Source organism: Anolis sagrei, chromosome 13 (assembly GCF_037176765.1).
Source record: "Anolis sagrei isolate rAnoSag1 chromosome 13, rAnoSag1.mat, whole genome shotgun sequence".
Taxonomy (NCBI): Eukaryota; Metazoa; Chordata; class Lepidosauria; order Squamata; family Dactyloidae; genus Anolis; species Anolis sagrei.
The window spans coordinates 738766-810636 of NC_090033.1; the positions used below are offsets into that span (position 1 = coordinate 738766).

General features: G+C 44.7%; 2 protein-coding genes across 4 annotated transcripts; one reads left to right on the forward strand and one right to left on the reverse strand.

Annotated features, from left to right (window-relative positions):
* The first annotated feature begins 12634 nt into the window (after positions 1 to 12634).
* Positions 12635 to 28144, forward strand: PEX10 (peroxisomal biogenesis factor 10). Of its 2 annotated transcripts, XM_060759049.2 has the most exons (6): positions 12637 to 12805; positions 15932 to 16012; positions 17764 to 18170; positions 20184 to 20356; positions 23638 to 23773; positions 27952 to 28144. In XM_060759049.2, the coding sequence occupies exons 1-6, from the start codon at positions 12691 to 12693 to the stop codon at positions 28018 to 28020; spliced, it is 981 nt and encodes a 326-aa protein (XP_060615032.2). In that variant the 5' UTR covers positions 12637 to 12690; the 3' UTR covers positions 28021 to 28144. The 2 variants fall into 2 exon arrangements, with proteins under 2 accessions (XP_060615033.2, XP_060615032.2); XM_060759050.2 differs by lacking the exon at positions 15932 to 16012 and having other exon boundaries at positions 12635 to 12805.
* A 2697-nt stretch (positions 28145 to 30841) lies between these two features.
* Positions 30842 to 57638, reverse strand: RER1 (retention in endoplasmic reticulum sorting receptor 1). Of its 2 annotated transcripts, none has more exons than XM_067472938.1 (8): positions 57467 to 57638; positions 44246 to 44335; positions 41993 to 42097; positions 39485 to 39584; positions 38012 to 38090; positions 36022 to 36157; positions 34472 to 34537; positions 30842 to 31014 (listed from the first exon to the last, which is right to left on the reverse strand). In XM_067472938.1, exons 2-8 carry the CDS (start codon positions 44324 to 44326, stop codon positions 31000 to 31002), a joined length of 582 nt encoding a protein of 193 aa, XP_067329039.1. In that variant the 5' UTR covers positions 44327 to 44335; positions 57467 to 57638; the 3' UTR covers positions 30842 to 30999. The 2 variants fall into 2 exon arrangements, with proteins under 2 accessions (XP_067329039.1, XP_067329038.1); XM_067472937.1 differs by having other exon boundaries at positions 34408 to 34537.
* Between the last annotated feature and the right edge of the window lie 14233 nt (positions 57639 to 71871).

Sequence of the window (71871 nt, forward strand, 5' to 3'; positions counted from 1 at the left end):
GGCGTAGATCATCCACTAAGACGACCAAGGTCTAGCTCAGCGATGAGTCCAGGGTCACACCCAGACTGCAAACCTGTGTCTTCAAGGGGAGTGCGACCCCATCCAACACAGGCTGTAACCCTATGCCCTGTTCGGCCTTATGACTGACCAGGAGTACCTCTGTCTTGTCTGGATTCAATTTCAATTTGTTCGCCCTCATCCAGACCGTCACAGCGGCCAAGCACCGGTTCAGGACCTCAACAGCCTCCTTAGTGTTCTAGCTGGAGGTCAGCTGTGACCAGCAGTGCTGCAGAATTTGAAGATGCAGAAATGGAGAGTGAAAGGGAGAAGCGTGCCAAGAGGAAGGCAAAACTAGGCATAAAAAACCACCAACATTCAAAAGTTGGAACCGCATGGAAGAACAAGTGGGATGCTAAATGTATGTCGAACCCGTAGCACCTCGCTTTTCCATGAACTAAATGGAAAGGGCAAGATTTGTCCCCAATTAATTGAGCTCAAACTATTTTCTGAACGGAGTCGGCAGCATGTGGAGCACCGACCGAGTGCCAAACGGAAGGCGACTTCATCCCACGAGAAGAGATGAGGCGGATCCAGGTGAAAAGGCTTCGTTTTGCTCGTGGCCTCGGAGCAACTTAGCAACCACAAAACCCCATTAAATCTGCTCAAGCTGCATTTGGGTATCGAGTGCTGCGCTAATGTCTCCCTTAATTTGGAGAGCGTGCCAAGGCAACATTAATTACATCTATCAGCTTGGGAAGGCAATTTCTGTAGAACTCCAGTATGCTGATGACAATGTTGTCTGTGCGCATTCAGAAGAAGATCTACAAGCCACTCTAAACACCTTCGCAGAAGCATATGAGAAGCTCGGCCTGTCACTGAACATTGAGAAAACCAAGGTGCTGTTCCAGCAGTCGCCAGCCAATCCCTCTCCAATGCCAGTAATACAGCTTAATGGTGTAACATTAGAAAATGTGGACCATTTTCGCTCCCTTGGCAGCCACCTCTCCACCAAAGTCAACATCGACACCGAAATACAACACCGCCTGAGCTCTGCAAGTGCAGCATTTTCCAGAATGAAGCAGAGAGTGTTTGAGGACCGGGACATCCGTAGGGAGACCAAGGTGCTTGTCTATAAAGCTATTCCCCTCCCAACCCTGTTATATGCCTGCGAAACGTGGACTGTCTACAGACGTCACATGCAACTCCTGGAACGATTCCATCAGCGCTGCCTCAGGAAAATCCTGCAAATCTCCTGGGAAGACAAGCGGACAAACGTCAGTGTGCTGGAAGAAGCAAAGACCACCAGCATTGAAGCGATGGTCCTCCAACATCAACTCCACTGGGCCGGCCACGTTGTCCGGATGCCTGACCACCGTCTCCCAAAGCAGTTGCTCTACTCCGAACTTAAGAACGGAAAACGGAACGTTGGTGGGCAGGAAAAGAGATTGAAAGATGGGCTCAAAGCCAACCTTAAAAACTCTGGCATAGACACTGAGAACTGGGAAGCCCTGGCCCTTGAGCGCTCCAGCTGGAGGTCAGCTGTGACCAGCAGTGCTGCAGAATTTGAGGAGGCACGAGTGGAGGGTGAAAGAGAGAAACGTGCCAAGAGGAAGGCGTGTCAAGCCAACCCCGACCAGGACCGCCTTCCACCTGGAAACCAATGCCCTCACTGTGGAAGAAGATGCAGAGCAAGAATAGGGCTCCACAGCCACCTACGGACCCACAAGGAAACCCATGATGAAAGACCATCTTACTCGTCCAACGAGGGATCGCCTAAGTAAGTAAGTAAGTCCCCAATTAATTGAGCTCAAACTATTTTCTGAACGGAGTCGGCAGCATGTGGGGCACCGACCGAGTGCCAAATGGAAGGCGACTTCCTCCCACGAGAAGAGATGAGGCGGCTCCAGGTGAAAAGGCTTCGTTTTGCTCGTGGCCTCGGAGCAACTTAGCAACAACAAAACCCCATTAAATCTGCTCAAGCTGCATTTGGGTATCGAGTGCTGCGCTAATGTCTTCCTTAATTTGGAGAGCGTGCCAAGGTAACATTAATTACATCTATCAGCTTGGGAAGGCGATTTCTGTAGCCTCGTCTCAGAGAGAAAGTTGCTGCTCTGTGTGCAAAACAACGCGGGCATAAACTCCCCGTGTCTTCTTAGCAAGCAGAAAAGGACGGCGGCCTTGTGCTAACAACTTTGCAAGCGTTTGCTTTTTATTATTATTTTGCAGCCATAACAAGGAAGCCTTGGAAAAGCAAGCTGGTTTTTATAAAATAGCATTTTGCAAAATGCAGAGTGGGTTTTTTTTTTCCACCCAACACTGCGATATTAATGAATAGGGCTTTGTATTATTTCGATCACTAACAAGAAAACATAACAAAGAGGTGAATGTGTGAAACGACCCCGGGATGCTGCAAGCGACACAGTATTTTCTGTTGCTCAAGGGAGTTCTGTGTGCCAAATTTGGCTCAATTCCATCATTGGAGGAGTTCAGAATGCTCTTTGATTGCAGCTGAACTATAAATCCCAGCAACTACAATTCCCAAATGTCAAGGTCTATTTCCCCCAAACTCCATCTGTGTTCATATTTGGGCATATGGAGTATTCGTGCCAAATTTGGTCCAGATCCATCATGGTTTGAGTCCACAGCGCTCTCTGGATGTAGGTGAACTACAACTCCCAAACTCAAGGTCAATGCCCACCAAACCCACTAGTGTTTTCTGTTGCTCATACTTCAGGAAATAAAGCCCGACTGCTCATTGGAGGGAAGGATAGCAAAGGCCAAGATGAAGTCCTTTGGCCACATCATGAGAAGAAAGGAAAGCTTAGAGAAGACAACGATGCTGGGGAAAATGGAAGGAAAAAGGATGAGGGGTCGACCAAGGGCAAGGTGGATGGGTGGCATCCTTGAAGTGACTGGCTTGACCTTGAACGAGCTGGGGGTGGTGACAGCTGACAGGGTGATCTGGCCTGGGCTGGTCCAGGACGTCACCTAGAGAACATAATTATGCTTGGGAAAATGGAAGGAAAACGGAAGAGGGGCCAACCCAGGGTAAGATGGATGGATGGCATCCTTGAAGTGACTGGATTGACCTTGAAGGTGCTGGGGGTGGTGATGGTTGACACGTCATGAGAAGACAGGAAATCTTAGAGAAGGGAATGATGCTGGGGAAAATGGAAGGAAAAAGGAAGAGGGACCGACTCAGGGCAAGATGGATGGATGGCATCCTTGAAGTGACTGGCTTGACCTTGAAGGAGCTGGGGGTGGTGACAGCCGACAGGGAGATTTGGTGTGGGCTGGTCCAGGAGGTCACCTAGACAAGACAATAATGCTTGGGAAAATGGAAGGAAAAGGGAAGAGGGGCTGACCCAGGGCAAGATGGATGGATGGCATCCTTGAAGTGACTGGCTTGACCTTGAAGGAGCTGGGGGTGGTGACGGCCGACAGGGAGCTTTGGTGTGGGCTGGTCCAGGAGGTCACCTAGACAAGACAATAATGCTTGGGAAAATGGAAGGAAAAGGGAAGAGGGGCTGACCCAGGGCAAGATGGATGGATGGCATCCTTGAAGTGACTGGATTGACCTTGAAGGAGCTGGGGGTGGTGAGGGTTGACACATCATGAGAAGACAGGAAAGCTTAGAGAAGCGAATGATGATGGGGAAAATGAAAGGAAAAAGGAAGAGGGGCTGACCAAGGGCAAGGTGGATGGATGGCATCCTTGAAGGGACTGGATTGACCTTGAAGGAGCTGGGGGTGGTGACGGCTAACAGGGAGCTTTGGTGTGGGCTGGTCCAGGGGGTCATGACTGAACGAATGAACAACAACAAACAATAAACTTTTTTTAAAAAGAGGCACATGTACTCAAAACCACCAACCGCTTTATGGCAACGCCGCACCGCGTGGGCTCACATTACTTTGCCGGATCCTGCGGCAACACGCTCTTCCTGTTGCCAGCTTTGAACCAGAGGCGGCCCTAGGTAATTTTCAAGGGTAAGCAAACAGTATTTCGCCCCCCCCCCCCCCCCCGCAACCAATCACTGATATATATATTTTCTGCTTGTGGTGGGAGTTCTGTGTGCCCTATTTGGTTCAATTCCATCATTGGTGGAGTTCAGAATGCTCTTTGATTTTAGGTGAACTATGCATCCCAGTAACTACAACTCGCATATGTCAAGGTCTATTTTCCCTAGGTAATTTTCAACGGTACGCAAACAGTATTTTGGCAGCCCCCCACCAATCACTGATATATATTTTCTGTTCATCGTGGGAGTTCTGTGTGCCATATTTGGTTCAAGTCCATACTTGATGGAGTTCAGCATGCTCTTTGATTCTAGGTGAACTAGACATCCCAGTAACTACAACTCGCATATGTCAAGGTCTATTTTCCCTAGGTAATTTTCAACGGTACGCAAACAGAATTCCCCCCCCCCCAACCAATCACTGATATATATTTTCTGTTCATCGTGGGAGTTCTGTGTGCCATATTTGGTTCAAGTCCATACTTGATGGAGTTCAGCATGCTCTTTGATTCTAGGTGAACTAGACATCCCAGTAACTACAACTCGCATATGTCAAGGTCTATTTTCCCTAGGTAATTTTCAACGGTACGCAAACAGAATTCCCCCCCCCCCCCAACCAATCACTGATATATATATTTTCTGTTCATCGTGGGAGTTCTGTGTGCCCTATTTGGTTCAATTCCATCATTGGTGGAGTTCCGCATGCTCTTTGATTCTAGGTGAACTATACATCCCAGTAACTACAACTCGCATATGTCAAAGTCTATTTTCCCCCCAGAGCACCTCAAGAGTGCCCCTGGGCAACATCAACTCTACTGCGAGTGCTTACTTTGAGTAAGGGTTGAGCCGCCCCTGCTTTGAACAGAAAGTTGGCACCTCTTTGGTGTCGGAATGGTTGACAATTGAGAAAAAAGGATCCCCTTACCTACAATGCTCTCCGGCTGGGAGGATGTTCTTGAAAGCGGACGGTTCCAAAACAGTTGGATTTCCAACTCAAGCGACGGCTTCCCTGCAAGGAAAGCAAAGCAGGGAGTACTTTAAGGACAACACATTCCACCCAAGCCACCTTTTCATTCGCCGACAATGAGAACCCCAACGTGCAACGCTTTAAGCGCCCTATCCGCTTGAGCAAGAACCAGCACGTGCCGAATACCAAGACGACGAGACGTCCAGGTGCTCAACAGTCCCTCCTGATCTGCTTTCCCTAGGAATTGAGAGGAAAGGCCAACGGAGACGGGAAGTTCTGTTGCAACCATGAAAGCTTCAGAGCTCTTCTTGTAGGAGCTTGTCCGAGGTTGCCAAACTTGCTCCGAAGCACAGGAGACGCCGGAACGATATGTTAAAAAAAACCAAAACAAAACAGAGAAGAGAAGAGAAGAGTGGAGGAAATCTACAGAGCACATACCTCACTTTTCATGCTCTTTCTTTGCAGAGCTCGTGTTGCGTCCACGTCTTGCGGCGTCCATGATATCTTCCATATAGAAATGTACACGCTCCTCCCTTGTATGGAGAAGGGATCGGAGACTCCACGGCGACTCTGGATCGTCCTCGGCTCCAAGGTAACACAACTTCAATCGGAGGAGGACAAAGTGCACAAAGTGGACTCGGTGCGCTCCGTCTTTCCTTCTCTTTGCCGCTGCTTTTGTTACAAAGGAGAACTTGTTCTTCAAGTTGGAAACTGAAGGCAAATTGTTTACAGCTTGATTGTGGTGCCACACTCCCTGCCTTCTCGTACGCCAAGGAGCTGGCAACGAGGCAAAGAGGGTGAACGTGGGCGGTCAGGTTAACCATTAGCAAGCACAACGCCCAGACTGAGCGGGCCGTTCGGGCCTGCGCGGACTCTTTTCCGTTGAATGCCTAGAGTGCATTCTTTGCATGCATACGGATGCTTTGGGCATGTAGCTGGCATGGTCCAGGACGATGCAGTGTAGCAACATCTGGTCTCTTTTTTTGATAGAGTCACAAGCTGGATAGATGCAGGGAATGATGTCGTGGATGGAGCGTGTCTGGATTTCAGGAAGGCCTTCTTTCGACAAGGTCCCCCATGACCTTCTGGCAAGGAAACGAGTCCAAGGTGGGCAAGGCAAAACTACGGTGAGGTGGATCTGTAATTGGTTAAATGGACGAACCCAGAGGGTGATTCTCCCCAAGGCTTCCTCCTCTTCATCCTGGAAAGAAGGGACGAGTGGAGTGCCACAAGCAGGGTTCCATCCTGGGCCCGGTCCTGCTCAGGATCTCCATCAATGACTTAGATGAAGGGCGAGAAAGCAGGATCATCAAGTTTGCAGATGACACCGTATTGACGATAGCCAATACTCCAGAGGACAGGAGCAGGACTCAAAACAATCTTGACAGATGAGAGAGATGATGGGTCAAAACTAACAAAATGAAGTTCAACAGTGACAAATGCAAGATACTCTACTTGGACAGGAAAACAGGATCATCAAGTTTGCAGATGACACCGTATTGACGATAGCCAATACTCCAGAGGACAGGAGCAGGATTCAAAATAATCTTGACAGATGAGAGAGACGATTGGCCAAAACTAACAAAATGAAGTTCAACACTGACAAATGCAACATACTCCACTTTGGCAGGGAAAACGAAATGCAAAGACACAGAATGGGGGACGATGAGGCCTGGCTCGAGAGCAGTACGTGTGAAAAAGATCTTGGGGTCCTCGTGGACAACAAGTTAAACATGAGCCAGGAATGTGATGTGGCAGCAAAAAAAAGCCAATGGGATTTTGGCCTGCATCAAGAGGAGCATAGTGTCTAGATCTAGGGAAGTCCTGCTCCCCATGCTCTATTCCGCCTTGCTCAGACCACACCTGGAATATTGTGTCCAATTCTGGGCACCACAATTGAAGAGAGATATTGACAAGCTGGAATGTGTCCAGAGGAGGGCGACTAAAATGATCAAGGGTCTGGAGAACAAGCCCTATGAGGAGTGGCTTAAGGAGCTGGGCATGTTTAGCCTGAAGAAGAGAAGGCTGAGAGGAGACATCATAACCACGTATAAATATGTGAGAGGAAGTCCTAGGGAGGAGGGAGCAGATCAAGGGTCTGGAGAACAAGCCCTGTGAGGAGTGGCTTAAAGAGCTGGGCATGTTTAGCCTGAAGAAGAGAAGGCTGAGAGGAGACATGATAAGGACCATGTGTAAATATGTGAGGGGAAGTCATAGGGAAGAGGGAGCAGATCAAGGGCCTGGAGAACAAGCCCTATGAGGAGCGGCTTAAGGAGCTGGGCATGTTTAGCCTGAAGAAGAGAAGGCTGAGAGGAGACACGATAGCCATGTATAATAAATATGTGAGAGGAAGCCATGGAGGGGGGCCCGCAAGCTTCCTTTCTGCCTCCCTGGAGACTAGGATGCAATGGAGCAATGGCTTCAAACGACAAGAAAGGAGATTCCATCTGAACATGAGGAAGAACTTCCTGACTTTGAGAGCCGTTCAGCAGTGGAACTCTCTGCCCCAGAGGGAGTGTGGTGGAGGCTCCTTCTTTGGAAGCTTTTAAGCAGAGGCTGGATGGCCATCTGTCGGGGGTGCTTTGACTGCAATATTCCTGCTTCTTGGCAGAATGGGGTTGGACTGGATGATGGCCCAGGAGGTCTCTTCCAACTCTTTGATTCTAGGATTCTATGATTCCGAAATCTCATGACAGGCCAGCTCAGCTTCCTCGGTGTGAGCTCAAGTTATTGTTTGGTACAAGCTCACCATCTAGTGTTCTTTCAGAGAAGACAGGTTTAAGGGGTTTTAAAAAATGCCATATCTATCTATCCAAATAATAACAGTGACCCACTTCCACAAACAGCTCTCTCTCCCACTCCTCAGGAGACACCAACGGCCCTCCTTCTCATGACATTGCACCGTAAACATGTCCACGAGCCCTGCCAATGTCCTCCACCAACACCACGCTGCCCACCACCCAAGGGAAGGCTTTCATATGAGGACAATTCCATCACAGATTTTATGTGTTTCCTCCACCACGGGCATCCCAGTGCTTCTGACTCTCTCCATTGGTGTGGAGTGTTTATGACCCCGCCCACTGCCTCTCCCTTAATCCTTTCCTATTCTTTTCTGGACCAAACTTGGCATGCATACACGATATGCCCAAATTTGAAAACTGCTGGGTTTTGAGGGGAATTGGCTTGGGCATTTTGGAGTTGTAGGTACTGGGATGTATAGTTCACCTACAATCAAAGAGCATTCTGAACTCCACTAAAGATGGAATTGGACCAAAATTGGCACACAGAACTCCCATGACCAGTAAAAAATACTGGTGGTCTTTGGGAAAATTCACCTTGATTTGGGGAAGTTGTAGTTCACCTACATCCAGAGAGCACTGTGAACCCAAATACCAATGGATCTGGACCAAACTTGACACACACGCCTAATATGCTGAAATTTGGTTACTGGAAGGATTCAGAGGAAACTGACCTTCCTTTCTGGGAGCTGTAGTTCACCCACAAACAGAGAAACTGTGACCTCCACTGATGGTGGACCTGGAACCCCCATGAGTAACTCAACCTAATAGAGGGGTTGGTACATGTACCTGATATGTCAAAATTTGATTACTGGAAGGATTCAGAAGAAACTGGCCTTCCTTTCTGGGAGCTGTAGTTCACCCACAAACAGAGAAACTGTGACCTCCACTGATGGTGGACCTGGAACCCCCATGACTATCTCAACCTAATAGAGGGGTTGGTACATGTACCTGATATGTCAAAATTTGATTACTGGAAGGATTCAGAGGAAACTGGCCTTCCTTTCTGGGAGCTGTAGTTCACCCACAAACAGAGAAACTGTGACCTCCACTGATGGTGGACCTGGAACCCCCATGACTATCTCAACCTAATAAAGGGGTTGGTACATGTACCTGATATGTCAAAATTTGATTACTGGAAGGATTCAGAAGAAACTGGCCTTCCTTTCTGGGAGCTGTAGTTCACCCACAAACAGAGAAACTGTGACCTCCACTGATGGTGGGCCTGGAACCCCCATGACTATCTCAACCTAATAGAGGGGTTGGTACATGTACCTGATATGTCAAAATTTCATTACTGGAAGGATTCAGAAGAAACTGGCCTTCCTTTCTGGGAGCTGTAGTTCACCCACAAACAGAGAAACTGTGACCTCCACTGATGGTGGACCTGGAACCCCCATGACTATCTCAACCTAATAGAGGGGTTGGTACATGTACCTGATATGTCAAAATTTGATTACTGGAAGGATTCAGAGGAAACTGGCCTTCCTTTCTGGGAGCTGTAGTTCACCCACAAACAGAGAAACTGTGACCTCCACTGATGGTGGACCTGGAACCCCCATGAGTAACTCAACTCATTGGAGGGGTTTAAGGCGACTTACTGACCACAGTGGTAGTTTACTCTACAGCCAGAGAGCACCGATGATGCATCTAGAGAAAACTTGCCCAACATAACAAACTTTAAGTACGGATGGTATTTTTGGGGGCTAACCTGGCATGATGGGAGTTGTAGTTCATCCACAACCTTAACATCACAGAAAAACTATGATCTCCACTGATGAAGGACCTGGAACACCACTGAGTATCTCAACCTACTAGAGAGGTTTGAGGTAAGTGACTCACCTACGTGGGAGTTGTAGTTTACCCTACAACCAGAGAGCACACGGAACCCCAACGATGATGCATCTAGAGCAAACTTGCCCAACATACCAAACTTTAAGTACGGATGGTATTTTTGGGGGCTAACCTGGCATGATGGGAGTTGTAGTTCATCCACAACCTTAAAATCACAGAAAAACTGTGATCTCGGCTGATGATGGACCTGGAACACCACTGATCTCAACCTACTAGAGAGGTTTGAGGTAAGTGGGAGTTATAGTTTACCCTACAGCCAGAGAGCACACGGAACCCCAACGATGATGCATCTAGAGCAAACTTGCCCAACATACCAAACTTTAAATACGGGTGGAGTCTTTTGGGAGTGACGTGGCATGATGGGAGTTGTAGTTCACCCACAACTTTGTGCATTGTGTACAATTTTTAATTGACTTTTTCACATTACGCAGGCAACACCAGGTACACAAGATAGGTAATAATAAAAGAAGAAAGTTCTTTGCAACCAAGCTGCTCACATTTTGCCAGGGTTTCGTCATTTCCTCTCTATCTACTGAATCCTGGCCGAGGAACACTTTTCTGGATGTTGCGGTAAGCATTTGTTGTTGGACTTGGCCATTGTTCGTGGATACGGAAGCTGAATTTGGTTCATATTTGGATGGGAGACTTAATATCAGGCTCTGTCGGGTGTATTCTGGGCTTTAGCACAGCTGGTTAATAACCAGCAGCAATAGATCATACCAATCGAAAGGTTCGTAGTTCGAAGCCCGGGTCAGGGTGAGCACCCGACCTTCAGCCCAGCTCACTGTCCACCTAAGCAGTTTCAAAACAAGTGTAAGCGGTGAGTAGAGAAATTAGGCACCGGTTAAACGGGGAGGTATTTTATGGCATCATAAAAGAAATACCAAAAATGCAATCAAAGGAAGAAGGAAATCAGTGATCAAGGGCTCTTCTTCATAGAGGATGGAGCAACAGCACTCCCTGTGGCCAGAATTGAGCACAACCTCCAGGACGCCGAAGTTGGGGGAAAACATGCCGACACAACACCTCTATCTGTTGTCTGTCCTGTCTGTTTAACGGCACTGAATGTTTGACGTGTATGTGTTCTGCGATCTGCCCTGTGTCCCCTTCAGGGTGAGAAGTGTCAGTGTGTAATTCATGTATGATATATGTTTAAATGTAATTTTATGTGATAGGATTGTGATGGTAATAGAATTGTATTGCCAGGATGTAGTTTGACACAGAAGGGTTAAAACAGCAAAGTCACAAGCTGTGAGAATGTGACCCTGAGTTCTTGCTGTGTGCAAGATTAGGGAGTGCCAGAGATAAACTTCCTTCCAGCTGCAGTTTGTATTAGTGCCTATCTCTTTCGGTTTCTGTTCTTCACGTCTGTCCGCTGATGGTTTATGACCTTCACTGGTAGTTAGGAATTAGAATCCTAGAATCCTAGAGTGGGAAGAGACCTCATGGGCCATCATCCAGTCCAACCCCATTCTGCCAAGAAGCAGGAATATTGCATTCAAATCACCCCTGACAGATGGCCATCCAGCCTCTGCTTAAAAGCTTCCAAAGAAGGAACCTCCACCATACTCCCTCTGGGGCAGAGAGTTCCACTGCTGAACGGCTCTCACAGTCAGGAAGTTCTTCCTCATGTTCTCGTGGAATCTCCTCTCTTGTAGTTTGAAGCGTCCTCGTCTCCAGGACAGCAGAAAACAAGCCTGCTCCCTCCTCTCTATGACTTCCTCTCACATGTTTATACATGGCCTTCATCATGTCTCCTCTCAGCCTTCTCTTCTTCAGGCTAAACTTCCCCAGCTCTTCAAGCCACTCCTCATAGGGCTTGTTCTGCAGACTCTTGATCTGCTCCCTCCTCCTTAGGACTTCCCCTTACACGGCCCTCATCCTGTCTCCTGTCTGCCTTCTCTTTTTCAGGCTAAACCTGCCCAGCTCTTTAAGCCGCTCCTCATAAGGTTTGTTCTCCAGACCCTTGATCTACTCCCTCCTATGACTTCCTCTCACGTATGTATACATGGCTCTCATCATGTCTTCTCCCAGCCTTCTCTTCTGCAGGCTAAACCTGCCCAGTTCTTCAAGCCGCTCCTCATGGGGCTTGTTCTCCAGACCCTTCATCCCTCCTCTGGACACATTCCAGCTTGTCAACATCTCTCTTCAATTGTGGGGCCCAGAGTTGGACTGGAGGGCCAAAGTTTGCCCAGGCCTGCTTTAAATCCATCCTGAATTTTAGAAAAGCCATAACTTCCAGGTTTGCATTTTGGTTTGTTATGGTTGCAAGGCCTGCAGGGCCCAATGGCACGCCGCGCATGCGCACAGCGACCACCAAGGCTCTTGTCTGGGTTGAACTTCCCGCTCGTGCGCATGCGCACAGTGACCAAGGCTCTTGCTTGGGCTGAACTCCCCGCTACTGCGCATGCCTGACTTCCTGCGGGGTGATGTCAGAGTCCTGCGCATGCGCCGTTGCTGAGAAGAAGCTCGAGGTGAACTCCCCGCCCGCACGCATGCGCACAGTGAGCAAAGCTCTTCTTGGGCTGAACTCCCCGCTATTGCGCATGCCTGACTTCCTGAGCGGTGACGTTAGAGTCCTGCGCATGCGCCGTTGCTAAGAAAAAGGTCGAGGGACTAAACTCCCCGCTGACGCGCATGCGCACAGTGACCAAGGTTCTTCCTGCCTGGGCTAAACTCCCCGCTACTGCGCATGCCTGACTTCCTGAGAGATGACGTCAGAGTCCTGCGCATGCGCCGTTGCTGAGAAGAAGCTCGGGGAAACTGAACTCCCCGCTCGCGCGCATGCGCACAGTGACCAAGGTCTTTCTGCCTGGGCCGAACTCCCCGCTACTGTGCATGCCTGACTTCTTGAGAGATGACGTCAGAGTCTTGCGCATGCGCCGTTGCTGAGAGGAAGATCGGGGACTGAATTCCCCGCTCGCGCGCATGCGCACAATGAGCAAGGCTCTTCCTGCCTGGACTGAACTCCCCGCTACTGCGCATGCCTGACTTCTTGAGCGGTGACGTCAGAGTCCTGCGCATGCGCGGTTCCTGAGAAGAAGCTCCGGCCCACAATGGCGCCGTCCAGGGAGGCCGGCCCGGCTTGCCTGGTTCGCTCGGCTCAGAAGGACGAGCTCTACCGGGCAGCGCTGAGGAGCGGCGCCGGGGCCTCTCTGGGCAGCCTGGCCGGTGAGAGAGAGACAGAGAGCGAGAGAGACACCCAAGCTGCGTCCACACGGTGGAATTTAACGCAGTTTGATACCGCGCTAACCTCCACCGCTCAGTGCTATGGTTGGGAGAGGCCCGGCACGCTTTGGGCTGAGCTAGGACTCCCAGGATCCCACGACACAGGCCCTTGGGAGTTAAAGCGGGATGAAACTGGGTCAGTTCCGCAGCGCAGACGCAGCCATAGGCCTCAAAGCCTCTCCTGGGGGAGGGAGGGGGGAGGGGATCAACCCAAGGCAGGCCCTGATTGGATGGGAGTGGATTAAGAGAGGGCGGGATGCATTCTTCTCTCTCTGCAAAGGGAGCCTGAGAGTGTCTGTCTACACGCCTACAATGTCAACAAGGGAACAGACACCCATTCAGACAGAATGACACACGGGAGCCTTACACATAAATATAACAAACATGTATTAAAATGCATACGCTTCCCTCTTTCAAGTCTGGATCTACACTGCCGTATAATACAGTTTAAATCGGCATTTATGTGTGTGTGTATATCTGTATATATGTATGTATGTATGTAATATGGCCTACTAATGCAGATCATTGCAATACATTCAGACATGCAGTTCAGTGATAATGAAGATCAGTGCCATTCACTCATAATACTGTTCTGTGCAACAGACAATATATAATAGATTCATAATTCAGTTCGTGTAATAGACTCATGATGCGCTTCAGTGAAATAGACGCCTAATGGAGTGATGTTCAGTAGACTCATGATGCGGTTCAGTGTAGTAGGCACAATGCAGTTCCATGAAATAGACTAATAATGGCGTTCATTGCAATAGATTCATAATGCAGAATGCACAATAGATTCATAATGCAGTATGCACAATAGATTCATAATGGAGTGATGTGCAGTAGATCATGCAGTTCAGTATAATAGACTCAACACAGTTCAATGAAATAGACTCATTATTCAGTTCCGTGAAATAGACTCCTAATGCATTGCGCAATAGACTCAGAATGGAGTGATGTGCAGTAGACTCACAAGGCAGTTCTGTGCAATAGACTCAACGCAGTTCTGTGAAGTAGACTAATAATGGAGTTAAGTGCAATAGACTCATAATGGAGTAAGCGCAATAGATTCATAATGCAGTATGCACAATAGACTCATAATGGAGTGATGTGCAGTAGATCATGCAGTTCAGTATAATAGACTCAACACAGTTCAATGAAATAGACTCATTATTCAGTTCTGTTAAATAGACTCCTAATGCATTGAGTCTTGTGCAGTAGACTCACAAGGCAGTTCTGTGCAGTAGACTTCGCAGTTCTCTGAAGTAGACTAATAATGGAGTTAAGTGCAATAGACTCATAATGGAGTTATGTGCAATAGATTCATAATGCAGTTCAGTGTAATAGACACAATGCAGTTCTGCGAAGTAGACTCATAATGGAGTTTTGTACAATAAACTCATAATGCAGTTCAGTGCAGTAGACTCATAATGGAGTGGTTCAGTAGACACATAATGCAGTTCAGTATAATAGACTCAACACAGTTCTGTGAAGTAGACTAATAATGGAGTTTATTGCAATAGACTCATAATGCAGTATGCACAATAGACTCATAATGGAGTTATGTGCAGTAGACTCATAATGCAGTTCAGTGTAATAGACTCGTAATGTGGTTTGTTGCAATAGACTCATATACAATTCAATGCACTAGATTCAATGCAGTTCAGTTCAATAGACTCAGATATTTAGCTTAGTGAAATAGGCTCAGACATGCAATTCAATGCAGTTCAGTTCAATAGACTCAGATATGTAGTTTAGTGCAATAGATTCCGATATGTAGTTTAGTGAAATAGGCTCAGATATGTAGTTTAGGACAATAGGCTCACATATTTAGTTTAGTGCAATAGACTCAGATATGTAATTCAATGCAGTAGATTCAATGCAGTTCTGTTCAATAGACTCAGATATGTAGTTATGTGAAATAGGCTCCGATATGTAGTTTAGTGAAATAGGCTCAGATATGTAATTCAATGCAATAGACTCGATGCAGTTCAGTTCAATAGACTCAGATATGTAGTGTAGTGCAATAGACTCAGAAATATAGTTATGTGCAATAGACTCGAATATGTAGTTATGTACAATAGGCTCAGATTTGTAGTTAAGTGAAATAGGCTCAGATATGTAATTCAATGCAGTAGATTCAAGGCAGTTCAGTTCAGTACTCAGATATGTAGTTTAGTACAGTAAGCTCATAATGCAGTTCTGTGAAATAGACTCAATGCATTTCTGTGCAATAGATTCATACAATGTCGTTTGAAACTGCATTATATGGCAGCGTAGACGGGGTCATAGAAAAAGGAAAACATCGCATATTACTTCACTGCCGAACATCAGGAAGTTAAACTGCATTATATCTGCCGACACAGGGCATTTAATACAGTTTCAAACTGTATTATATGGCAGTGTAGACAGGACCATCACATCATGTTAGAATACAAATATTTGCCATGAAGCAGGAAGTTAGGGTGGCCTAACGAAGCTTGAAATGTCAGCCTTTTGATTCCTTTGCTATTCAGTGGTGCAATAGCTTCCATTTCTATCTTTAGTGCCATACATTTTGTCCTCCATATCCATAGCTAGACTATCTATGACATTAAGCAACAATATTAAGGAATATCTAACCTTACAAAAGGGTTAAACCGCTGAGCTGCTGCACTTGCTGGCCAAAAGGTCGGCAGTTCACATCTGGGGAGAGGGGTGAGCTCCCGCTGTTAGCCCCAGCTCCTGAAAATCTACCAGTTCGAAATATGCAAATGTGAGTAGATCAATAGGTACCGCTTCTGCGGGAAGGGAAAGGTGCTCCGTATAGTCATGCTGGCCACATGACCTTGGAGGTGTCTATGGACGATGCCGACTCTTCGGCATAGAAATGGAGATGAGCATCACCCCCTCCGAGTCAAACATGAATAAGGGAAGCCTTTAGACTTCTTTTGTCTATAATTTGAGGACTCTTTGTTCTATGTGTCATTTTTTAGTATTGTTTACATAGAAACATAGCATTAGATTCCTCTCTTGAAGCAGCGACGGAGTGGGATCTCAGTTCCCTCCTTTGTTCTTGGCTGTCCCCAGGTGCCAAAACGTGGCTGGCGTGGCAGAAGGAGATTGAGCTGCTTGCCGACGTGGCCTATTTCACGCTTACGACCCTTTCAGGTAATTCCGCCAATCGGTCTAGGCTTGCTTGCTGCTTTCTTGACATTTGGCCTGGGCTTTAGCAGAGCGGGTTGCAGAAAATCTTGCCGATTGAAAGTTCAAGCTCAGGTCAGGGTGAGCTCCCGCCGTCAGCCCAGCTTCTGCTCACCTAGCAGATCGAAAAGAGGAATGTGAGTAGATAAATAGGTACCGCTTTAAGCGGGGAGGTAATAAAAGGCGCCCTTAAGGACATGCTGGTGATTCGATCGAGAGGACGTCTACAGACAACAAAGTTCCTTTGCATGAATAATAATAATAATAACAACAACAACAACAACAGCACCACATAGTTGAAGGGAAGTGTTAGACTTGTGATTTTGTGATACGAAATCCAGCATATAGATCTTGTTTGCTGTGACATACTGTGCTTTTGTGTCAATAATAATAATAAGGACTGTTGTTGTTGTTGTTATTATTTGAAATACAACAAGTAGAGTCCACAGCAGACACTCTGCTGGCTGTTGAATTGGATCACATGTCGGACACTTCAGAAGTCTTGTGCCTCTGCTTGTAGTCTGCGTGATCTTCTTGCAGCAGCTCAGGATGTGCTGCTTCTTTGCAGAGTCTACACTTGGGATCTGCTGGACCACCTGAGGAACGGTGTTGCGCCTCTGCTTGGAGTCTGTCTGCACGATCTCCTTGCAGTAGCTGAAGATGTGCTGCTTCTTTGTAGAGTCTACACTTGGGATCTGTTGTCAACTTTTCAATTCTTGCTTTGATGGTGTTTGTGGCACAAGTTCTAATCAATCATCTGAGCAAGGGTGTTGTGCCTCTGCTTGGAGTCTGTCTGCGCGATCTTCTTGCAGCAGCTCAGGATGTGCTGCTTCTTTGCAGAGTCTACACTTGGGATCTGCTGTCGACTTGTCAGTTCTTGCTTTGATGGTGTTTGTGGCACAAGTCCCAATGCATCATCTGAGCAAGGGTGTTGTGCCTCTGCTTGGAGTCTGTCTGCGCGATCTCCTTGCAGCAGCTGAGGATGTGCTGCTTCTTTGCAGAGTCTGCACTTGGGATCTGTCGTCGACTTTTCAATTCTTGCTTTGATGGTGTTTGTGGCACAAGTTCCAATGGATCATCTAAGCAAGGGTGTTGTGCCTCTGCTTGTAGTCTGTCTGCGGGATCTTCTTGCAGCAGCTGAGGATATGCTGCTTCTTTGCAGAGTCTACACTTGGGATCTGTTGTCGACTTTTCAATTCTTGCTTTGATGGTGTTTGTGGCACAAGTTCCAATGACTCATCCAAGCAAGGGTGTTGTGCCTCTGCTTGGAGTCTGTCTGCGCGATCTCCTTGCAGCAGCTGAGGATGTGCTGCTTCTTTGCAGAGTCTACACTTGGGATCTGTCATCGACTTTTCAATTCTTGCTTTGATGGTGTTTGTGGCACAAGTTCCAATGAATCATCTGAGCAAGGGTGTTGTGCCTCTGCTTGGAGTCTGTCTGTGCGATCTCCTTGCAGCAGCTGAGGGTGTGCTGCTTCTTTGCAGAGTCTACACTTGGGATCTGTTGTCGGCTTTTCAATTCTTGCTTTGATGGTGTTTGTGGCACAAGTCCCAATGCATCATCTGAGCAAGGGTGTTGTGCCTCTGCTTGGAGTCTGTTTACAATCGTCTTGCAGCAGCTGAGGATGGGATTTATTGTTATTGTTGTTGTTGTTGTTATTATTATTTGTTTCTGACTTCTTCAGAATCCCCACTGGTTCCTGTTGTGTGTTCCTCTAGGTTTCCAAACGCTTGGGGAAGAATATGTCGGCATTATTCAAGTGGACGCCTCGGGGCGGCGAGTCCCTTCGGTGCTTCGACGGGTCGCTCTGATCGCCTTGCACGCGGTCTTGCCTTACGCCTTGGACAAAGGCCTAATGCACCTGGAGCATGAGCTGGAGGCAGAATCGGACGAGACGAGGCCTTTGCAGAGCCGGCAATCGGGCCGATGGCGAAGGAGGACGTTTGTCCAGGGTTGGTTGCGGCAACAGCTGGGCGCGTTGACCGAGCAGCAGAGGAAAGTGCTTGGGCAGTGGGTCTACGTCCTCAAGCAAAGCCTCCCGCTTCTGCGCAGGTTGCACTTGGCCATCTTTTACATGAACGGTCTCTTCTATCACCTCTCGAAGAGGATGACGGGAATCACGTATGTGAGTAGCTTCTCTTCTTGGAGGAAACATCATAATTCATGTTATAATCATTGCACTCCATGGTTTTGTTTTTTGGCTCCAAAAATTGGGTTTTTTTCACGAAAGCACTTGGTATTGAATGTTTGCTGTTTCGTTTGTCCGAAGCCTCTCTGAGTCCACTCGGGGAGAGAGGGCGAGGTAAAAATAAAATAATAATAATAATAATAATAATAATTATTATTATTATTATTTGAAACACAACAAGATAACTTGGCACACAGACCCAACATGATTCGGGGAATTGTAGCTCATGCACCTCCTTATGCAGTTTCTAATGGGAGCATTCATAAAAAACAAAAGCAAAAACTGGTTCTTTTCAAATTTATTTATTTATTTATCTATCTATCTATCGTGTCAGGAGCAACCAGACATTTGTACTACATTTTAACAAGACAAACAGACAAAACACAAATTTTGCAAGCTAGGTAGTTGATTAAATGTCCTTTGACCAGTCTCTGGCCCCTTGGAGTGCCTCTGGTGTTGCCGCAAGGAGGTCCTCCCTTGTGCGTGTCGCAGGGCTCAGGTTGCATTGCAGCAGGTGGTCAGTGGTTTGCTCCTCTCCACACTCGCATGTCGTGGACTCTGCTTTGTGGCCCCATTTCTTAAGGTTGGCTCTGCACCTCGTGGTGCCAGAGCGCAGTCTGTTCAGCGCCTTCCAAGTCGCCCAGTCTTCTGTGTGCCCAGGGGGGAGTCTCTCATTTGGTATCAGCCATGGATTGAGGTTTGAGCCTGCCACTTTTGGACTCTCGCTTGCTGAGGTGTTCCAGCGAGTGTCTATGCAGATCTTAGAAAACTAACATCAACAGCAAGGGTCAACCCAACAGCAAGGGTCAACCCAACAGCAAGGGTCAACTCAACAACAAGGGTCAACCCAACAGCAAGGGTTAACCCAACAACAAGAGCCAACCCAGTAATAAGGGTCAACCCAACAGCAAGGCTCAACTCAACAACAAGGGTCAACCCAACAGCAAGGGCCAACCCAACAACAAGGGCCAACCCAACAGCAAGGGTCAACCCAACAGCAAGGGTCAACCCAACAACAAGGGCCAACCCAACAGCAAGGGTCAACCCAACAGCAAGGGTCAACCCAACAACAAGGGTCAATCCAACAGCAAGGGTTAACCCAACAACAAGAGCCAACCCAACAGCAAGGGTCAACCCAACAGCAAGGGTCAATCCAACAGCGAGGGTCAACCCAACAAGGGTCAACCCAACAGCAAGGGTCAATCCAGCAGCAAGGGTCAACTCAATAACAAGGGTCAACTCAACAGCAAGGGTCAACTCAACAGCAAGGGTCAACCCAACAACAAGGCTCAACCCAACAACAAGGCTCAACCCAACAACAAGGCTCAACCCAACAACAAGGGTCAACCCAAGAGCAAGGGTCAACCCAACAGCAAGGGTCAACCCATCAACAAGGGTCAACCCAACAGTAAGGGTCAACCCAACAGTAAGGGTCAACCCAACAACAAGGGTTAACCCAACAACAAGGGTCAATCCAACAGCAAGGGTTAACCCAACAACAAGAGCCAACCCAACAGCAAGGGTCAACCCAACAGCAAGGGTCAATCCAACAGCGAGGGTCAACTCAACAACAAGGGTCAACCCAACAAGGGTCAACTCAACAGCAAGGGTCAACCCAACAACAAGGGTCAACCCAACAACAAGGGTCAACCCAAGAACAAGGCTCAACCCAAGAACAAGGCTCAACCCAAGAACAAGGCTCAACCCAACAACAAGGGTCAACCCAAGAGCAAGGCTCAACCCAACAACAAGGGTCAACCCAACTATAAGGACCCGATTCAGTACAAAGAGCAGGCAGGAGTAAATACATTTATTAGAATATGCCAAGTCTGCAAACTTTGTGTGTTTGTTTGTTTGTTTGTTTTTAATGTAATACAACTGTTTTGCTTCGCTCCTGACACGATAAATAAATAAATAGGCCATTTTGTCTCCTTTGACCCAACGCTGCAGCTTCGCTACCTGGGTTTTGCTGGAGACCAGACTTTCCGTTCCAGCTACAGGTTCCTGGGGATCGTGTCCCTGCTGCACTTGGCCCTGACGGTCGGCATGCACATGTATCGGTTCCAGCAGATGAGACGGGCACGGGACGAATGGAAGCTACATCGCAGCGTCTCCTGTCAAAGGTAGAACATGCCTGGCGTTTTGGGAATTGGATAATTTTACCACACAAAAAATGGGAAAACGGATTGACTCGAGTATAAGCCGAGGGTGGGAAACGCAGCCGCTACGGGTCAATTGCAAAATAAAAATAGATACCAATTAAATTACACTAATTGAGAAATCAGTAGGTTATATATTTTTGCGTATTTACAAAAATGGTAATTTAAGATAAGACTGTCCAACTCTGATGAAAGGATTGTTTACCTTCTTCAATGTATCCTTCCAATAATAATAACATAATAAATGTAATAACAACAATAAAAAGAGTAAAATAATGAATGTAGCAATATCAACAATTATGCAGTGAAAGAATAAATGTATAATAATAGAGTGATATGATAAATAGAATAATAATAAATAGAATAAATTAATAAATGAAATAATAATAATAATAATAATAATAGAGTAAAATAATAAATAACCTTGACTCGAGTATAAGCCGAGGAGGACTTTTTCAACCTAAAAAAGGGCTGAAAAACTAGGCTTATACTCGAGTATATACAGTATTTTTTAAATACAATTAGTGTTTAATCCCATTTCCATGTGTGTATCTTAAACTGCTGAACTCGCTGATCGAAAGGTCACAGGTTTGAATCCAGGGAGTGGTGCAAGCTCCCGCTGTTAGCCCCAGCTTCTGCCAACCTAGCAGTTCAAAATGTGAGTAGATCACTAGGTACCGCTCCAATGGGAAGGTAACGGCGCTCCATGCAGTCATGCTGGCCACATGACCCTGGAGGTGTCTATGGACAATACCGGCTCTTCGGATTAGCAATGGAGATGAGCACCAACCCCCAGAGTCGGACACGACTGGACTTAATGTCAGGGGGGAAACTTTACCTTTACCTGTCTCATCTCGAGATACAAATAATAATAATGATAATAATAATAATGATTTTGTGATACGAAATCCAGCATCTAGATCTCGTTTGCTGTGACATACTGTGCTTTTGTGTCAGTAAAATAATAATAATAATAATAATAATAATAATAATAATAATAATAAAGTGCTGTGGACACATCTTGTTGTGTTTCAAATAATAATAATGATGATGATGATGATGTCCAAAAGACACTTTAATAATAAACTGCTGAACTTGCTGATCGAAAGGTCAGAGGTTCGAATCCAGGGAGTGGCATGAGCTCCCGCTGTCAGCCCCAGCTTTTGCCAACCTAGCAGTTCGAAAACATGCAAATGTGAGTAGATCAATAGGTGCCGCTCCAACGGGAAGGTAATGGTGCTCCATGCAGTCACATGACCCTGGAGGTGTCTATGGACAATACCTGGCTCTTCGGATTAGCAATGGAGATGAGCACCAACCCCCGGAGTAGTAGTAGTAGTAGAGTGCTGTGGACTCATCTTTGTATGTATGTGTTTTATCCTGTATAATTTCTGCAATGTAAATCGCCTGGAGCATCTCGGATGGAGGGCGATTAATAAGTAATTAAAGATGATGATGATGATCTTGTGTTTCTAATAATAATAATAATAACAACAACAACAATAAATTATTATTATATGAAACACAACAAGATGAGTCCACAGCACTCTACTACTACTACTATTAAAGTGTCTTTTGGACATAATAATAATAATCAAAGTATGGATTGTCGATGTTGCAATCCCAGATGACAGCAGGATTGAAGGGACACAACTGGAAAAACTGGCACGATAAGAGGATTTAAAGATCAAACTGCAAAGACTCTGGCAGTCAAGGTGGTCCCAGTGTTCTGCTAGGATACCTGCTAAAAACACTGAGCTAATTGGGAGACGCCCTAGCACCCCAGTAGCAGGAGCAGTCAGCTTTCACTGATAACAACGACCCTCATATTGATGTTTTCACTTCAGTGGGATCTGTTTTGTATCTGCTGCTAAGGACTTTGTTCATCGTCCGTTGTCTGATGGGAGACTGCTGTTTCTTTTGGGACTTTGTTTACTTTGTGTCTGGATCAAGACTTCCTTGCTTACTTGTGCACTTTTCAATTGCATTTGCTGAAGTAAAGCATTTTCCTTTTACTTTTAAAGTTGTCTAAAGGCTGTTTTGGAAGGGCAACTCAGGACAACAGGTCACTTTGGGAGCCATTGCTGTCCAAGACCGTTGCCATCCTGTCATTGTGGAGGAGCCACAGGATGTTCACAAATTCGTCAGGGTGTCCAATTTTTTGGAGAATGGTCCAGAGAGCACCTGCGATTTATTTATTTATTTATTACTGCATTTGTAGACCGCCATTCTCAGCCCTAGGGCGACTCACGGCGGTGTACAATATATAAAAAACAAAATTACAATATAAGCAATATCACAAACAACAAAAACACATCCCTGTCAATAATACCATTACACTAAATCATTCGCGACGTCTCATCATAGAATCACAATCCGATCTCGTTATCCATGTTCCGTTCCAATCGTCATTGCCAATTGATAATTGTTATAGCACTAGTCAAACGCCTTCTCAAAGAACCATGTCTTTAACCTCTTACGGAATGCCATAAGGGAGGGCGCCTGTCTGATGTCTACAGGGAGGGTGTTCCACAGCCGGGGGGCCACCACCGAGAAGGCCCTCTCTCTCGTCCCCGCCAGGCGTGCCTGTGAGGCAGGCGGGATCGAGAGAAGGGCCTCCCCGGACGATCTCAAGGTCCTCGTGGGCTCATAGGCCGAGATGCGGTCAGACAGGTATTTTGGGCCGGAACCGTTTAGGGCTTTGTAGGCCAAGACCTTAAATTGGGCCCGGTAGCAGATCGGCAGCCAGTGGAGCTGGAACAACAAGGGTGTTGTATGCTCCCTGCGTCCTGCTCCCGTTAGTAACATGGCTGCCGCGCGCTGGACTAGCTGACTGTGTTGACCGCCTTTGCTATCCCATTAATTACAGATGATTTTAATCCACAGGGCCAAGCTAAACAGAAGAAAAGAATAATTCAGTTCTTGTGGGTTTTTCCGGGCTATATGGCCATGTTCTAGAAGCATTTCTCCTGACGTTTCGCCTGCATCTATGGCACGCTTCCTCAGAGGTGAGGTCCTCTGAGGTGGGGTGCTAGGGCGTCTCCCAATTAGCTCAGTGTTTTTAGCAGGTATCCTAGCAGAACATTGGGACCACCTTGACTGCCAGAGTCTTTGCAGTTTCTAGAAGAAATGCTTCTAGAACATGGCCATATAGCCCGAAAAAACCCACAAGAACTGAGTGATTCCAGCCATGAAAGCCTTCGACAATACAAAAGAATAATTATTTCGTACTTTGTTTCCCTCAGGACTCAGGGCGAGGAGAGGCTCCTTAACCGCAGCTCTTACTGTACGCTGTGCTTAGAGGAGCGGCAGCATACCACGGCCACCCCGTGCGGACACCTCTTTTGCTGGGAATGCATCACTCACTGGTGCAACACAAAGGTAAACATGGACCTTCTCTAATAGTTGAACTCCGGCCAGCAGGACACTACGCATCTTAATATCTACGGCATGAACAGAGACCTCACTGAGCTCCAGCAGGTTCTATAGACACTCAGCAGACAGGCTCCCACTTCAAACAGCTCCCACTGCTCAGGAGACACCGAAGGCCCTCCCTCCATTGACATTTCAGGTTATAGCGAGCGCATGAACATGTCCAAGAGCACTGCCAATGTCCTCCACAAGCACCACACTTGCCCACCACCCAAGTGGAGCTTTCATTCAGGGACAATGTCACCCCAAATTTTATGTGTTTCCTCCACCACAGACATCCCAGTGTTCTGACTTTCTCCATTGGTGTGGAATTTGCATGACCCCGCCCACTGCTTCTCCCTTAACCCTTTCGTATCCTTTTCAGTGGCGCACAGTAAACAGAGGAATTGACCAGCAAGGTTTGGGGAGAATTCGGCATGATTTATAGGAATTGTAGGTACAGCGGGGAAGCATGCGGGGAATGCGGAAGTGCTTCATCAGCGTCACAGATGGACGCTGGTGGCCAGAAAAAGTGAAATAGCCTCTGTGTATGTCTGTATATGTTTGTATGTCAAAAATTGGCATTGCATATTTGCCATATATGTGTACACTCTAATCCGCCCCGAGTCCCCTGCTATGGGGTGAGGAGAAGGGCGGAATATAAATGCTATAAATAAATAACAGCTCTCTCCTTGGCTGAGAGGCTGGCCAATCACAGTGGAGAAGGACTTTAGGTGGGAGGATTTGCCGTCTGTTTCCAAAAAGGAAGAGAAGGACAGGCAGAGAGATCTTCATCCTTCTCTTCCAAAGGGATTCATTCCCAAGGCCATCAGAAATATATGTTTATGATGGTCTTTGGCAACCCCTCTGAAACCCCCTATTGACCCCCTCCCAGGGGTCTCAACCCCCAGGGTGTGAAATATTGCCATGGAACCACAAATGCTGTTGGAGTGTAATTCCCATCATCCCAAGGCCACAAAATAACACCTGGGGATGCAATTTGGGTAAAAATTAAGGAACACCCACAACTAGGTACTAGGCCTGGGTAACAACGGAAAAATTTGTTTCTAAAATCGATTCGTTTTTTGGGGGTTTTTTTGTTTCGATATTTAAAATAATTACAAAATTTTCCCTTAAAAAAGTTCGGTATTTACGGAATTTCGTAAATGTGAAAAAAAATTACAAAACATTAACGAATCGATTTCCGAAATAATAACGAATCGATTCTTTAATGGCGGACGCGACCGCGAAATACGCTAAAAAACCTCCAAAAACTTCTGAAGCTTCCCTCTCCCTTTGTTGTTGACTGTTGGTGTGATATTATAAATTTTTTTTCACTAATTAAACCATAAAACTGGCCCAGACATGCGGAAATAATAACGAAACGACCTCAGAACAATAACGAAACGAATACAATAACGAAATACGAAGCATTTGCAAAACGTGTTTAAAAATTCGTTTTTTAAAAAAAATTGCTCCAGAATGGTTTGTTATCGTTTTGTAATTGAAAAAAATAATGAATTATTAACGAATTACGAATTAACGAAACCGCCCAGCCCTACTAGGTACAGTCTGGCTTTAGGCCGGGACATGGTACCGAGACAGCCTTGGTCACCTTAGTGGATGATCTACGCCGGGAGCTCGACAGAGGGAGTGTGTCCCTGATGGTTCTGCTGGACCTCTCAGCGGCCTTCGATACCGTCAACCATGGTAGCCTTCTGGGACGCCTCGCTGGAATGGGTTTAGGGGGGCAGTTTTACAGTGACTCTGGTCCTTTCTGGAGAGTTGCACCCAGAAGGTCTTGTTGGGATACCCCTGTTCAACCCCACATCCTTCGTCTTGTGGGGTCCTCAGGGATCAATACTGTCTCCCATGTTGTTCAACATATACATGAAGCAGACCTCCTGGGCCATCATCCAGTCCAACCCCATTCTGCCAAGAAGCAGGAATATTGCATTCAAAGCACCCCCGACAGATGGCCATCCAGCCTCTGTTTCAAAGCTTCCAAAGAAGGAGCCTCCACCACACTCCCTCCGGGGCAGAGAGTTCCACTGCTGAACAGCTCTCATAGAATAGAATCCTAGAGTTGGAAGAGACCTCCTGGGCCATCATCCAGTCCAACCCCATTCTGCCAAGAAGCAGGAATATTGCATTCAAAGCACCCCCGACAGATGGCCATCCAGCCTCTGTTTCACAGCTTCCAAAGAAGGAGCCTCCACCACACTCCCTCCGGGGCAGAGAGTTCCACTGCTGAACATAGAATCCTAGAGTTGGAAGAGACCTCCTGGGCCATCATCCAGTCCAACCCCATTCTGCCAAGAAACAGGAATATTGCATTCAAAGCACCCCTGACAGATGGCCATCCAGCCTCTGTTTCAAAGCTTCCAAAGAAGGAGCCTCCACCACACTCCCTCCGGGGCAGAGAGTTCCACTGCTGAACAGCTCTCATAGAATAGAATCCTAGAGTTGGAAGAGACCTCCTGGGCCATCATCCAGTCCAACCCCATTCTGCCAAGAAGCAGGAATATTGCATTCAAAGCACCCCTGACAGATGGCCACCCAGCCCCTGTTTAAAAGCTTCCAAAGGAGGAGCCTCCACCACACTCCCTCTGGGGCAGAGTTCCACTGCTGAACGGCTCTCACAGTCAGGAAGTTCTTCCTCATGTTCAGATGGAAGTTTCGGGGTACTGTGTCACCTGTACGCAGATGATGTCCAACTCTGTCACTCCTTCCCACCTGCTACTAAGGAGGCTGTTCAAGTCCTGAACTGGTGCTTGGCCGCTGTGACGGTCTGGATGAGGGCAAACAAATGGAAATTGAATCCAGACAAGACAGAGGTCCTCCTGGTTAGTCGTAAGGCCGAACAGGGTATAGGGTGACAGCCTGTGCTGGATGGGGCCGCACTCCCCCTGAAGACTTGGGGGTGATCCTGGACTCATCGCTGAGCCTGGAACCCCAGGTTTCAGCGGTGACCAGGGGAGCATTCACACAGTCAAAACTTGTGCGCCAGCTGCGCCCGTACCTTGGGAAGTCTGACTTGGCCACGGTAGTCCACGCTCTGGTTACATCCCGTATAGATTACTCCAACACGCTCTAGGTGGGGCTGCCTTTGAAGACGGTCCAGAAGCTTCAATGAACGGAAGCCAGGTTGTTAACAGGAGCGGCGCTCAGGGAACATACAATCCCTTTGTTGCGCCAGCTCCACTGGCTGCCAGTTTGCTACTGGGCCCAATTCAAAGTTCTGGCTTTGGCCTAAAAAGCCCTAAACGGTTCTGGCCCAACTTACCTGTCCGAACGTATCTCCCCTTACGAACTTTGAGATCATCTGGGGAGGCCCTGCTCTCGGTCCCGCCTTCGTCACAAGCACGTTTGGTGGGGACGAGAGACAGGGCCTTCTCAGTGGTGGCCCCTCGGCTGTGGAACGCCCTCCCTAGGGAGATCAGGTCTGCTCCCTCCTCCCTCTTGACATTTCGGAGGCAAGTTAAAACGTGGCTATTTGAGATAGGAAATCGAATGACCTGACAATGGAACTGGACAATGCTTGAGAAGAACGAGACACTGATGATGTTGTTTGTATTGCTTTTGTGATGTCTTAAACTGTTTAATGCTTTTTTATCTATATTATGTTTTATGTATACTGATTTGTTGGAAACCGCCTTGAGTCGCCAATTGGCTGAGAAATGCGGGATACAAATACAGTAAACAAACAAACCAATCAATCAATCAATATAGTTGGCCGTCTATCAATGGATTCAACGGCCCTTTGAAAGCAACCATCACGCTGATGTGTCCCTAAATGAAAATGAGTTTGGCACCTTTGTCAGGTGTAGGTCGGGAATCGGAACCTGTGTCGCCCTAAATGTTTTTAGCTCGCAGCTTCCAACATAGAGGCAAAGGATTATGGGAGGTACAGATCAAAACTACTTCTGAGGGCCGCAGTTGCTTCCAGCTTGTGTCGGTATGAGTGAGACAAGCATAGGAACGTTGTCATTGCATTAGTCGTCTGTGATGGTGGAAAAGGGATGTACAAAAACCCAAGCAGAAGTCACCCTTGCAGGCTTCAGTCCCACAAAACAGGCAACGTTTAGAAAGGAAACGAGCTAGAAATACTTTATTTTATGCTTATTTGTTTTTTTTCTCTGTCATAGGCTGAGTGCCCACTGTGTAGAGAAAAATTCCGTCCACAGAAGCTGATTTATTTGCGACACTATCAGTGAGAGCGCTGGGCTGGCAGACCAGTAACGTGAAGGATTCAGAGCTGGCAAGAGGACAACTTCCGTCCAGTAAAGTGCAGGACTTGATTTTCATGTTAAATTCCCGAAATAAAACTGTGCAGCCAAACTCTCGGGGGGTTATTGCCTGCCCATATACGAGGGATATCCGGAAAGTAAAGTTTCAAGGCATGTAGCTCTTGTGGGGAATTTTCTCGGGGAGAAGTTGCTATCGTTGCCGTATAGTGGGAAGACGGCAGAAGTGAATGAGCTGTGCCAGTCGCTAGTAGATCATCGACTAGCCTGGTGATGGTTAGAGGTGAGCATCCTCATTCTGTTTCCCCCCAAGTATCTGAAAAGTAAGGTTCCAAGGCACGTGTCTCTTGTGGGGAAATTTTGCGGGGGAAGTTGGTATCATTGCTGTGTAGCAGGAAGCCATCAGAAGCGAACGAGCAGTGCCAGTTGTTAGTAGCTCATCCACTGTTGTGGTTAAGGTTAGAGATGATCGTCCTCATTCTGTTTCCCTCCAAGTGCAAAGTTCGCGCTGTATGAGGAATATCTGGAAAGTAAGGCTAAAAGGCACGTAACTATTGCAGGGAATTTTCTCAGGGGAAGTTGGTTTCACTGCTGTGTAGTGGGAAGCCAATGGAAGCGAACGAGCACTGCCAGTCGTTAGTAGCTCATCCACTGGCGTTGTGGTGAAGCTAGGTTCTTGTGGGTTTTTCGGGCTATAAAGCCATGTTCTAGAGGCATTTCTCCTGACGTTTCGCCTGCATCTATGGCAAGCATCCTCAGAGGTAGAGGATGCTCCTCTACCTCTGAGGATGCTTGCCATAGATGCAGGCGAAACGTCAGGAGAAATGCCTCTAGAACATGGCTCTATAGCCCGAAAAAACCCACAAGAACCTAGTGATTCCAGCCATGAAAGCCTTCGACAATACGTTGTGGTGAAGGTTAGAGATGAGCATCCTCATTCTGTTTCCCTCCAAGTACAGGGGGTATCTGGAAAGTAAGGTTACAAGGCACGTGTCTCTTGTGGGGAAATTCTGCAGGGGAAGTTGGTTTCACTGCCATGTAGCGGGAAGCCAGCAGAAGTGAACAAGCAGTGTCAGTTGTCAGTAGCTCATCCACTGGCGTTGTGGTGAAGGTTATAGACGAGCATCCTCATTCTGTTTCCCTCCAAGTGCGGCCTTTGCGCTGTATAAGGAATATCTGGAAAGTAAGGCTAAAAGGCACGTAGCTCTTGCAGGGAATTTTCTCGGGAAGTTGGTATCACTGCTGTGTAGTGGGAAGCCAACGGAAGTGAACGAGCAGTGCCAGTTGTCAGTAGCTCATCGACTGGTATTGTGGGTGAAGGTTAGAGATAAGCGTCCTCATTCCGTTTCCCTCCAATCGCACACCCAGTGACTATCATCTGCTCACTAAACTGATGGAACACCTGGGTGGAAACACTTTTCCGACGATGAGGAGGAGATGAATCCGACGATGAGGAGGAGATGAAAATCGAAGTGACGAACTGGCCGACAAAGGCGGGGGAAACTTCTATGACACGGGCATCAAAACCTTGTCCCATAGATGACAAAATGTATTGAACTGTATGGTGATTATGTGGAAAAAGAATGTAGTATCTATGCTACAATCCATGTAAATTGTATTAAAATATATTCAATCTTTGTATTTTAAAAAATATTGTAACCTTACTTTCTGGATGACCCTCATAGTTCGGAACCTATCTGCTAGTAACACAAAAATTGGGCATCACTGTGTACCCAAGGTAGTAGGTATATGAAATAGGTATACAAATCAAATATTTAGTGATGACAAACCTGCATTTGTAGGCTTCCTAAACAGGCTGATTTAGGTCTTTATGAAGTACAGCTGAAGCATCTTATGCAGAGTGCACTGTAAACACAGTTTCTGAGTGCCACCTAGTGGCTGTTTAGGCATTACACAGAACTTGTGTTTATGGAGTATCGGGGTTAACCTGGCATGATGTGAGTTGTAGTCCACCCACAACCTTATGAATATTATATTTTTTTAAAAATTGGGGCATCACTGTGTACTCAAGCTAGTAGGTATATAAAATAGGTATACAAATCAAATATTTAGGGATGACAAACCTGCATTTGCAAGGCTTCCAAAACAGGCTGATTTAGGTCTTTATGAAGTACAGCTGAAGCATCTTATGTAAACACAGTTTCTGAGTGCCACCTAGTAGCTGTTTTAGGCATTACACAGAACTTGCAGTGTTTATGGAGTTTCAGGGGGTTAACCTGGCATGATGTGAGTTGTAGTTCATCCACAACCTTATGAATATTCTAAAATTTAAAAAATGGGGGCATCGCTGTGTAAACAAGCTAGTAGGTATATAAAACAGGTATACAAATCAAATATTTAGTGATAACAAACCTGCACTTGCAAGGCTTCCAAAACAGGCCGATTTAGGTCTTTATGAAGTACAGCTGAAGCATCTTATGCAGAGTGCACTGTAAACTGTTATGTGTAATGCCTAAAACAGCCACAAGGTGGCATTCAGAAAAGGTTTCTGAATGCCACCTAGTGGCTGTTTTAGGCATTACACAGATCTTGCAATGTTTACAGCGCACTCTGCATAAGATGCTTCAGCTGTACTTCATAAAAAGCCAAATCATTTGGTGTTTGGACTTGTAGATTAAGAAGCAGTGTCATAGTTCTCTTTAAGGCCAATCCCAAATAATGTACAGATACCAAACATGCGCTGAGGAAGTGGGGGAGATGAAGGACAACACTTAATCCTGGTTTGTTGGTTTTATAAAGACCCCTGAACCCCCCAAAAAGGGACGCAGTCTTTTAATAAAGTTGGAATTTTTAAAAAGTCAATCAGTAAAATTGTTTATAGCTCTATAACATCAAAAAAAATTGATACATGCAGATCGTATTTCTCTCCATAGAAGATTAAAACCCACAAAGTCTCATCTGCCGTGGCAAAGTCTCTTGGAAAGGACGTCACATGAAACAAACCTAAGTCAATTTAGAAAAAAAAATAGGTATCAAAGAAATGTCAATGGCCACCGAATATATTTATAATTCCAGGTATTTAGCGATTTAAAAAAATGTCTTAGCTAAGAATAATATAGAATTGTTATGAAAGAGCCAAACACCAGCCTCTTCTTCACCACAAAAACTAAATAAAATATTGAATTTATTTACCGTATATACTGGAAGATAAGCCAAGTTTTTCATCCCTTTTTTTGAGCTGAAAAAGTCAGTGCCATGCGTGATATATTCTCGCTCTCTTCTTCCCCTCCCTTGACAGTGTGTTTTCTTTTCTAACAAAAGGGACGGGAAGAGAGAGATATATTTCATCTCCGCCTTGTTTGTATGGCTCTTTCAAACCCACCAAATTTCCTGATTTTTTGTGTGTGTATCTAAACATATTAACTCTATATGTGCATTTTTGTTCCCTTGGAAGTGGCCCTACAGATCTATAGTCCTATAGATCTATAGATATGTTTCAATATATCATTGGTTCCCAAGCTTTGGACCTCCAGGTGTTTTGGACTTCAGCTCCCATAGTTCCTAACAGTTGGTGAACTGGGTCGTTGTAGGTTTTTCAGGCTATGCGTGATATATTCTCTCTCTCTTCTTCCCCTCCCTTAACAGTGTGTTTTCTTTTCTAACAAAAGGGACGGGAGGAGAGAGATATATTTCATCTCCGCCTTGTTTGTATGGCTCTTTCAAACCCACCAAATTTCCTGATTTTTTGTGTGTGTATCTAAACATATTAACTCTATATGTGCATTTTTGTTCCCTTGGAAGTGGCCCTACAGATCTATAGTCCTATAGATCTATAGATATGTTTCAATATATCATTGGTTCCCAAGCTTTGGACCTCCAGGTGTTTTGGACTTCAGCTCCCATAGTTCCTAACAGTTGGTGAACTGGGTCGTTGTAGGTTTTTCAGGCTATGCGTGATATATTCTCTCTCTCTTCTTCCCCTCCCTTAACAGTGTGTTTTCTTTTCTAACAAAAGGGACGGGAGGAGAGAGATATATTTCATCTCCGCCTTGTTTGTATGGCTCTTTCAAACCCACCAAATTTCCTGATTTTTTGTGTGTGTATCTAAACATATTAACTCTATATGTGCATTTTTGTTCCCTTGGAAGTGGCCCTACAGATCTATAGTCCTATAGATCTATAGATATGTTTCAATATATCATTGGTTCCCAAGCTTTGGACCTCCAGGTGTTTTGGACTTCAGCTCCCATAGTTCCTAACAGTTGGTGAACTGGGTCGTTGTAGGTTTTTCAGGCTATGCGTGATATATTCTCTCTCTCTTCTTCCCCTCCCTTAACAGTGTGTTTTCTTTTCTAACAAAAGGGACGGGAGGAGAGAGATATATTTCATCTCCGCCTTGTTTGTATGGCTCTTTCAAACCCACCAAATTTCCTGACTTTTTGTTTGTGTATCTAAATATATTAACTCTATATGTGCATTTTTGTTCCCTTGGAAGTGGCCCTATAGATCTATAGTCCTGTAGATCTATAGATATGTTTCAATATATCATTGGTTCCCAACCTTTGGATCTCCAGATGTTTTGGACTTCAGCTCCCATAGTTCCTAACAGTTGGTGAACTGGGTCGTTGTAGGTTTTTCAGTGGTGAAAACTTCAACAGTGTTGGTAAAGTTCTGGAGGTGAAAATTTCAGAACTCTAACAAATTTTTCAAAATGTCATTATATGTGGCAGTTCCTAATTGGTTCGTTCATGGAAATTGCCAATAATGAAGTTTTGTTAGAGTTCTGAAATTTTCACCTCCAGAACTTTACCAACACTGTAGAAGCAAAGCACCAGTGCCCCCTAGTTTTCGCTACCAGAACTTTAGTTTTGTAAGTTCTTTAGAACCATTTAGAACCATGGATTGCCCATGCCTATATTCTAGGTGTCTAGTCCCGCTTTGGATGGGTAACGGTAGGAGTCTCCATATTATCCGACATTTCCGGTTATCCAACATTCTGCCGACCTGTTTATGTCAGATGAGTGAGACTCCTGTATTATTATTAATATTATTATTATTAAATTATTGTGGCAGGTTTTTCGGGCTATATGGCCATGTTCTAGAAGCATTCTCTCCTGACGCTTCGCCTGCATTCTATGGCAAGCATGGAATCACTGGGTTGTGGTAGGTTTTTCGAGCTATATCACCATGTTCTAGAAGCATTCTCTCCTGACGTTTCGCCTGCATCTATGGCAAGCATGGAATCACTAGGTTGTTGTAGGTTTTTCGAGCTATATGGCCATGTTCTAGAAGCGTTCTCTCCTGACGTTTCGCCTGCATCTATGGCAAGCATGGAATCACTGGGTTGTTGTAGGTTTTTTGGGCTATATGGCCATGTTCTAGAAGCATTCTCTCCTGACGTTTCACCTGCATCTATGGCAAGCATAAATGCAGGCAAAAAGTCAGGAGAGAACATGGCCATATTGTAAGACTGTAGGATCTATATAGCAATATTAAATGACCACTCACAAGCCGGTTTTGCTTTGAAATGGATATATTGCTTGTCTCTCTACAGCAAAGACACTACTGACTTTTCCCCACCACCACTTCCTTTTATACACCTTTCCTGCCCATCTCCCCCTCTTCTCAGTTTCCTTATTAGAGCTTGTTGCTTCACAAGTTCCAATACAAGGCTTCCAGCGGACTCTGCTGGCTTCAAAATGTCACAGAGAGAGAATTGATTCAGCCAGGATGATTCAGTCAGGATGTCACGGAGGGAATTTGTGTTGTCTTCATGCCGTCAGAAATTGACTCCTGACACATATAGCCCGAAAAACCTACAACAAGCCAGTGATTCCAGCCATGAAAGCCTTTGACAATATATTAAATTATTGTTGATGCCATATTGTTTCTGCTTATCCTGCTTTTCCACTTACAGAGCTAGTTTACAGTAAATATTCAAAAACATTCAACCTACGGATGCCTCAAGTAATGTAATTTTATTGGGATCTATTTTTATTTTTGGAATTTCCCAGTAGCTACTGCATTTATATTCAGATGGCTTATACTTGAGTATATACGGTATATACATTTCCACGTTTTCCTATGCCTTGTGATGTGCGTGGCTCTCAAAAAGACGGGTGAAACTAGCCACCAAACCCTGAAGACGATGAACATAGAGAGTTCCTATGAGAGATCTGTACCCATAAAAACATTGGGTGGCTTGTATGAGCCTCCCAGAAAAAGAGAAACCGCTTTTGGCAACTGGCTCCAATGAAGAAATCCAATACAAATCTGCAATACTTAAAGGCGGGACGACGCTTGGTCCACAATTTAAAAAAATGTTAAATCCTCTCTGATTTAGTATGAAGAAAAGAGGCATCGTTACAATGGCTCAAAACCGGTCTTTTTAATTACAATGTATAAGGAGTTGGTCATCAGGCTCAAGGGGGAGATCCTAGCTCGCAAAGGCCTTCCCCACCTCTTCCTTCCCTTTATATTTCCTCTTGCCATGCGTGAAGGGTATATATCGGTATTTTATCATATGCTGCAAAGAAAGAAAAAGAGGAAAATGAAGCAACGCCGTACAATTCCCGTCCTGTCCCCTCCCCCACATAGCTTTCTTGCTCAAACAAAGACCACGTTCGACAACAAGGGAAGCTATTGTCGCATTTGTTCATGAGCAAGTCAGCGACGACTGTATTTCTTCAATTGTAAGATGCTCCCAAATTTCAGTACAAGTGTCAAAAATTTAATATGCAGATTTGAGAAATGTGAATTTAATATGTTGTGTGGGAATGAATGGAAGGATGGAAATTGTATGAGTGGAGTTAATAATTTTGGAGACACTAGTATAATATTAAGGCCTGCTTGCTGGACTGTAATTAAAAGTTGCTAATAAGAACTGAAAAGTAAACTCTGCTAAGAATCGGGGCAGTGATAACGTAATTTTTTACAATGTTAAGAAGGAAGTCAACATAAGATCAACACCAACATCTCGCCAGGAAACTGAGATGGATTGAAAATACAAAATAGAATATTTCTTCAATGGTATGACGTCATCAATTGTAAGACGCTCCCAAATTTCAGTACAAGTGTCACAAAAAATTCATTTGAATTTAATATGTTGTGTGGGAATGAATGGAAGTTGTATGAGTGGAGTTAATAATTTTGGAGACACTAAGATAATATTAAGGCCTGCTTGTTGGACTGTAATTAAAAGTTGCTAACAAGAACTGAAAACTCTGCTAAGAATCAGGACAGTGACAACATAAATTTTTACATTGTGAAGAAGGAAGTCAACATAAGATCAACACCAACATCTCGCCAGGAAACTGAGATGGATTGAAAATACAAAATACTAAAAATACTTGTTGCTGTTGTTGTTATATCTATACATACAACACAATAGCCCACTTGTACACAAAAAGTAAAATAAATCAGTCCAGCCAATAATGTGACTGGTGAAACTTACACAGTTCCAAATCATAGCATTAACAAAACAATATTATATGCGCTTGCTAAAGTCACTCAAAAAAGTATCAATGCCATATGTTCTTGCGTCAAGTCAAACATAAATCTGTAGTTGAACATCGAGTTGATTTACGTTCAACTCGATGCAAGAACATACGGCGTTGACACTTTTTTGAATGACTGTACCAAGCGCATATAATATTTCTTCAATGGTAAGACGTCACCAATTGTAAGATGCTCCCAAATTTCAGTACAAGTGTTACAAAAATTTAATATGCAGATTTGAGAAATTTGAATTTAATATGTTGTGTGGGAATGAATGGGAGTATGGAAGTTGTATGAGTGGAGTTAATAATTTTGGAGACACTAGTATAATATTAAGGCCTGCTTGTTGGACTGTAATTAAAAGTTGCTAATAAGAACTGAAAAGTAAACTCTGCTAACTTTTTTGAGTGACTGTACCAAGCGCAAATAATATTGTTTTGTGAATGCTATGATTTTTTGACATTTTGTTACATCGTATAATGAATGACTGCCTTCCGCTATATATATTCTTACCTTGATTTGCCTCTTCATGGTGATGCAGAAAAGCATAATGAAGTACATCACGAGAATGGGCCAAAACACGGGAACGTTGAAAGCCTCAAAGAATGTACACGTCATTGCGACCAGGATGCCTTTCGTAGCCGAGTGCCTTGAAGGGAAAAGGAAGGGAGCGGCTGCCATAAAACTCTTTTCAAACCGTTTAATTGCAACTCAGAAGTTACTTTGGGTCTCCAGCAGGCTCCATAACCTGCTGGAGAGTGTCCAGCAGGTTATGGAGCTGAATCGGAAACATACTATTAAATCAGTATGTAAAGAGAAAATGCGGAAATTGCTACTGGAATGAAATCTATACACATAATAAAATTTAAAATCTGTATGCATGTGTGTGGTTGGGGTATAGGTATAGGAAATAGGTCTCAAAAGCAAACATCTACTGAGAGAACACCAGCATTTGCAAGGCTTGTTAAACAGGCTGATTCCCCCTTTGTATGAAGTACAGCTGGAGCATCTTCTGCAAAGTCCTCTGTAAACATTAGCCATGGGCAATCCATGGTTCTAAATGCTTCCAAAGTACTTAATAATAATAATAATCATCATCATCTTTATTTATATACCGCTCTATCTCCCCACACACCAGCTTTTACAAGGCTTGCTAAACAGGCTGATTTCCCCTTTGTATGAAGTACAGCTGGAGCCTCTTCTGCAAAGTCCACTGCAAACATTAGCCATGGGCAATCCATGGTTCTAAATGCTTCTAAAGTAAATCATCATCATCATCATCATCATCATCTTTATTTATATACCACTCTATCTCTTCACACACCAGCTTTTACAAGGCTTGCTAAACAGGCTGATTTCTCCTTTGTATGAAGTACAGCTGGAGCATCTTCCGCAAAGTCCACTGTAAACATTAGGCATGGGCAATCCATGGTTCTAAATGTTTCCAAAGTACTTAATAATAATAATAATCATCATCATCATCATCTTTATTTATATACCACTCTATCTCCTCACATACCAGCTTTTACAAGGCTTGCTAAACAGGCTGATTTCCCCTTTTTATGAAGTACAGCTGGAGCATCTTCTGCAAAGTCCACTACAAACATTAGCCATGGGCAATCCATGGTTCTAAATGCTTCCAAAGTACTTAATAATAATCATCATCATCTTTATTTATATACCACTCTATCTCCTCACACACCAGCTTTTGCAAGGCTTGCTAAACAGGCTGATTCCCCCTTTTTATGAAGTACAGCTGGAGTATCTTCTGCAAAGTCCTCTGTAAACATTAGCCATGGGCAATCCATGGTTCTAAATGTTTCTAAAGTACATAATAATAATCATCATCATCTTTATTTATATACCACTCTATCTCCTCACACACCAGCTTTTACAAGGCTTGCTAAACAGGCTGATTTCCCCTTTTTATGAAGTACAGCTGGAGCATCTTCTGCAAAGTCCACTGTAAACATTAGGCATGGGCAAGCCATGGTTCTAAATGCTTCGAAAGTATTTACAAAACTACGGGGCACTGGTACTTTGCCTCTAAAGTGTTGCTAAAGTTCTGGTGGTGAAAACTTCAGAACTCTAACAAAACTTTCAAAATTTCGTTATAAATGGCAGTTCCTAATTGGTTCTTTTCCCCTCCAAAATTAAGTCTGCTGCTGTTGTTGTTGCCAGCTATTATTGTTATGTTGTTTTACACTGTTTGATGCTGTCTTAATTGTTATTGCTTTGTTTTTAATTGTATTCTGCCTTGGGCTTGGCCCCATGTAAGCTGCCCCGAGTCCCTTCGGGGAGATGGAGGTCACCCAGCATTTCCTGATCTCTTTATGGTGACGTAAAACACCTCCCTCGCTTTTTTAGCGGTTCCTAATTTCTGTAATCACAGCTAAAGCTGTTTTCAAATTGCTTAGGTAAACAATGAGCTGGGCTGACAGTTGGCAGAGTGTATGGTGGGAGGAAAAGAAGAGGGGGGAAAATCTCAGGAGAAGTTACTCACCAGAACTTGAACTCTGGCAGCCTTCGAATGAAGGGCCGGAATTCCTCATTTTGTTTTGTGGGTAATGAAGGACCCTCATCTGGGGAAGGAAGAAACAATAAGCTTTGAAACAAGCATTCCATCATCAGTTGTGTGATTATGAGTGGTTAAGGGCATTGTCATGGCTCAATGGAGTAACTTTATATTATTACTAGCCGTCCCCTGCCAGGTGTTGCTGTGGCCCAGTCTGTTGATCTGGAAAATAAAGTAATGAGAAAGTGTTGGTTTCTAATACGTCTGATGTCTTTCTGCTTGTGGGTAAACAGTATTTCTAGCTGTTTCTTTGTCAGTGTTGATGTGGAGAGTGTCTGGTTTGGCTACTCTGGAACATACAACATATAATCATCCTTCTTCAGGGGTCCCTTTCAAATCTATGATACTATATCTCTCTGTGTGTGAATCATATAGATCTATCTATATCTATGGCTGGATGGCTCTCTGTCAGGAGGGCTTTGATTACGTTTTCTTGCCCCAGTGAAGGGAGTTGGACTAGATGGCCTGTTGGTCATGGGGGTCTGTGTGGGAAGTTTGCCCCAGTTCTGTTTTTGGTGGGGTTCAGAACGCTCTTTGATTGTAGGTGAACTATAAATCCCAGTAACTACAACTCCCAAATGTCAAGGTCTATTTCCCCCAAACTCCATCTGTGTTCATATTTGGGCGTATTGAGTGCATGTGCCAAGTTTGGTCCAGATCCATCAGTGTTTGAGTCCACAGTGCTCTCTGGATGGAGGCGAACTACAACTCCCAAACTGAAGGTCAATGTCCACCAAACCCTTCTAGTATTTTCTGTTGGTCATGGGAGTTCTGTGTCCCAAGTTGGTTCAATTCCATTGTTGATGGAGTCCAGAATGCTCTTTGATTGTAGGTGAACTATAAATCCCAGCAACTATAACTCCCAAATGACGAAATCATCATTTTTTGAGTGATGGTCACTCCTTGTGTTGCGAGATGTTTTGTTGCCAAATTTGGTGTGATTTTGTTCATTGGTTCATTTTGTGTTTAAGGTACTTATTATGCACAGAGTATGTATGTATGTATGTATAGAGAGAGAGAGAGAAATAAACATGTAATGTTTGTTTGTGGGATTTGCATAACTCAAAAACCAGTGGACGAATTGACACCAACTTTGGACACAATGCACCTATCAGGCCAACAAGTGACCATCACTCATAAAACACATATAATATTATATTAGTAGTCTTAAAAGTATTTGAAATGATGCTGTCAATTAATAGTGGCAGATTTATGCAACTACAATATATCTGGTTTATAGTAATTAGGAATGGTTGAAATTAGCAAGATGCCACTATTCAGATGCGTGACTCCACATTGCATCTCGTTTCACTATTTTGTATGATTATCTAATTCAAATATGACACAGCGGTCGTACAAAACAAGACAAGATCAAAGCAAAAGAGCAAAGGTTCTTTATACCTGAATCTTCCATTAAAGAGGGATCTACCTTTGGCGACAAGAAAGCTATGAAAAGGTTTAGGTGGTAGATGCCCAAGGCATATGTCACAATGTACCAACCCTGGAAAGGAAAGAGAAGAGGAGAGAGGAAAGGCAGAATGTCACATTATAAGGAATTCATGTGAATTACACAGTATTAAAAAACAACATTAGAGATTTGCCGTATAGAAATTTAAGATCTTCAGGGGAGTCCCTGCTCTCGATCCTGCCTGCCTCACAGGCGCATCCGGCGGGGACGAGAGACAGGGCCTTCTCAGTGGTGGCCCCCCTGGCTGTGGAACTCCCTTCCCAGGGATATTAGATCAGCCCCCTCCCTCCTGACCTTTTGGAAAAGAGTGAAAACCTGGCTCTTTGAGCAAGCGTTCAGAACATCAGCGTGACCAGATAAACACAAGATTGGAATATGAACATGGAACAGCTAAGACGACGTAAACGGACGAGGAATTGGACTGGAAGACATTGGCTGTTATAGATTTTTTTTTTATGATTTCTATATGGATTTTATGATGTGTTTTAATTGCTTTTAACTGATCTAACTGAGTCGCCGATTAGGCTGAAAAATGCGGTATAAAAATAAAGCAAATAAATAAATAAATAAATAAAATCTATGTATATATATGTGGCATCTAATTGTTAGGCATGTGCAGAGGCAGCCCTAGGTAATTTTCAACGGTAAGCAAACAATCACCGATATATATTTTCTGTTCATCGTGGGAGTTCTGTGTGCCATATTTGGTTCATTTCCATCATTGGTGGAGTTCAGAATGCTACGACTACAGAACTACAACTCCCAAATGTCAAATTCTATTTTCCCCCAAGAGCACCTCAAGAGCGCCCATGGGCAAAATAAACTCTACTGCAAAGGCTTACTTTGCGTAAGGGGTTGAGCCGCCCCTGGGCATGTGCAATTCATGGTTCTAAAGTACTTACAAAACTAAAGTTCTGGTGGTGAAAACTAGGGGGCGCTGGTGCTTTGCTTCTATAGTGTTGCTAAAGTTCTGGTGGTGAAAATTTCAGAACTCTAACATAACTTTCAAAAATTTCATTATAAATGGCGGTTCCTAATAGGTTCTGTCATAAAAATCACCAATAATGAAATTTTTGAAAGTTGTGTTAGAGTTCTGAAATTTTCACCACCAGAACTTTAGCAACACTGTAGAAGCAAAGCACCAGCACCCCCTAGTTTTCACCACCAGAACTTTAGTTATGTAAGTACTTTAGAACCATTTAGAACCATGGCCTACTAATTGTTGCCGATTTGTATGCTGCCCTGAGTCGCCTTCGGGCTCAAAAGACCGGGATAAAAGTGACGTAAAGAAATAAATAAAAATATATTCGAAGATAAGCCAAGTGTTTCAGATCCTTTTTTGAGCTGAAAAAAGCCTCCCTCGGCCAGGCAGCGGAGCCTGGAGGCCATTGCTTGTGATATAGGATATATTTCTCTCTCTTCTTCCCCTCCCTAAAGAGTGTGTTTTCTGTTCCAGTCAAAGGGGAGGGGAGGAGGGAAAGGAGATCTATTTCACGTCCTCCTTGTTTGTATGGCTCTCTTTCAAACCCATCCTATTTCCTGGCTTTTTATTTATTTACAGTATTTATATACCACCTTTCTCACCCCTGGGGGGACTCAAAGTGGCCCTGGGGGGGTGGGACGGGACTCAGGGCATGTATTAACTTTATATGTGCATTTTTGTTCCCTTGGAAGTGTTCACTGGCCTTTGCAACCCCTATAGATCTATAAATATGTTTGTCTATATCAGTGGTTCCCAACCTTTGGACTTCAGCTCTTACAGTTCCTCACGGCTAGTAAGCTGGCTGGGATTTCTGGGAGTTGAAGTCCAAAATACCTGGAGGCCCAAAGGTTGGGAACCACTGCTACATAGAGTTATGTTAATCCCATAAACGAACATTACATTTTTATTTATATAGATTTAACAGCATTTATTTATTTATTTACTGACTTACTTACTATATTTATATTCCACCCCTCTCTGCCCGCGGGCAACTCGAGGCGGTTCACAAGGCAACAAGTCAATGCCCAACAACATCATAAAAACATTTAAAAACATTGGCATATCATATAAGATCATAACCATTAGTAAAAACATTAGCTGCTGCATTTCCTGCCCTTGGTTTACACTCGGGTCAGTATGTTTTCCCAAATTTTCGTGGTAAAATTTGGTGCCTTGGCTTATATTCGGACAATATAAATCAAACAGTGTTAAAAATATACACATTCTAGATGTTTTGAGGTTACATTTCTATGTTGGAATGGGGCTTATAATCTCAACAGTACTTCTCAACAGATTTATCTGCAATTCTTTTGCAATGAGATGAGGACAGGAGCAGATTCCCAAATCCAAATAGCTCATTTTGATTAAAATGCAGATTTGTGGCTGCAAATCAGTAGCGAGCGTAGCATTGCATTATGTCTCTTACACTGGTGGTAGGTGACCATTGAATGCCTCTTACCTGTAGCAAATAAACTCTGATCATGTAGATAAAACTTAAGCCCAATGTCACAACCCATCGTACCGCAGTATACGGGGTAGACTTGTCTAACCAGGATTGGTAAATCTAGAAGAAACAGGGCAAAAAACGTTCAGCATCAGTCATTATTTAATAATAATAATAATAATAATAATAATAATAATAATAATGTGATCTTGTTTGCTGTGGACTCATCTTGTTGTGTTTCAAATAATAATAATAATAATAATAATAATATAAGCAAACTAATAATATATCAAACTATTATTTAATAATAATAATAATAATAATAATAATAATAATGTGATCTTGTTTGCCGTGGACTCATCTTGTTGTGTTTCAAATAATAATAATCGTAATAATCATAATATAAACAAACTAATAATATAATATCAAACTATTATGAATAATAATGTGATCTTGTTTGCTGTGGACTCATCTTGTTGTGTTTCAAATAATAATAATATAAACAAACTAATAATATATCAAACTATTATTAAATAATAATAATAATAATAATGTGATCTTGTTTGCTGTGGACTCATCTTGTTGTGTTTCAAATAATAATAATAATAATAATAATAATAATAATAATATAAACAAACTAATAATATATCAAACTATTATTTAATAATAATAATAATAATGTGATCTTGTTTGGTGTGGACTCATCTTGTTGTGTTTCAAATAATAATAATAATAATAATAATAATAATAATAATAATAATAATATAAACAAACTAATAATATAACAATATAATATCAAACTATTATTAAATAATAATAATAATAATAATAATAATAATAATAATAATAATAATAATGTGGGCTTGTTTGCTGTGGACTCATCTTGTTGTGTTTCAAATAATAATAATAATAATAATAAAATCACACAGTCCTAGACACTTGGGAAGTGTCCGACGTGTGAGCCAATACAACAGCCAGCAGAGTGTCTGCTGTGGACTCATCTTGTTGTGTTTCTAATAATAATAATAATAATAATAATAATAATAATAATAATGTGGTCTTGTTTGCTGTGGACTCACCTTGTTGTGTTTCAAATAATAATAATAATAATAATAATAATAATAATAATAATATAAACAAACTAATAATATAACAATATAATATCAAACTATTATATAATAATAATAATAATAATAATAATAATAATAATAATAATGTTGTCTTGTTTGCTGTGGACTCATCTTGTTGTGTTTCTAATAATAATAATATAAACAAACTAATAATATAATAATATAATATCAAACTATTATTATTTAATAATAATAATAATAATAATAATGTGGTCTTGTTTGCTGTGGACTCACCTTGTTGTGTTTCTATTAATAATAATAATAACAATAACAATAATATAAACAAATGAATAATATAATAATATAATATCAAACTATTATTAAATGATGATAATAATAATAATAATAATAATAATGTGATCTTGTTTGCTGTGGACTCATCTTGTTGTGTTTCTAATAATAATAATAATAATAATAATATAAACAAATGAATAATATAATAATATTAAACTATTATTAAATCATAATAATAATGTGATCTTGTTTGCTGTGGACTCATCTTGTTGTGTTTCAAATAATAATAATAATAAGAAGAAGAAGAAGAAGAAGAAGAAGAATGAAAAGTCGACAACAGATCCCAAGTGTAGACTCTGCAAGGAAGCAGATGAAACACTAGATCCCATCCTGAGCTGCTGCAAGAAGATCGCAAGACAGACTCCAAGCAGAGGCACAACACCGTTGCTCAGGTGATTCATTGGAACTTGTGCCACAAACACCATCTGTCTGCCACAAAGAACTTGATGGGATCACAAGCCAGAAAAAGTTACAGAGAAAGAACACGCCAAACTCTTCTGGGACTTCCGGATTCAGACAGACAGAATTTTGGAGCATAATACTCCTGACCTCACAATCGTGTTAAAAACCAAAGTATGGATCGTCGATGTTGCAATCCCAGGCGACAGCAGGATTGCAGAGAAACAACTGGAAAAGCTGACACGATATGAGGATTTAAAGATCGAACTGCAAAGACTCAGGCACAAGCCAGTCAAGGTGGTCCCAGTGGTGATTGGCACACTGGGTGCAGTGCCTCAAGACCTTGGCCTGCACTTAAACACAATCAGCGCTGACAAAATGACCATCTGTCTTTTGCAAAACGTCAGGAATATGCAGCACAAAAAGAATTATGTGTGGAACCTACCTGCCCGAGTCTTGTGAAAAACCTATAGACCACTGAAGGTTTGCCATGGATGGAATCACCAGTACTGTCTCCTTCGGACATTTTTTTTGGCTGTAGAAACAAAAGCAATGGCATTAATAAACACATTCATTTCCACTCGTTTAAATTTCAGAGAATGAATCAAAAGATTCACAGGGATGCATTTTCCCATGTTTTTTATCTGCAGTAGAGAGCACTGTGACCCCAAGCACGGAGGGATCTGGACCAAACGTAGCACACCAATCGGATATGCCAACATTTGATTGCTGGAGTGGTTTGGGGGGAAACTGACCTTCCTTTTTGGGAGTTGAAGTTTGCCCTACAGACAGAGAGCACCCTGAATCCCACAGCAAACTTCACCAACAGAACAACCTTTGAGTACTAATGGAGTTTCAGGGGTTAACCTGGCAAGATGGGAATTGTAGTTCACCTACAACCATATGTATTTTGTACAATTAAAAATTGGGCATTTTCAAATAACCCGAGCAATGCCAGGTACCCAAGCTAGTATCTATATAAATAAAACTGTAATGTTCGTTTGTGGGATCAACAGAACTCAAAAACCACTGGACGAATGGACACCAAATTTGGACACAAGACCCCTCTCAGGCCAACGAGTGACCATCACTCACAGAAACACTGAAAAACACAGTCGAAGGGACTTTAAAAGCCAAAAAAAAAATACATTACAACGCATGCGCAAAACCATATATATACGCAAACACACACACACACATATATATATACACATATACACAAGTATATACACACATATATGCATATATACACACACAAAATACATATACACAGAAAGGGGGAAGAAAGGAAGGAGAGAAAGAGGGAAAGAAGGAGGGAAGGAGAGAATGAAGGAAAGAAAGAAAGGTAGAGAAGAAAGGAAGGAGAGAAGGAAATAAAAAATGAGAGAAGAAAGGAAAGAGAGAGTGAAGGAAGGAGAGAAGGAACGAAAGAGAGAAAGACGGAGGGAAGGAAGAAAAGAGACAAGGAAAGATGGAACCAAAGAGCAAAGGAAGGGAGGAAAGAAACAGGTAGGGAAGGAAGAAAGAAGAAGGGAAAGTACAAGGGGAAGAAAAAGAGGGAAGGAAGGAAGGAAGGAAGAAGGGAGGGAAGGAAGGAGAGAGAGAGAGAAAAAGAAAGAAAGAAAGAGAATGAGGGAATGAAGGAAGGAAAGAGACAAGGAAAGATGGAACCAAAGAGCAAAGGAAGGGAGGAAAGAAACAGGTAGAGAAGGAAGAAAGAAGAAGGGAAAGTACAAGAGGAAGAAAAAGAGGGAAGGAAGGAAGGAAGAAAGGGAAGGAGAGAGAGAGGGAGAAAGAAAGAAAGAAAGAAAGAAAGAGAATGAGGGAATGAAGGAAGGAAAGAGACAAGAAAAGATGGAACCAAAGAGCAAAGGAAGGGAGGAAAGAAACAGGTAGAGAAGGAAGAAAGAAGAAGGGAAAGTACAAGGGGAAGAAAAAGAGGGAAGGAAGGAAGGAAGAAGGGAGGGAGGGAAGGAGAGAGAGAGAGAGAGAGAGAGAGAGAAAGAAAGAAAGAGAATGAGGGAATGAAGGAAGGAAAGAGACAAGGAAATATGGAAGCAAAGAGCAAAGGGAGGGAGGAAAGAAACAGGTAGAGAAGGAAGAAAGAAGAAGGGAAAGTACAAGGGGAAGACAAAGAGGGAGGGAGGGAGGGAGGGAGGGAGGGAGGGAGGGAAGGAAGGAAGGAAGGAAGGAAGGAAGGAAGGAAGGAGGGAGAGAAAAGGAAGGAAGGAAGGAAGGAAGGAGAGAAAGAAAGAAAGAAAGAAAGAAAGAAAGAAAGAAAGAAGGAAGGAGAGAAAGAGGGAGGGAAAGGTTGGCCACAGCAACACGTGGTGGGTAAAGCTAGTCTAAATAAATACAAATGTAATATTCGTTTGTGGGATTAACATAACTCAAAAACCACTGCACGAATTGCCACCAGATTTGGACACAAGACACCTCTCGGGCCAACAAGTGACCATCACTCACAAAAACACTGAAAAACACAGGAGAAAAAAACTTTAAAAGCCAAAAACCAAAAAAAAATACATGACAACACATGTGCAAAACCACATAGATGCATGCAAGCACACATATATACACATATACACAAACATACACACACACCAAACACATATACACAGTCTGGGCCACAGCACTGTGTGGCAGGGGATGGCTAGTAATATAGTAATAATAATAATAATAATAATAATAATAATAATAATAATTAGGAGCCCCCGGTGGCGCAGTGGGTTAAACCCCTGTGCTGGCAGGACTGAAGACCGACAGGTCACAGGTTTGAATCTGGGGAGAGGTGGATGAGCTCCCTCTATCAGCTCCAGCTCCTCATGCAAAGGGGAAATGAGAGAAGCCTCCCACAAGGATGATAAAAACATCAAATCATCTGGGCAACGTCCTTGCAGACAGCCAATTCTCTCACACCAGAAGCGACTTGCAGTTTCTCAAGTCACTCCTGACACGACATACATACATACATACATATATAATTATTAACTGAAAGAGTCTAGTTGATTCAACCAGAGTGTTCTAGTAGAGATTAGAAGCTGTATTTGAATGCTGGGCAATGACATAGAGTAACGAGGTCTGTCTGAAAGATCACATGCTGCCTCCTGCTTCGAATAAAGGATTCGCTTTTGGTCATGGGCTGAATCCGTTCCCTGGCTTTTCTCTCTCACCATTGACAAATGTCAATGCAAACACTTCATAGAGGACGAGGAGAGATCAAACGGGGCCCTTTGCCTGTTTTGATTCATAAGGGCGGGATTGGGAAGCGCACATTCCTTCGGTTGTGGTTCAAAGGATCGCAGCAGCAGCAGCAGAGGTGCCACATCACCCAGAGCAAACATGGACTTCCTGGTTTGTCGTCACCAAGGGGCAGGGCAACGCTCCCTGTAAGCTACGGGAAAGACAGATGCAGGAAGGAAGGAGAACAGGAAAGTCAGCCTGGAGCCAGGATATCCGAGCAGGACGTATTAATGGGGAAATCTCAACTCACACTCAACTGTCAACAGTGAGGAAGCTACGAAGGAGATGATGGACATATTGAAAAAGAAACTCCCTCTAAGTCCCCACAATGTAAATAATTTAAAGATTTGATATATTACCTTTAATTTGAGAAAATATATCAGGTCAATGTATTGACGAAGGCTTTCATGGCCGGAATTACTGGGTTGTCGTGTGTTTTGCATGCTGCATTTATTTATTTACATTATTTACAACATTTGTATCCTGCCCATATCAGCCCGAAGGCGACTCAGGACAGCGTACAAGTTGGCAACAATTAGATGCCATATATATATATATATATATATATATATTTATTTCCTATTCTTGTATACCGCTGTATCTCAAGCCCGAGGGCAACTCACAGCGGTTTCCAGACAGCAAACAGCACAGACAATAAAAACAGCAATAATTAATATGCAAAACAGTTAAATTACACATTTCCATTACTAGCTAATAAACCATCATCAATACACAGTTATCACAATGGCCTCATCATCCAAGCGTGATCCAAATTCGTCGTCCATTGTTCCGTTCCTATGTTCAAATTACCAGAATTGCACTGAGTCACTCAAACGCCTGCACAAACATCCAGGTCTTCAGCTTTCTACAGAATGTCATGAGAGATGGTGCCAGCCTAACGTCTACAGGAAGGGCGTTCCACAGCCAAGGAGCCACCACCGAGAAGGCCCTATCTCTCGTCCCCGCCAACCGTGCTTGAGGGACTGGCGGGATCGAGAGCAGGGCCTCCCCGGAAGATCTCAAAGTCCTGGTGGGTTCATAGGCCGAGATGCAGTCAGATAGGTATCTTGGGCCGGAACCGTTTAGGGCTTTATAGGCCAGTACCAACACCTTGAATTGGGCCCGGTAGCAAATCGGCAGCCAGTGGAGCTGGTGCAACAGGGGGGTTGTGTGCTCCCTGCGTTCCGCTCCTGTTAGAATCATGGCTGCCGCGCATTGGACTAGTTGCAGCTTCCGGACCGTCTTCAGGGGCAGCCCCACGTAGAGAGCGTTGCAGTAGTCTAGGCGGGATGTGACAAGAGCGTGTACCACCGTGGCCAAGTCAGACTTCCCAAGATACGGGCGCAGCTGGCGCACGAGCCTGAGCTGTGCAAATGCTCCCCTGGTCACCGCCGAGACCTGGGGTTCCAGGCTCAGCGACGAATCCAGGGTCACACCCAAGCTGCGAACCTGCGTCTTCAGGGGGAGTGCGACCCCATCCAACACAGGCTGTAACCCTATGCCCTGTTCGGCCTTGCGACTGACCAGGAGTACCTCTGTCTTGTCTGGATTCAACTTCAATTTGTTCGCCCTCATCCAGAAATACATAAAAATGTATAAAAATACATACATTAATAAAAAGCAAAAACATCGCAATACAAGAGTTCTTTCTCCCACCCTGGTCATTCCACAGATATATCAATGGCTTCTCTGTGTAGTCTGACCATAAAAGCAATGAATAATAAAAATTATAAAAACTATGCCTTCTTGTTCAAATCCTCAACCGTTCCATCGTCTTAGCCGTTTCCTAGTTCATTTTCCAATTTGAGTTTTTCTGGTCATGCTGTGGTTCCAAATGCTTGCCCAAAGAGCCAGGTTTTCACTAGGAGGGGGCCGATCTAATATTTCTAGGCAGGGAGTTCCACAGCCAATGGGCCACCACAGAGAAGGCTCTGCCTCTCGTCCCCGCCAAACATGCTTGTGAAGCAGGCGGGATCGAGAGCAGGGCCTCCTCAGATGATCTCAAGTTCCTGGAGGGTTCACAGGGAGAGACCTCACAACCTCTGAGGATGCTTGCCACAGATGCAGGTAAAATGTCAGGAGAGAGTGCTTCCAGAACATGGCCTAGAAAACACACAACAACCCTATGACGTCTTACTTGCAGAGAAAATCATTCCAAAGGCATTTGTAAACAGCTCAGTTTAGGCAACAGGGTTGTCAAAATATACAACTGTTTCTACCACACAAGGGTAGTCCGATTACTCTATTAAGCAGCCAGTTACATTCCTGACTCAAGTAGAAGTCAACGAGAAGAAAAAAGTACTCATAAAATATGAAGCAATCGTTCAGTCTTGCCATGTGGATGAAACGAAGACAAAGATCCCTATGTAGACTTGTCCACAGCTGAATGGTAGACAGGTGAACAGAACTACCTCAACTGGGTTCTACAATGGAGACTCCACCACAGACATCAGAAGAGCTGCAAGGCCAAGAACAAGCCCTAGTGTTGCTCTTTATTTACTACGCAAAAAGAATCTGGGAAGCCCACCTCCTCCAAGGTGGACTGAAGCACCTCAACTGGGCTCTCCAGGCCAATGGAGACTCCACCACAGACATCAGAAGAGCTGTAAGGCCAAGAACAAGCCATAGTGTTGCTCTTTATTTACTATGCAAAAAGAATCTGGGAAGCCCACCTCCTCCAAGGTGGACTGAAGCACCTCAACTGGGCTCTCCAGGCCAATGGAGACTCCACCACAGACATCAGAAGAGCTGCAAGGCCAAGAACAAGCCATAGTGTTGCTCTTTATTTACTACGCAAAAGGAATCTGGGAAGCCCACCTCCTCCAAGGTGGACTGAAGCACCTCAACTGGGCTCTCCAGGCCAATGGAGACTCCACCGCAGACATCAGAAGAGCTGCAAGGCCAAGAACAAGCCATAGTGTTGCTCTTTATTTACTACGCAAAAAGAATCTGGGAAGCCCTCCTCCTCCAAGGTGAACTGAAGCACCTCAACTGAGATCTCCAGGCCAATGGGGACTCCACCACAGACATCAGAAGAGCTGTGAGACCAAGAACACGCCATAGTGTTGCTCTTTATTGACTGCACAAAAAGAATCTGCGAAGCCCTCCTCCTCCAAGGTGAACTGAAGCACCTCAACTGAGATCTCCAGGCCAATGGAGACTCCACCACAGACATCAGAAGAGCTGTGAGACCAAGAACACGCCTTAGTGTTGCTCTTTATTGACTGCACAAAAAGAATCTGCGAAGGCCACCTCCTCCAAGGTGAACTGAAGCACCTCAACTGGGCTCTCCAGGCCAATGGAGACTCCACCACAGACATCCGAAGACCTGCAAGTCAACCGAGAAGAAGCCACGAGAGTCAAGACAAAGATCCACCCAGAGGAAAAGGGTTCTTGCCATAGATCAAGGGAACCACTGACCGCAGAGGGAAGCTGATGAAGGAACATAACATACAAACTATCTAGAGACCCGTTAAGAAAATCCAAAACATTCAGCAAAGGACAAGAGGGATCATCTCATCTCTGCAGGAGTCTACTGTATGTGGACAAGTCTACATAGGGACCACCAAACATAGCACTGCCTGGACACACATCAAGGAACATGAAAGAACTGCAGACTGACTCAATCAGAGAAATCAGCCATAGCAGAGCACTTGATGAGCCAACCTGGACACAGCATATTATTCGAGAACACAGAAATGCTGGACCACTCTCACAACCACCATGTCAGACTACACAGAGAAGCCACTGAAATCCACAAGCATGTGGACAAGTTCAATTCAAACCGCTTTGAGTCCCCCTCGAGGTGAGAAAAGCGGTATACAAATACTGTAAAAAAAATAATAATAATAACAGAAAGGAGGAAACCATGAAAATGAACGCATTCTGGCCACTAATATAAAAAAAACCTCTAAAATCAGGACAGTAAATAAAGAGCAACACTCAAAAGACTAAGGAATTCTAGATAAGAATCAATCAAGGCCAGCTAACACCTCCCAACAAAGGATCCTCCCAGCCAGTAGTAGTTTATTCGATGCTTAGATCATAGATCTTTCACATACAAGGCAAGTCAAATAGATAAATACATGAGCACCAGATTATTAAATACAATATAAAATACACAATAAAATCCTATAAATCCAATAAAATCCAGCCAGTAAGCAGCCAGGCCTTGAAGCTGAAAGGCTATTTAATGGTGATCAAGGTGGCCAATTGCAACGTTCACACCTGCCTCTAAAAGACAAGAGTTCTTTCTCCCACCCTGGACCTTCCATAGATATGTAAACCCCACTTGCCTAGTTTTCAACAGACCTCACAACCACTGACGATGTCTGCCATAGATGCAGGTGAAAGGTCAGGAGAGAATGCTTCTGGAACAATGACTGCATGAAGCACTGTTACTGTCCCGCAGAACTATTAATCTACTCACACTTGCATGTTTTCAAATTGCTAGGTTGGCAGAAACTAGGCCTAACAGAGGATTTGAACCGCCAACCTTTTGGTCAGCTAGTTCAGCAACTCAGTGGTTTAACCTGCTGCACCACCAATGGCGGACCCTAATACAACTCTACACTGCCATATAATCCAGTTCAATTTGCATTATAATGGCAGTGTAGTGGCCGAGATCCTGCAATTGAGGCTAGCATGCATAACTTTACAATCGAGGAGCCACACGGCCGACATAATGCTCAATTGTGTGAGGGCATGGCAACAATACACAACAGGGCATGGCACACCGTGCCCCAATGCGTGGCACAGCCTCCTACTGCACAACAGGAGCCTTTGGGGATCAGGACACATTGCACATCGGGATTCTTTGAACAACAGCCACGGCTTCATTTGCCTACTGGCCTCAAAGGCACGGCTCTCTTCCTGAGAAGACCAACACCACATAACAACGCTTTATGTAATCCAATGCCAACTCTGCGAAGTCCACCTCCTCCAAGATTGACTGAAGCACCTCAACTGGGCTCTCCAGGCCAATGGAGACTCCACCTCAGACATCAGAAGAGCTGCAAGGCCAAGAACAAGCCATAGTGTTGCTCTTTATTTACTGCGCAAAAGGAATCTGGGAAGCCCACCTCCTCCAAGGTGAACTGAAGCACCTCAACTGAGATCTCCAGGCCAATGGAGACTCCACCTCAGACATCAGAAGAGCTGCAAGGCCAAGAACAAGCCATAGTGTTGCTCTTTATTTACTGCGCAAAAGGAATCTGCGAAGCCCACCTCCTCCAAGGTGAACTGAAGCACCTCAACTGGGCTCTCCAAGCCAATGGAGACTCCACCACAGACATCAGAAGAGCTGCGAGACCAAGAACAAGCCATAGTGTTGCTCTTATTTACTGCACAAAAAGAATCTGGGAAGCCCACCTCCTCCAAGGTGAACTGAAGCACCTCAACTGAGTTCTCCAGGCCAATAGAGACTCCACCTCAGACATCAGAAGAGCTGCAAGACAGCTGAGAAGAAGCCACGAGAGTCAAGACCGAGATCCACCCAGAGGAAGAGTGTTCTTGCCAGACATCAAGGGAACCACTGACCGCAGAGGGAAGCTGAGGAGGAAACACAACATACAAACTATCTCCAGACCCACCAAGAAAATCTAACCAATGCTCCTATGTTCAGCAAAGGACAAGAGGGACCCTCTCACTTCTGCAGGAGTCTCCCGTGTACCATGCAGCTGTGGACAAGAAGTCTCCAGAGGGACCACCACACGCAGCAGCATTGCCCAGACACGCATCAACGAACATGAAAGGCACGGCAGACTACTTCAGCCAGGTAAGTCAGCCATAGCTGATGAACCAGCCTGGACACAGCAGATTATTTGAGAACACAGAAATGCTGGAGCACTCTCACAACCACCGTGTCAGACTACACAGAGAAGCCATTGAAATCCACAAGAAGCAGGTGGACAATTTCAACAGAAGAGAGGAAACCATGAAAATGAACAAAATCTGGCTACCAGTATTTAAAAAAAACTAAAATTACAACAGCACAACAACAGAGAGGAATCACTGGGTTGTTGTAGGTTTTTCGGGGCTATATAGCCATGTTCCAGAGGCATTCTCTCTTGATGTTTCGCCTGCATCAATGGCAAGCATCCTCAGAGGTAGTGAGTCTATTGGGACTAGGAAAGTGGGTTTATATATCTGTGGAATGACCAGGGTGGGGCAAAGAACCCTTGTCTGCTGGAGCTAGGTGGGAATGTTTCACTGACCACCTTGATTAGCATTTGATGGCCTGGCAGTGCCTGAGGCAATCTTTTGTCGAGAGGTGATTAGATGTGCCTGAGGAAACAATCTGGGACATCTAATCACTCTCAACTGTTATGAATCATAACAGCCCCTGAGGCATAGTGGGTTAAACCACTGAGCTGCTAAGCTTGTTGACCGAAAGGTCGCAGGTTCGAATCTGGGAAGCAGGGTGTGCTCCTGCTGTCAGCCCCAGCTTCTGCCAACCTAGCAGTTTGAAAACATGCAAGTGTGAGTAGATTAATAGGTACCGCTCTGGCGGGAAGGTAACAGTGCTCCATGTGGTCATGCCGGCCACATGACCTTGGAGGTGTCTTAGAAATGGCGATGAGCACCAACCCCCACCTGGACTTAATGTCAAGGGAAAACTTTTACCTTTACCTATGAATCATAATGTAAATATCTGATATGCAGGAAGTACTGTATTTTCATTCACTGGCCCAAATTTGGCACAAATACCCGATACACCCAAATTTGAATACTGGTGGGGTTTGGGGGAGGGGGGGTTGATTTTGTGATTTGGGAGTTGTACTTGCTGAGATTTATAGTTTATTTACAATCCAAGAGCATTCTGAACCCAGCCAACGAAAGAACTGGACCAAACTTCCCACACAGAACCCTCATGCCTTGGCACGAGCCTCCCTCCAGCCTTGCACGCTCTCCCTTGCCTACGCATGCGCACCATGCTGTCATGCACCGAGTACACCTGCTCGGAGTCTCAGGAACAGCCCTCCTCTTGGCTGAGAGGCCAGTCAATCAATTGGAGAAGGGCTTTTGGTGGGAGGATTTGCCGTCTGCTCCAAAAAAGGAAGAGAAGGACAGGCAGAGAGCCTTCTCTGCCAAAGGGCTTCCTAAGACCATTCAAAATATGTATTTCCTTTGCTGTGATTGGCTGGCCTCTCAGCCATGGGGGAGGGCTCTTTCTGAGACTCCAAGCAGGGAGGAGAGAGCAGGTGTGATCAGTACATGGCGACCCAATCTGTGGGTCGGGACCTCTGGGAGGGGTCGTGAAGTGGTTTCAGATGGGTCGCCAAAGACCATCAGAAAATATATATTTTTGATGGTCCTTGGAGATCCCTCTGAAACCCCCTCACAACTCCCCCAGAGGTCCTGACCCCCAGATTGAGAAATACTGCACACCACGCTGCCATGTACTGACCACACCTGCTCTCCCCTCCCTGCTTGGAGTCTCAGAAACAGCCCTCCCCCATGGCTGAGAGGCCAGCCAATCACAGGAAAAGAAATACATATTTTTGATGGTCCTTGGAGATCCCTCTGAAACCCCCTCACAACTCCCCCAGAGGTCCTGACCCCCAGATTGAGAAACACATGCACACCACGCAGCCATGTACTGACCACACCTGCTCTCTCCTCCCTGCTTGGAGTCTCAGAAAGAGCCCTCCCCCACGGCTGAGAGGCCAGCCAATAACAGCAAAGGAAATACATATTTTTGATGGTCCTTGGAGATCCCTCTGAAACCCCCTCACAACTCCCCCAGAGGTCCTGACCCCCAGATTGAGAAACACATACACACCACGCTGCCATGCACTGACCACACCTGCTCTCCCCTCCCTGTGGTTGAGAGGCCAGCCAATCACAGCGAAGGAAATCTGTTTTCTGATGGTCTTTGGCGACCCCTCTGAAACAGTGGTCTACAGAGAAGGGAAGGGTCTGCTGTGCCCTTCCCTGTACAACATTACTACTTTTGTCTTTGGAATTCGACATTGCAGCTGCTGAAGTAAACCAAGGATGAATGGGGAAAGTGGAAGAAGAGGGGGGGGAAGCGGGACACTTGAAAGTTCTAGATCAAACACCTTTTGCATCTAGAGCCCCTTGCCTATAAGAGCAGAAGATATTGTGGACTAGCGAGACAAAACCACGTGTGCCCAGAGCACTTCCCACACTTTGCTTCTTTGCCCTAGTTGTGAGAGGCCTCCTTTCACCCAATAATTGAGAGAGCCTCATCCTCAAGGGACCATTCCTGGAAAAGAACAAGCATTTCCAACGGCTCATCCTCAAAACACCCAGGATCAAAAACTCATCTAATCCTAATATAATTGTGCATATTTTCCATACTGGTTGCATATTTTGGCAGTGTAGCACAATATCATAACAAACTTTGACAGAGTGGGTGCAACTGTACTGTAGAATAAAAGTAGGATAGATAGGTAGGTAGGTAGATATAACCCTTGAGTTGGAAGGGACCTTAAGGGCCATCAAGTCCAACCCTCTAAGACAGCTAGATAGACAGCAAGATAGATAGAATCCTTGAGTTGGAAGGGACCTTAAGGGCCATCAAGTCCAACCCTCTAAGACAGATAGATAGATAGAATCCTTGAATTGGAAGGGACCTCAAGGGCCATCAAGTCCAACCCTCTAAGACAGACAGATAGAATCATTGAGTTGTAAGGAACACTCAACCCCCTAAGACAGATAGACAGAATCCTTGAGTTAGAAGGGACCTCAAGGGCCATCAAGTCAAACCCTGTAAGACAGACAGACAGACAGAATCCTTGAGTTGGAAGGGACCTCAGGGGCCATCAAGTCAAACCCTCTAAGACATATAGATAGACAGCTAGATAGATAGAATCCTTGAATTGGAAGGGACCTCAAGGGCCATCAAGTCCAACCCTGTAAGACAGATAGATAGAATCTTTGAGTTGGAAGTGACCTTTAAGGCCATCATCCAACCCCCTAAGACAGCTAGATAGACAGCTAGATAGACAGCTATATAGATAGATAGAAACCTTGAGTTGGGACCTCAAGGGCCATCAAGTCCAACCCTCTAAGACAGACAGATAGATAGCTAGATAGATAGAACCCTTGAGTTGGAAGGGACCTCAAGGGCCATCAAGTCCAACCCTCTAAGACAGATAGATTGCTAGACAGATAGAATCTTTGAATTGGAAGGGACTTCAAGGGTCATCAAGTCCAACCCTGTAAGACAGACAGACAGACAGACAGATAGAATCTTTGAGTTGGAAGGGACCTCAAAGGCCATCAAGTCCAACCCTGTAAGACAGACAGACAGATAGAATCCTTGAGTAGGAAGGGACCTCTATGGCCATTGTCCAACCCCCTAAGACAGCTAGATAGACAGCTAGATAGATAGAATCCTTCAGTTAAGACCTCAAGGGCCATCAAGTCCAACCCTCGACAGACAGACAGACAGACAGACAGACAAAATCCTTGAGTTGGAGGGGACCTCAGGAGCCATCTAGTCCAACCCTCTAAGACAGTGGTTCTCAACCTATGGGATCCCAGATGTTTTAACCTCCCAAAAATCTGAACAGCTGTTTTTTTTTAATCGTGTCAGGAGCGACTTGAGAAACTGCAAGTCGCTTCTGGTGTGAGGGAATTGGCCGTCTGCAAGGATGTTGTCCAGGGGATGCCCGGATGATTTTGATGTTTTTATCATCCTTGTGGGAGGCTTCTCTCATGTCCCCGCACGAGGAGCTGGAGCTGATCGAGGGAGCTCATCCGCCTCTCCCCGGATTCAAACCTGCAACCTTTCGGTCTTCAGTCCTGCCGGCACAGGGGTTTAACCCACTGCGCTGGTAAACTGACTTGAGATTTCTGAGAGTTGTGGGCCAAAACGCCTGGGGACTCCGAGGGGGGAGAACCACTGCTCTAAGAGTTAAATAATCTATAAGAGAGAGAATCCTTGAGATGGAAGGGACAATCCAAGGAAGGGACCTAATGGACACAATGCAAGCCCTCCCAACAGATGGCCACCCAGCCTCTGCTGGCAAACCTCTAGAGAGAAATAGAGAGAATCCTTGAGATGGAAGGGACCTAATGGGCACAATCTAAGCCCTCCCAACAGATGGCCAGAGGAGAGGATGGAAGAAGGGGAATGTGGGCAGGAGAAGGCCCAAGATACCAAGTTCTCAATTCTGAATCAGGTCTGGGCCAGCTTGGGCCTTCCAGGCGTTGTGAAGTGCAACTCCCACCATTCCTCACAGCCTCAGGCCTTTTCCTTTTCTTTTCCCACTCAGCCGCTAGCGGCTGAGGGGGAAAAGGAAAGGAAAAGGCCTGAGGCTGTGAGGAATGCTGGGAGTTGTAGTCCACAACGCCTGGAAGGCCCAATTAGGCCTCAGCCTGCTCTAAATGGCATTTCCCTTCCTGGTAGGCCTCCCCCAGGATCCCTTTCCCTCAGAGAGACTCCACTTACAGGCCTGGCGTGGCGGTTTCCCCTTCCTTCCTCCTTTCCTTCCTTCCTTCCTTCCTGGCTCCTCGCCTTCCGCTTCCTTCCCGCCCCGCCTGACCGGGCAGAGAGGCCGCTGCGGGCTCCTCCTCCTCCTCCTCTGTGAAAGAGAGCCCGGCCCACAGCTTCCGCTTCCGGGTTATCAAGAGGAGGAGGAAGAAAAGGAGGTTCTTCGCGAGGCGCATGCGCAGTGGGCACACCTAGGTTTATCCCTGCCCTGCCTACTGAGGGCGCATGCGCAGTGGGCACGCCGAAGGTTATCCCTGCCCTTCCCACTGAGGGCGCATGCGCAATGGGCACGCCTATGTTTATCCCTGCCCTTCCTACTGAGGGCGCATGCGCAGTGGGCACGCCGAAGGTTTAGCCCTGCCCTTCCCACTGAGGGCGCATGCGCAGTGGGCACGCCGAAGGTTATCCCTGCCCTTCCCACTGAGGGCGCATGCGCAATGGGCACGCCTATGTTTATCCCTGCCCTTCCTACTGAGGGCGCATGCGCAGTGGGCACGCCGAAGGTTTATCCCTGCTACTTCCACCGAGAGCGCATGCGCAGTGGGTACGCCGAAGGTTTATCCCTGCCATTTCCACGGAGGGCGCATGCGCAGTGGGTACGCCTAGCTTTATTCCTGCCACTTCCACTGAGGGCGCATGCGCAGTTGGTACGCCGAAGGTTTATCCCTGCCATTTCCACTAAGCGCGCATGCGCAGTGGGAACGCCTAGGTTTATCCCTGCCACTTCCACTGAGGGCGCATGCGCGGTGGGCACGCGTTTGTTTACCTAGCCGCCATTGCTCTGTTTCCTCCTCAGTCGAGGCCTACAAAGAAAGGCCGTCCAAACCAAGCCTTGGCCAAGCAGGGGAACACAAAGAACTGTCACAACAGAGGGCCAGACACTTGAATTTCCTTAATTTGGACTCTTTTCCCTGTTCTTAGCTGCCACTTTGGCTCCTCATTCGAGGCTTGGTCGTGGTGAGGACGCTTGAGGCCTTCAATTCAGATCAGGTAAGAAAGAAACACTAGGATATGAAGAGATGGTATCCGCCAAGGCTGAGCCGTTAATATTTGTTATGTTTTATTATATATTGGGAAATGGCACGTTCAGAATCCCCTCAACAAAGGATTCCCCCAGGCAGGAAAAAGCCAGACCTTATTTATTTATTTATTTATTTATTTGGAGCTTTTATACCCCGCTCTTCTCACCTCCGGGGAGGGACAACATAAAATTCAATACAATAAGAAAATCATTATAGGTCATCAGTATAAAATACATTAAAATACACTTCATGCAATTCATACAAATTACAGCAAAAATCAGCTCGTCTAAAAGAATCACAAATTCATCGCCATCCTCCAGAAAGGTCAGCAGTTATTGACTCAGTCATCATTCTGCGAATGCAGTATCCCAAAGCCATGTTTTTACCTGCTTTCTAAACGTCAGGAGGGAAGAGGCAGCTCTAATCCCCATCGGGAATGAGTTCCAAAGCCAAGAGGCCACCACCGAAAAGGCCCTGTCCCTCCCCACCAAACCCGATTGTGAAGGCGGTGGGACCGAGAGCATGGCCCCTCCAGAAGATCTTAACAACCTTGATGGTTCATAGGGGAGAATCCATTCGGACAGGTAAACTGGGCCGGAGTTGTTTAGGGATTTATAGGTCAACACCAGCACTTTGAATTGTGCTCAGAAGCTAACTGGCAGCCAGTGGAGCTGACGAAGCAGAGGAGTAGTATGCTCCCTGTGCCCCGCTCCTGTTAGTAGTCTGGCTGCCGCTGTTTGGACTAGTTGGAGTTTCCGGGCAGTCTTCAGAGGCAACCCCACGTAAAGCGCTTTGCAGTAGTCTAAACGGGATGTAACGAGAGCATGGACCACCGTGGCCAAGTCAGACTTCTCAAGGTACGGGCGCGGCTGGCGCACAAGTTTTAATTGTGCAAAAGCTCCCCTGACCACCGCCGAGACCTTGAAACTGCCAGGCCACTGAATGTTAATCAAGGTGACCAATTGCAACATTCACACCTGCCTCAGACAGACAAAAAGGCTGAGCCATGAATATTTGTTACATTTTATTAATTTTTGGAAAATAATAATAATAATAATAACACTTTATTTGTTCCCCGCTACCATCTCCCCAAGGGACTCGGTGCGGCTTACATGAGGCCGAGCCCAAACACAACAATACAAGCAATAATAACATCAATACAAGCAATTAAAAAACATAGACAATAAAATATTTATTTATTTACTTTATTTATATACCGCTTTTCTCAGCCCTCAGGCGACTCAAAGCGGTGAACAACATCGATACAAAACATCACGAGACAAGTATAGGGAAATTAAAAACAATTGTAACATAAATCATTAAACATCCATATAACAATCATTAGCGCCTCAACAGTAAAATCGGAATCCAGTCTCATCATCCATCATTCCGTATCCCTATGTTCAATTACACTGTTTAATCAAGGTGGCCAATTGCAACATTCACACCTGCCTCAGACAGACAAAAAGGCTGAGCCATTAATATTTGTCATGTTTTATTATTTTTTTTGGAAAATGGCACATTTAGAATCCCCTCAACAAAGGATTCACCCATGCAGTAAGAAGCCAGACCTTGCAACTGCCAGGCCATTGAATGCTAATCAAGGTGGCCAATTGCAACCTTCACACCTGCGTCAAACAGACAAAAAGAGTTCTTTCTCCCGTCCTGGACATTCCACAGATATAAACCTCACTACCTTTGAGGATGCCTGCCATAGATGCAGGTGAAATGGCAGGAGAGAATGCTTCTGGAACATGGGCATACAGCCCAGAAAACACACAACAACCCACATTTATTTATTTACTAGCTGTACCCAGCCATGCGTTGCTGTGGCCATGTGTGGTTTAATGGTAACGAACAAAAAGAGAGAGCTGGGTTTCCGTTGCTGTGGCCCAGGGAAGGCTTGATGGTGTCTTCATTTATGGCCAAAGGGGGTTGAACTGGATGGCCTTTGGGGCTTCATTCCAACTGCATGGCCATCTGTTGGGATGGCTTTGATGGTGTCTTCCCTTACTGCAAAATGAGTTCGGACTGGACGGCCTCTGAGGCACCTTCCTATCCCCCAAAGGGTTTCCCATGCCATTCTGACTGCTGGTGAGGCTTCTTTCACAACGGGTGCGGGCCTGCGGCTTCAATGCCTCTACATGGCAGATGTCTCAGCTCCAAAGCCCTCCCGACAGATGGTTGTCCAGTTGGAAGGGAGCCCCATAGGCTATGCAGCCCAACCTCCATTGGCTGCAAAGGAAGACACCATTAAAGCCCTCCCAACTCATGGCCATCCAGTTGGAAGGGAGCCCGTGTGTGTGTGTGTGTGTGGCTGTGTGCACACGCTTGGCTCCCGAAGCAGGTAAGGCCAGCTCCTTCACTGTGGGCAGCTGCTCGTGCAGCCAAGCTTGCCTTGCAATCCTCTGGTCTTGGGGGGAGGGTTGCTTGGTGGCCACTTGGGCCTCAAGGAGGCACTACGGCGGCTCCAACTGCTGCCAGGGCTTGCCTCGCCAAGCCTCCAGGCCCTCCATTGGCCAGTCCTTCTCCTTCCTTCCCTCTTTCCTTTCCTCAATCTCTTCCCTCCCCAAAAGAAAGAGGACTCTGCTTTCATGCATGGAAAGGGACTCCAGAGCTAGGCTTCTCTTCCCTCACAACGGTTGGTGCATCATTCTTCTCCCGTGCTGGTCAGGGGTCTTTTGCGCATGCTCTGTAAGGTATTTTTCTTTTTGGGGAGGTTTAAGTTATTTCCCCTTCATTTTAAAGGGGTTTTTTTGTTTGAAAGACGTAGATTGGATTAGTATGTGTCTTGCTGCTAAATTTGGTGGCAATTTGTTCAGTGGTTTTTGAGTTATGTTAATCCCACTGTCGCAACTCAGGATAGATTCACCTTGCTCAGAACACCACACCAAGGCTGAAGGTTTTGTAGTTTATTGAAGAAAAAGCAAAGTCTTTAACATAAAAGTAAGGTTTCAAAAGTTCAATGGCAAAAGCAGAGGCTTAAATACAAAGGCAAAGTTTCCAAAGCTCAATGGCAAACAACATGAAGCATAATCCATAGGCTTTGATCAAACAAGATTCCATGGCAGCATGACAGAGTCCCAAGGAGCCAAGAACAAGACAAAGTCCCAAGAAGCCAAAAGCATTGCCCAAAAGCCAAGGCAATCCAGAGAAGTTACCAGGGTGTTCGCAGAAGATGCACTGACAAAGAGTTGACTTCAAACAGCTCGTTTAATATACTTTCCCAACATGAACACATTCCTTTGACCTCTAACCTCTCTCTTGTTAGCAAACCTCACACTGGGGCGAACCCTGAATTGCAAACGATCCTCCCTATCTAAGTCTGCAGAGCCTGCAGGCGGTGTTGTATTTCGGTGTCAATGTTGACTTTGGTGGAAAGGTGGCTCCCAAGGTAGCAGAAATGGTCAACATTTTCTAATGTAATGGACATTTGTCCACTTGTTTTCCCAAGAGATTTGCAGGATTTTCTGGAGGCAGCACTGATGGAATCGTTCTAGGAGTTGCACGTAACGTCTGTAGACAGTCCATGTTTTGCAGGCATATAGCAGGGTTGGGAGGACAATAGCTTTATAAACAAGCCCCTTGGTCTCCCTACGGATGTCCCGGTCCTCAAACACTCTGCTTTATTCGGAAAATGCTGCACTTGCAGAGCTCTGGCGGTGTTGTGTTTCAGTGTCAATGTTGACTTTGGTGGAGAGGTGGCTGCCAAGGGAGCAGAAATAGCTTTATAAATAAGCCCCTTGGTCTCCCTACGGATGTCCCGGTCCTCAAACTCTCTCTGCTTTATTTGGAAAATGCTGCACTCGCAGAGCTCAGGCGGTGTTGTATTTTGGTGTCGATGTTGACTTTGGTGGAGAGGTGGCTGTCAAGGGAGCAGAAATAGCTTTATAAACAAGCCCCTTGGTCTCCCTGCGGATGTCCCGGTCCTCAAACACTCTCTGCTTTATTCGGAAAAATGCTGCACTCACAGAGCTCAGGTGGTGGTGTATTTCGGTGTCAATGTTGACGTTTGTGGAGAGGTGGCTGCCAAGGGAGCAGAAATAGCTTTATAAAGAAAGCACCTTGGTATCCCTATGGATGTCCTGGTCCTCAAACACTCTCTGCTTCATTTGGAAAAATGCTGCACTCACAGAGCTCAGGTGGTGTATTTTGGTGTCAAATGTTGACTTTGGTGGAGAGGTGGCTGCCAAGGGAGCAGAAATGGTCAACCTTTTCTAATGTTACACCATTAAACTGTATTTCTGGCATTGGAGAGGGATTGGCTGGTATATTTGGGGTAAAGTGAGCAGGTTTACTGTGGAGTGAATTTTGTGTGGTCCAAGGAGCCTTGGGACTTCGCTTTTAATTCTATTCACAGGCCACATCCCTGCAATTCATAATTAATACTTTGAATAAGTGTGTGCAATCAAGGTGCTCTTAACTATGAAATGAAAGTACTTCTTACTCATTCCTTGACCATAAAAATATACTATGAAAGAGTGGCACTAATATCTTTTTAAGGATCCTTTTAAAGACCGAAAGCAATATGGATTATGAGTCTTTTCATTTGTAGGATAAAGACCTCATGAACACCTCTTTTCTTCTGCATTAATCTGCCCGGATAATAAAAATAGTTGGTAATTATTCACTTGTAATGTCTTAGATGAAAGGAAGACACGTTCGAAATCTTTGTAGGAATACCAAGTATTATTAAGATGCATTTGGCAGAGCCATTTCCCCTGATGTTTTACATTATCATAGATTTGATTCAAGGGAATACTTATTCTGGGCAGCTCCTCTTGGAGAACTTCATGAGCGTGGTGTCTCGCGGTATGCAAATGGTGGGAAATAGGAAGGTGAGTCTTCTTATAGCTTATGAGAAGGTGAGCTGAAAGGCCAGGGCAAGGCTACGGCATTTGAGTGGGATTTGAGAGGTCATTAACAGTAGCAGAGCGGAGTTCGTCAGATCTTGACTACTAAAACTAATGAGCCAGAGAAAATTATTGCATAATTTAAGCTAGGGGAAAAATAGGAATTCCTTAAGTTAATTAGTGGGAAATTAAATTTCTTTTTTTTTTTTTTTTTTTTTGGGTCGTTGTTGAGTCTGGTGATTTTTCTAACTCAGGGCTTCTTAAACTTTCCCATTTGGGACACTTTTTGGTCCAAGACATTGTTATATGAGGATACTGGACCAGTTCCTGGCCGCTGTGATGGTCAGTCGCCCATCTGAACAGGGTATTGAGTGGCAATGTGCTGTCATACGCTGGGCCTGTAGCAATTGTCTATTAACAGGATGTGATCTTTATGTGACCAGCGGGACGCCGGGGTGCCTCGGCTGAGAGGCCCTATGAATTTCCCTATACAAAGTCTTTAGAAGCTTGGAAAGTTTAACAAAGTTCCAAGACACACAAAGATTGGCCTAGTTCCAACAAACCTCACTACCTCTGAGGATGCTTATAGCCCATGGCCATATAACCCAAAAAAACCTACAACAACCCAGTGATTCCAGCCATGAAAGCCTTCGACAATGCATTGAACATCTCTATGGGGAGAAACTGTTCCAAGACACACGAAGATTGGCCTAGTTCCAACAAACCTCACTACCTCTGAGGATGCTTGCCATAGATGCAGGCGAAACGTCAGGAGAGAATGCCTCTAGACCATGGCTATATAGCCCAAAAAACCCTACAACAACCCAGTGATTCCAGCCATGAAAGCCTTCGACAATGCATTGAACATCTCTACGGGGAGAAACTGTTCCAAGAAACACGAAGATTGGCCTAGTTCCAACAAACCTCACTACCTCTAAGGATGCTTGCCATAGATGCAGGCGAAACGTCAGGAGAGAATGCCTCTAGACCATGGCCATATAGCCCCAAAAAACCTACAACAACCCAGTGATTCCAGCCACGAAAGCCTTCAACAATGCATTGAACATCTCTACGGGGAGAAACTGTTCCAAGAAACACGAAGATTGGCCTAGTTCCAACAAACCTCACTACCTCTAAGGATGCTTGGCCAAGTCTGACTTCCCAAGGTAAGGGTGTATATGGTGAAAAAGCTTCTTAGAATCGAAGAAATACAGTAATAATAGAGTAGAAACAGTGGGATGTTGTAGGTTTTTTCGGGCTATATGGCCATGTTCTAGAAGCATTCTCTCCTGACGTTTCGCCTGCATCTATGGTAAGTATCCTCAGAGGTAGCGAGGTCTGTTGGAACTAGGAAAATGGGTTTATATATCTGTGGAATGACCAGGGTGGGGCAAAGAACTCTTGTCTGCTGGAGCTAGGTGTGAATGTTTCCACTGACCACCTTGATTAGCATTTGATGGCCTGGCAGTGCCTGGGGCAATCTTGTGTTGAGAAGTGATTAGATGTCCCTGATTGTTTTCTCTCTGTTGTTTTGCTGTTGTAATTTTAGAGTTTTTTAATACTAATTTTTAAGAGTAGAAACATCTCTTGCATCTCTGGTTGTTTGCCACTTGGTGGCTCTCTAACATTTGCTTTGAATATAGCATTTCCCTAGTTTCTTCTCTGCAAAGTTGTTGTGGTTCTGAGTTTAATTAACTCATGGGTTGCTCCAGGCAGGCAGGGCAAAGGGATCAAGTTCCAACCAGGGCCGAGGCTGTTGCGAGGAGGGAATGACTACAGTTGGCCTCTGCACAGTGTTTTTGGGTGGAGCAAAGACAGCATCGAAGGGCAGTTTTGGGGGAATTCAGCTTGAGCAGCTCTGTGTGAGTTCTTACTTTCCTGCATTGAAAGCAGGCAATCGGGGCTCAGCAATGTCTCACTTCAGTACAGTCTGGGCTATTTGGGACTTTAGGGCTCTAGCAGGAGATGGAAGAGGTTTGCAAAGTTACAACATGGTGAAAATTTTATTCCCGTTCTATTTCTCAGTCTGTCAATACTGCAAATCAGGTTCTCTTTAAAAAAAATTAAGACACATACACCTTTCCTTAGACCCGTGATGGTGAACCTATGACATGCGTGTCAGCACTGACACGCGTAGCCGTTTTCGATGACACGTGGCCGTATGCGTAACAGCTTCTCTCCAACCTGCTCCTCAAAGCAGAGCCTTTGAGTATACATCTCCTCAGAGAAAAGGCTCTCCAGAACTGTATTCTAAAAACCCATACAGTTATACCCTATGTTGTGACTCGGCTTGATTCTGAGTCTGAAGCTGAGCTCTTTGGGCCTCAGGATGATGATGAGGAGGATGGGTTACAGATTTCTGTACATGCTTCAGACAGGGTTGACAGTGGGGCTGCTGAAGGAGAAATAACAAGTCAGTTTCAAGGGGAAAAGAGTGTTAGTGAGACTGATAACGAGAGTGAAATCCCACACGGCCAGGTGGAGACGTCTTTGCCTTCCCACAGTGATCCTGTCCAGCTGGACCAAGATAAGGGGTTGCATAGCCTTGAAGATAATTAATTAATGAGCAGACAAGATCGTCTGCAATTAAGGCTCCAGAGAAGCACTCGCTTGGCTAGCAAGCGAGAAGTCAAGGGTACCAAAGGTCAACGCAATGCGTTCATGCCTGCAAAGGGTATTTAGCCTTCTAGCTGACAAGCAGGGGTTGTCTGTTCAACGTAGCTCTTCCCATGCAAACTTCTGTGGATTAACTTTGGCTTTTAGCAGCATGCTTCTGGCTTCCTGAGTTTGGGATTTGGGTCTTGTTTTCAACTGTTTTTCCATGGACTCTTGTTTGACCATTGTTAAAGGATTATGCTTCATGTTTTTGCCTTTGGATCTTGGGAGCTTTATCTTTGCATTTAAGTCTTTGTCCTGCCTATGGAACTTTTGCATTTCTCATATATTTTTTTGATTTTGCCTTTTTCTCAATAAACTACAAAACCTACAACTTTGGTGTGGTGGTGTCTGGGGGCAAGGTGAAAACTACCCTGAGTTGCAACACCCTATCAGGTGTGGTTCAGGATTGCTGGGTGACCTACATTACCAGCTGCCCATAATCATTACCATCATAAGGTTTTTCTTCAACACACACACACACTTGGTCCTGCTGCAATTTAATGTGGACACTCTGTGCCGGAGGTCTGTAGGCCAAAACAACAGATCTCCAGCGCAGAGCGTCTAGTTCTGGGACTTCCGGTTAGGAGATCTTTGACCTCACTTTTGGCCGGCAGAGCATGGATCAGCAGAATGCCGCAGGGGAAGCATCTCTGGGGGCCCTGTGATCACTATTACCAGCAACCACATAACCACAGCAATCATTGTCCAATCTTCTGTTCTGGGGTGTCATGGATTTCTAAACAAAATCTAAAAGAAATAGATTGACAGATGAAGTTAGTAGCACTTTCTTGGCCTTGAAGTATACAAAATACCAACCATCAATTGAAATGAAATTCGGCAACAAAAATGTCACTAATAGGCAAATTAGTTAAAGAATTCCCCCTCCCCCTCATTTGTTTTAATTCACGGCACCCCACATAAGTTAGATAATATCAACATCAACAAAAGAAATCGACTGACGGATGAACAAAGAAGCTACTAAGCAGGTAAGTTAAACCATTAGGGGTTTTTTGTTTATTAAATACAGTTATATATTACAATTATGCTTTTTTGTTAAACTATAAATATTCCAAAATTATGGGGGGTTTTCTCAAAGTGAGACCCCACGTAAGTTATACTTGTAGTTTTGGCAAATTTTGGCACACCAAGTCACACCAAGTCAAAAGGTTGCCCATCACCTCCTCCTCCTGAGAAAAATGTATAATATCACAATGGACGACCACCTCACCCGCCTCATAGGAAACCTGCGACAAAACAGGAGCTTTTTTGTTGAGTTCCAGGGCCAAAGAAGCAGATGGCGGAAACAGAAGAACGGCCTGCCGCAGGGGAGAGTGCTTGCCCCATCCATGTTCAACATCTACACAAATGACCAGCCACTGCCAGAAGGGACAGAGAGCTTCATCTATGCTGATGATCGTGCCATTACCACTCAAGGAAATCAGCTACAGAACAGGAGCTTTTTTGTTGAGTTCCAGGGCCAGAGAAGCAGATGGCGGAAACAGAAGAACGGCCTGCCTCAGGGGAGCGTGCTCGCTCCATCCATGTTCAACATCTACACAAATGACCAGCCACTGACAGAAGGGACAGAGAGCTTCATCTATGCTGATGATCATGGCTGGTCATTTGTGTAAATGTTGAACATTGATGAACATCAACAAGATGAAGTATCATAGCAATGAAGATGGAATGTATTGTATAAAGACACATATACATACAATTCTCTATTTCGGATTCTCTATTTCTCCTTCTATTGTACTTCACATTTCCTCCAAAGACCTCAAAGAACTACGCATGGTCATTTCCCCCAACTCCACAAACAATCTTGTAGCATAGATCAGGCTGGGGAAGCCTTGCATTCATGCCCAGTTCTTGTTCTTTCGGAAACATCGAGTTGACAGTTGTTGACCATTGCAGCCTGGATTAGATATGGATAAGATGGAAAGCGTCCAGAGAAGGGCAATGCAAAGGATCAGAGGTTTGGAAGCCAAGACCTGCGAGGAGCAGATTAGGAAGCTGTGGGTGTTTAGCTCTTCATCTTGTGTGTTTGTGTGCATATATATGCCCGTGCAAGAGTGTTGTCATCATTGCTTTGGCAGAGCAAGCAGCAAGAATATATTTTCCTCTGCCGAAGCTCGCTCTTTGCAGGTGGGAGAAACCCATAAGGTTAGCCACCTGTTCAGTGTTGCTAACAGGTGTATCAAGCAGTAGGCCTTCCTCTGGGAAAGAAGACAAACGAAAAGCAGCCAAAACACACAGAAAGCAGTCAAAAGGAAAAACTATAGCATAGTACAATGATGGGCAATCTTTTGAGCTTGGTGTGTCAATGCTTGCCAAAAAAAGAGCATAACTCAGGTGGGGTGTCACTTCGAGAAAAAGCTCTCCAGAACTGTATTCTAAAAACCCATAATTTCATGGTATTTATAGTTTAATAACAAAATATATTATTGTAATATATAACTGTATTTAATAAACCAAAAACTAATTATTTAACTTACCTGCTTTTTCTATAATGCCATATATCTCAGCATTATAGGAAAATGCTGGTGTAGGAGCCAAGGATGAAATGTCCTTCTTGGGATGCGGCTCCATCTCCTCTGTATGTGGCCGCATGCGACCGTGTGTCATCGAAAATGGCTAAGCGTGTCAGTGCTGACACACGTGTCATAGGTTGGCCATCATGGGCCTAGTATCTGTGAATTGTGAACACAAAAGATGTTCATGGTGGCATTAGGATGGGAGCTCGAAATGTATTGTTTGTAAGAGAAGATGCATTAACATACCACCCTCCTTGCATTCTGAAAGTCCTAGATTCAGTTTGCAGAACCTTTACACTTTTCATGTTGGTGGCACACTGTTTTGCAACACATTAATTCAGTTTTGCTAGCAAATCGGAGGCTAATTTGTTTGGTATCATACTTTCATTTTCAAGTACATTCTCATGGACCAGTGTTTCTCAACCTTACTAATGCTGCAACCCAAGAAGAAGAAGAAGAAGAAGAAGAAGAAGAAGAAGAAGACGACGACAATTCCCAAATGTAGACTCTACAAGGAAACAGATGAAATAGCAGATCACATCCTCAGCTGCTGCAAGAAGATCGCGCAGGCAGACTACAAGCAGAGGCACAACAGCATTGCGCCTCTGCTTGTAGTCTGTCACTAAAACATGAGGAACTGTATTAAGGGGTCATGATATTAGGAAGGTTGAGAAACAGTTAATAATAATAATAATAATAATAATAATAATAGCAGATCAAACAATTGGTCCCATCCTCAGCTACTGCAAGAAGATTGCGCAGACAGACTCCAAGCAGAGGCACAACACCGTTGCTCAGATGATGCAGTGGAACTTGTGCCACAAACACCATCAGCCTGTGACAAAGATCTGGTGGGATCACAAGCCGGAAAAAGTTACAGAGAATGAACATGTCAAACTCCTCAGAAAGACAAGAGTTCTAGAACACACTACTCCTGACCTCACAATGGTGTTAAAAAACAAAGTATGGATTGTCGATGTTGCAATCCCAGGTAACAACAGGATTGAAGAGAAACAACTAGAAAAGCTGACACGATATGAGGATTTAAAGATCGAACTGCAAAGACTGTGGCACAAGCCAGTCAAGGTGGTCCCAGTGGTGATTGGCAGACTGGGCACAGTGCCTCAAGTCCTTGGCCTGCACTAAAACACAATCGGCGCTGACAAGATTACCATCTTCCAGCTGCAGAAGGTCACCCTAATGGAAACAGACCTATGAAACTCGCAACCCCCTCCCAGAGGTCCCGACTCCCCAGGTTGGGAAACACTGCCATAGACTAAACGCTGGGGAGAGGGATGACTTTCGCTACCGAAAAATGTGAACCCTCATTTTGTATAATCTTTATTACAGAAGCAATGCTTGGAAAATATTCTGTGACCAAGGCAGTGGCAGTTGGAGTGAGGGGGGGGGGGTGGGGCTTTTATCTGCTTCAGGACCTAAACTTTATGAAATAATTTTTATTTCCGCGACCAGAGTAGTGGGAGTTAGCCTACAGTAAAGGCCTTCTGTGCTGGTACGGCTATACCAGGAGCTCCAACTTCTTTTCCTTTCTATTGAGTGTTTGCATGTATTCCAAAGTTCCATGCATTTTGCAATAAGGTGGCTTCCCTTGGTTTGCAATCATAGGGCCAATGACCCATCAGTTATCATTAGGTTCTTTAGTTCCGCCCCTTTTTCTGGGTTTATGAGGGAAAAGGGGGACCTCGAGTTCAGTTCACACAGAGAAGCCTTTCGTACAGGACGTGAATCAGTTCCACCTGTAGAAAGCTTTGTATTTTACAGCTTTGCTGGGGGGATCCAGTCCCACAGCTCTACAGATAACTACAGCATAGCCTTCGTTGGGGAATTTAGTTCCACAACTCTACAGCCAGCTCTTTGCTGGAGAAATTGTCAGGTTTTACAATGTATTGTAATGTAATATAGCTGAGTCATGCACTACTAATAGGCTTCTACTGGAATGCTGTCATGCATTAACTGTATATAGGAAATCATTTGGGGAATGTGTTCTGGCCTAGTCCAGGTGATTGTGAATGATGTAATCCTGGGTCTGAGTTAAGTTAATGAGTTGGGAACCAATCAGAGATTGCTATGTGTAATTGTATAGAATTGTATATAAGGAAGTCATGTACAGTGTATTCTCTCTCCTTGTGCTGTGATGCTGTTTGCCGAAGGCTCTGTGTAATGTATTAAAGGAACCTGTCTGCTAAGACAAGATATAACCGTGTGCTGTGGTAAGTTTGTAGTGTCATCTAGATTGGAGGGGAAAACAATAGTAAAACTGGCAATGTCTGGGCATGTGCTTAAGTGCCTGTAAAGAGTTCCAGAGTGACTGCAGTTTGTGGGAGCAGTTGACTGAAAATACTGTGCAGGAAGAAGCTACTGGAAAGCGCTGAAGTTGTGCAACTGATCTGCTGCTGAATTGTGAAATTAATCTCAACAGAAATACAGCTCCACGGTTTTACAGCCAGCCTTCACTGGGAATTGAAAGCCTTCTTTTCTCTTGGAAATCTACACAGAGACTTTGGTCTGGTAAGGACCTCTCGCGGCAGCCATAACGCAAATTGGAACCGGGAGTAGGGCACCACGCCAGCAAAGCCTAAATATAGATTGCCCAAGGAGGGGTCAAGGATTTCCCTTATAGAAGGAAGAAACAGTTTATGAAGCAAGTTGCCTGTCCCTTGTGGACAAGATATAAGCAAGTTGCCAGTTGATTCAAAGCCTTTTGAAGTATTTGTTTGATTTATTGCAGATTTAAGCAATAATAAAAACTTTGTTGAACTTTCTAAGTCTTTAAAAGAACTTTGTGTGGGGAAATCCGAAAGGCTTCTCTGCTGAGGCACCCCCAGCGTCCCGTTGGGTGTTCAGAAAACACGTCCTGTCTACAGACTCTTTCACAGGCCCAGCGCGTGACAGCACACCTTCCTTTTGCTTCTGGTCCTAGACATGATGAAGTTGTATCTGTCATTGAGAGATTATTGCAAAAATATTGCAAGAAAGACATTGAAGTACCCCAACAAGCTGAAACAAATTTAAAAGCCACATAAAAAAGTAAATTTAGCCCCCAAAGGAAAGAGAGAAGGAAGGAAGAGAAGGGAGGGAGGGGAGGAATTGAGGGAGGGAGGAAAGAGAAGGAAGGAAGGACCAAAGGGTGGAAAGAAGGGAGAGAGGGAGGAAGAAAGAGAGTGGTAAGGAAGGAAGGGAAGGAGGAAGGAAAGAGAAAGACAGAAAGGAATAGATGGAGGGGATGGATCGAGGGAGGGAGGAAAGAGAAGGAAGGAAGGAGAGAGGAAAGGAAG

Excerpts from the sequence above, each read along its gene's own strand:
- PEX10 (XM_060759049.2), top strand. The coding sequence starts at position 12,691 with ATGGCGCCGTCCAGGGAGGCCGGCCCGGCTTGCCTGGTTCGCTCGGCT. Across the intron at positions 18,171-20,183 it reads GGATGACGGGAATCACGTAT|CTTCGCTACCTGGGTTTTGC; the intron begins GTGAGTAGCTTC and ends CCAACGCTGCAG. Across the intron at positions 20,357-23,637 it reads CGCAGCGTCTCCTGTCAAAG|GACTCAGGGCGAGGAGAGGC; the intron begins GTAGAACATGCC and ends TGTTTCCCTCAG.
- RER1 (XM_067472937.1), bottom strand. The coding sequence starts at position 44,326 with ATGTCCGAAGGAGACAGTACTGGTGATTCCATCCATGGCAAACCTTCA. Across the intron at positions 38,091-39,484 it reads CTCTTTAATGGAAGATTCAG|ATGAGGGTCCTTCATTACCC; the intron begins GTATAAAGAACC and ends TTCCTTCCCCAG. Across the intron at positions 34,538-36,021 it reads CCATGAAGAGGCAAATCAAG|CATATGATAAAATACCGATA; the intron begins GTAAGAATATAT and ends CTTTCTTTGCAG.